Consider the following 72,089-nt stretch of genomic DNA (forward strand, 5'->3'; position numbering starts at 1 on the left):
TTCGATGTCAAATGAGGATGGCGCCTTTATTTTTAAGCAATGAACGATAATCTTAGATGTATTATTACGGAATGCGCAGTAGAAGTACACGGTAGGCTGGTTCGACAGGATACCGGCAAGCTGTCCAACGAGTCAACAGATCTGATTACGAAACGCCAAAGTTTGAAGGCCTCTCACCCCACAGGGAGAACAGAACTGGCAGAGCTATTAAAGTTAATAAAGCAAGGCAGCACTGTAGGCTTTTCTCTTTCTGCCCCTGTCCATGCGTCTCAGGGCAGTCAACCCCATTGGGACACCCGCCAGTAACGAAAGAGGTAATAAAGAAAGCTTTAGGAGCTGCGAAAAGTGGCTAATCAGCTGGTGAGGATCAGATAACAGTAGATGTTTTCAAGGACGGAATGAGGATTGGGCTAGAAAACTAGACATCCTGTATACACAATTCGTTATGACTTCGATCGTGCCAGAAGCTTCAAACAACGCTGATATCATCGTAATCTATAAGAAAGCAAACGTCAAGGACTTCAAAAATTACCTACTGATCAGCTTACTGCTCATTGTTCATAAGGTATTTACTAAGGCAATCGCTAATAGATTCAGGACAACCTTGCACTAAAATCACTCAACTGATCAGGTATGCTTTTGTGAAGGGTACTAGAGAATAGGCCATATGCATACTATGACAGGTGATAGAGAAATGCGCCCAGTATATCCAACCCGTATTTATACCCTTTGTAGATTACCGGAAAGCATTTTACGCAGTCGAACCTTGCAGACATTGCAGAATGAAGGTTTAGAAGAGCCTTATGTAAAAGTATTCGAAGATACCTAGAGCGGTCGCACTGCTACCATAGTCCTGCATAAAGTCAGCAGTAAAATTCCAATAAGAAAGGGTGTCAGACGAAGGAAGACACGATCTCGCCAGTGCTAATTACCGCCTGTTTAGATGAGTGATTGAGAGGCACGGACTGGGAACCGTGCGGATAAGATTTCATGGAGAATACATTAGTAATCTGCAATTCACTGAACGCATTGCTACCCACTCAGGCGATGAACTGCAAAACATGATCAATGAGTTACAAAGGCAGAGCAGCACTTTTGGTTTAAAATTTAATGTGGAGAAAACCAAACTAATGTTCAAGAGTCCAGCAAGGAAACAGCAGTTTGCAATTGGTAGGGAGAAGAGGAGGTATTGTAAGGCTGAGCTTGAGCCGCCAAAAAAGAGCCGAGGCATAGACCCCTGGGGTTTCGAGGCGGGCTACGTGCAAACTCATTGGTTTCGACGGCACAGCGCATGACGGACCCGATGTCCAAGAAGTGAACAGCTACAAGGGGGAGCGCGACTGGAGCAGTGCGTGTGATGTGCTCGCTTTCCATGTGCTCGCTTTCTCTGTGCTCGCTTTCCTTGTGTTGTCGCTGGCGTTTTTGTGCGTTTGTGTCTGCGTGCGGTAACTAAACTGAAAAGCACCGCGTCTTCACAGAATTTACGCGGTGCTCACGAGTGACCAACCCAGTGAGCACAGGCGTGCTATTGTCTCGTATAGCTTGAATAAAATTCTCCTCATTGGCTCTGACAAGTACATTTCCTATTGGTTATAAAAAGGGGCCCAAAATGCTGGGAAAATGGATATAAGAGCGGCTTTTTGGCGCCGAAAGGAGTAGATCTGCGGAGACCGGGAGGAGGTGGAGATCGGCCGAGACGGGAGGAGGTGGAGTTTGAATCGGCGGAGACCTGGAGAGATCGACAGAGACGGGAAGAGAAACCAGGGGGAGGGCTAGGAGATCAGAAGGCAGATCGGAAGGCAAATCGCGCCATGCCAGATGGCCAGATGGAGAAGAAACGCCGAGGGACGTGCGGAACTCCGAGAGAGACTTCGCTCATAGGAGAGTTTGACAAGCGAGTCAGCCTGTTTACAGGCAGAGCGGTGCCAATACCACTGTGACCTAGTGTAATTGTTTTGTTATACCCGCGTGTAATAAAGGGCACATAGCGCCCCGAAGAAACTGTCTACTCTAATTTGTAATATGTCGCCGGATCACCGAACCATCAGAGGACATCAAGATCAACACCATCGATCTTGATCACCAACATCGATCGATCATCAAAATTACTACATTCTAGTTGAAATCAACAGGTAGAAATGGGCTTCGGCAGGGTATGTTATGTCAAGGCAAGATAACTGGTGTTCCCGTATGTGTAACAAACTGAATTTCAAGGAAAACGAAATGTAACAGGGGGCGGCAAAGAGTGGGTGGGCGGATGAGATTAAGACCTTTGGGGGGATAGGCCGACCTCAGCTGGCACAAAGGATGTGTCACGTAGTGGCATTTCGGCGAGCAGGAATACAGCAAAAGCGTCTTCTGAAAGAAACTGATTAATTGGCAAACCTGCGGTCTCAAAGAATTCCGTGACGATCGTTATTTAAGAACTACCCTTATGACGCCCTTTCAGTGCCTTCTGCAACAAAGCGAAGATGTGTCTGAAGAGATTATTACTTGAAATATGTGCCGAGCAAACTGCGATGAGCTAACGGCCGTACAAGGCAGAGTTCCATTTGCCGTTTTCGCATTATTATAAACCTGTCGCCTCAGAGCCGTACTAAATTAAGGCGGCCAAAACGCGGCATTTTTTGGCAATAGTGGAATATCCTTTGCGTCAGGAAACATCAATTTAACATCATTTCACAATGCTTACGTGCCACCTGATTCACATGAGAATGCTAACAGCCAAGCACATTTCCGGAAGCGTTCCTTCTCAGAATGCAGCCATTTTCTACCAACTGTTGAATCGAACACAAATGCCTTCTTCCCTGCCAGGTGTAGTTGCATTCCCCCTCCACAATCACTAACACTTACCAACCGAGCACAAAAGTAACTGTGCTGAAAATAAGTTTTCAAGGTCTCGTCTTTTTTACCTCAGCGTAAAAACAGGCTTCGAAGCCTGCCGGATTCGCGATAAAAATTTAAATCTCATGATTACCACGTGATCGCCCTCAGAGCGAATCAAAAAATTACCGACGATTACGTTACTTCCTAATGCGAAATTTGAGCGCAGCAAAAAGCTGTTTCACCTTTTCGATAGATTGAGGCAAAGAAATCGAGCAACACATGTATGCGCTATCACAGAGTTTTTTTTTTATTTTTCACACGTATTCCTTTAACAAAGATTCCACTAACAGTTCTTGACAGTCATGAATGAAGCTTTGTGGTCGGAGAAGTAGACTGATATATGTTCGACTTGGTACACCAATGCTTGATTCTCAAAGACGAGATCTATACAAGTGCCTCGCGAGGTTGTCACAGCCGTGGGACGCGTTACGAGCGAGAGGAACGGGATGTTCTCCCGCATAAGTGTTAGGAAATTGCTGTTTGTCTTTATGTCAACATTAAAGTCCCCCACTACTAACATCGGTGTGGATCGATGGACGGTTAATGCGAGTTGCAGGAAGTGCACGACGTCTTTCGTGAGTGCGGTAGGGGCGAAGTAGGCAGCTACTACCAGCAAGCCGTTGGGCAACTTTGCGGCGCACAGTTCGCCAAGTTCATGTGACGTGCCAAACATTTCGACTGGTATTGCAGAGAGACCTGTGCGCAAGTAGATAGCGACTCCCGCCGCTCTGTTGTGGTCTCTGCGAGCACCACAGCAGTATAGGAAATCTATGATTTCGAGAGGCTCTTCGGGATCCATCCAGGTTTCAGCAAAGCAAAGTACAGAGGAATGGCGCAGAATGTGATCGTGGTGTACGTCCTTGGCATGTGCGGCAAGGGAGCGTACGTTAAGAATGTGGTTGTGAATGATGAATCAAGTGCTGCCAGCGAATGACGCGTCCATTGGCTGTCTGCGTGTGTTACTGATGTGTGGTTAACATGTTAAGCTTCGCCTGTAAGAGTGGAACGCGACAGCGTCTTGCAACGCTGCCAGGGAGTCCACAGAACGCCATCGCCAATTCGGCTGTACGCCTTGCTGGACGGAAAATTTATTTTTTGAGGAAAGGAAATGTATCTCTTTCGCATATCTGGGTGGACACCTGCACCTCGCCGTAAGGGGAAGGGGGAAGATGGGAGTGAACGAAGACGCCGTATTAGCTAGACGCGCCTTTGTTCATTCCAAACCATTCAGCTGGCATTACGGAGTGGCTAGCGTGCTCGTATCGCACTCCGGAGACCCTGGTTCGATTCCCCAACTCGACCAATTTCGTTCTCGGTTTTATAGATTTATGCGGTCTAACTAGAAAGGTTAATTAGGCTATTTCATATTTACATTATTGCATTTCTATCCATCGTGTTCTGTCATTAACCTGTCAATTGTTGGAACTGTCTAGGATGTTCGACACAACGTATATGAAACGAGCAACGTCTTACTGAGTGGGGAAGTGCGTGGTGGTGGTGGGAACGCGGCGTACTTATCTGTTTTTTTTTCAGCAGCGTCTCCTTCCGCGGACGCTGTTGTCGCTGCGGCGCGCGTCTTTCTTTTCTTTTCTTCTGACCTCTTCATTCTCCTCTATATTAATTAGGCTAATTGATTAATTAAGCAATTAACTAAACTCAGTCCAACTTATTTGCAGCATCACTATATGATCCCTTTGATTGGTTGCATGGTTACTAGCCAAAGTACAATTGGCCCCATTTGAAATTCGCGCACTGTGACGTCACGAGCATTTCGACCAATTGAAAAGCATGACATTGGGGGCGGAGCTGGTTACGAGGCCGACGCCGACGCCGACGCCGACGCGAAACCCAGGAACGGACGCCAAAGAGCTGCGCTCTAAAAGGAAATATAGCACCAGACGCCGGTAATGCGTGTCGGAAATAGGACCCCGGAATCGTGCAGAACAGCAAGTGTCAGAAATCTCAAGTCAAGTAAAATCTCCCTTCCCTCGCTTCACGTTGGAAAGTATGCGGTCTGTGTCTTTTTCAAATAATTTTATTACTTATTACTTGGCGACAGTGTGACCATGCCTCCTTACCACATTTCTCATCGTTTTAGTTAAAGTAAAGCAGTCTATCCACCGTCAGCATATACTAATGCTCATCTAAACGCCTCCTCCCTCCTGACCGCAATGTACTGGGATCGCCTTCCGGGTTTCGCAACTCATCACACTGATCCAGTACACTTTAAGGCAATCATTAAAAGACTAACGGAAGAACTGTAGTAGTCCCCCTGTAGTAGTCACCCTTATTTGTGTCTTGTCGTACAAACAGCAAAACCTATCTCAGAAGTGAGGAAGGAATTTATTGCAATTGACAGCTACAAAGACTAGGAAATTTTTAGTGTTGGCGTAGCGTGGTGCAAGAACGCAATACTTGTGCCCTGAGAGAAAGAAGATCTGGGGTCTAGCTATCGCTGTAATCGATACCGTAGCGGTTTGCATTTGCTCTTCTGTATGGAGAGCTGTTTCGTATGTGACATGAAAGTGTGCTAGAGCTTCCTTCTCCAGTTCCTTGTTTATCGTCGGCGACACACGCCCATATCAGTTTCAGAAGAGGGAACCGGCTTCACTGGAATTTTTGTTAGCCGTGAAAAGTCGGTTAAACAATGCTCATGAGGTGACCGTCGTCGCTTTTATGCTTCTGATCTCTGCCTTGCGAAGTGAGGCCGGCGGCGATGGCCGTTCTAACCGCTCAGCCCGGTTGTTGCTATCACCGCCGCCGAGAAAGCAGCAACGGCTTACTGCGCACAGATAAAAAAGTAACGCCACTCGCAAACTTTCAAGCTTGAGGGCTTCGGCATTTGCTGCTGCGTCTGGAAGGAGCTGCCCTTGCCCTCTGTGTTTGCGGTGGCTGATGATATCGGGTGCCCTGTTCCTTTGGCTATTCGATAATATGTGGCACTTCCCCGCGCAGCATACGCGCTCGCAGTAGGACCGTTTCTTCGCCTTTCGCCCACAGCTGTGGTACCATGGACGAGGCCATGCGCTTTGAGGTTTCTTGCTGCGCCCGCCCATTGTGGCCGAATGACGGTATTCCACGCGTTATAACTCGTGTGGCTTTCCAGTTTCGCGAAGTAGCCGCGTCACGAGTGCGCATGCTTCGCGTTGAACGGCCACGAATGAAAGCGCAGTCAGAACTAATGACGCGCCCGCTACTATTGCCCGTCGCAAACAAACTCAGTAACGTGCTCTCGGACAGCGGCGAACCTCGACCATATATCAGCGATGCTGGCGTCAGTCCAAGTCACGCGCTCGAGTATTCCTGTTTAGATTTCATGCGGCTTTACTATCGCGCCACGGTAGGATTTGACAAAGTCTAAGTGGCGCTTAAGTGCTGCTACCAATCAACGCAAAAACTTCAGTTTTGTGTTAACTTGTAGCTGGTCAGCAGACAGGCCTCTGAAAGGCTAATCACGCGTGCAAACTATACGCCACCAGCAACACTACCACCACCATTTTGAACGATATATCATGTTAGGCACGGAGGTTTGGAAAAATTATTCGGCTGAACGCCGCAAAGTTCAGCCTTTGCGGCTGAACGCTGCAAAGGCTGCGACGCCGCAAAGTTCGTCTGACACTAGGGTGAGCGGGGTGGGCGTCTTCACATAGCAAATAGCGCCACGGTTTCTGTGCGCCCGGCCATGGTTATCGCCGTTAACGCGCAACATCCGTAAGGCTGCGCACGTGCAGGTTCTCTGCCGATGTATAATACAACGAAATGACCTCGTTTACACCTCCCACGATGGCTCATTAGTTAGGGCACTCATCTACCGGGCCGGATTACCCGGGTTCAAACCCGACCGCGGCGCCCGCGTTTCAATGGAGGCGGAACGCATAAGGCGCCCGTGTGCCGTGCGATGTTAGTGCACGTTGAAGATTCCCAAGTGGTCGAAATTATTCCCGACACCTCCACTATGGCCCTTTTTCTCTCTTCCTTGACTCTCACCTTCCTCCCTTCCATTACGGCGTGGTTCAGTTGTCCACCGAGATGTGTGAGATAGATACTGCGCGATTTCAATTCTTGAAATACTAATTCACTAATTTTATTTATTTCACCTCGTTTTAATCTGGGGTATTCTGTCGCACCAACTCCAGATAAGACAGAACGAAGCGCCTTTGCACCGCCCGTGCGATGAGTTTCTCACAGTGTAACCACAATTCTTAATTCTGATGCCCTATTTTAAACTGCGTCTTGACAGAATCGAGCTCCTCTTGATCTGTCATAAGCACACTTTCTTCTGTGGTCTAATTTGTTTTCTTTTTGTCTTAAAATGCATTCATGGAGTTAACTATTTAAATTTAATTGGCAAATTTGTGTTTTTGTTCAAACTACTTGTCCGGTTTCGTATTTAAGAAACCTGTACAAGCAAGGTGGTCGTCCCGCTCGACAAGGCGCCGCGCTGTTGTATGATCATGCTTTCTGCCACTGTAAGAGAACTCAACCTGATGAGGTTTTGTTGCGGTTGTTCTCCTACACAACCAAAAACGTCGGAGACAGCCTCTTTGGTTCCAACATATCAATGACCCCATTTTGAGCACTGAGGAAAGGGATGCTGATTGGTAGCGATTGGCTACTGCAAAGCGCACATGCTCACGGCTACAAATATCTTCGGAGGCTGTTGTCAAGAAAGCGCTCCACAGTGTTTTCCCCCGCTCAAAATGCTGGGCGTTGCGGCTGAACGTTCGGAATGGAAAATTCCTGTTCTCATTCGCTATTGGCCGCGAGCTCTGTTTTCGACTTTGCGCCGCTATTGGGATCACTTGACACCTCTTGTTACGGGGCAGAGTATGCTGGAAATAATTTTTCTGCTTCAAAAGACTCATATGCATTACTGTGTTCCTTTTTCCCTGTTACCGAATTTCTGGCTTGCGCTTCGGAATGATCGGTCACGTTATTTACACTTCGATAGCAGTGGTTATCAGTGCCTCGATGTCCGATGTGTGCATTAGAGGTGGATGCAAACTACAGTTTTGGGCCAGAAGATATGAAGTTGCGAGGAAATTTACGATTAAAATGGGTGAAAAGCGAGTTCACGCATATCGTGTGGGTAGCGGGCACTTCAGAGGACATTCGTTCTATCACGGGTCGTCGTAAAGCTGTCTTGTAAGTAGCAGACGACGTAGATGGGCTGGTCGCAACACACCTCCTCAGTTTAAGAATTTAAAGATTTCTCTGTGTGATCGAAATCTTGACATCGTCCCCACAAACCTACTAGCCTTCTCCAATACAGTTCAAGGGAGCAGTCGAACGGCACTGCTCCAGCCAGCAGGCACAGAAACCGACTGTCCCGCATTCCATTTCCACGTTGGCAGTATAACTTGTTCCACACAGGTCCGCATCTGCTGCGTTGAAGCTGTATTTTCATCAGGATTTATTGACTCTTTGATTGATCATCTATATCGATTGGCGCACAAACGTCAGTGATCTCCATAATGACAGAAATACATGCACTTATATGACATTCGAGGAATCTTGGTAGCTACACTCTTTTACCTGCAAGTAAAACCCACCATGGCACTGTGGCAGCTCATTCTCGCGGCGAGATGCTTCCAATGCGTCACGACCACAAAGCGATACACGAAAAACGGGCGGCCTCAAACACATTCCAAGCGAAGAAGGCGACAGACGTGGTCCCCTTTCCAGCATCATTCGGGCGCTGGCGAGAGATGGCGCCATGTTATGTCGTCGCGCCCAATACCTGGAATGAGCAGGACAGGACGTCAAGGCCGAAGCCTCGTCATGGGCCTGCTACTTCCAGCGTGTGTTGGGGCAGCGAACGCATTGCTTTCCTGAGCATTTGCTGCTTCCGGTCCTTCTTTGTGGGCGCTAAATCTAAGTAAGGGCTTTTCTGTGGGCTGGCTAGTTGATGGATAGCTAATTCGCGGAAACCACAGCGTGAACAGAATGAAGACAAGAAGGAACGCAGAAGGCAGGACGTCACAGCCTGTGAAACCGACACCGAGTGTGTAGGAAAGAAAAATGTGCTCAAAGTCAAATATGTACGCTGACTGGGCCACATCGCCCCCAGTTCTCGCATTTCTAAGGGCCGGCGCACCTTTATCATAAAAAAAAATCAAATTGAAGGGTGTCACGTACCCTATAAGCGGAAGTCAGTTGTCTGGGCGAATAATATGGATGTGTATAGTGGATGTACGCTAAACCAGGTAAAATTCCCTTCAGGATGTTTGCGGAGCCACCATTTGCGATAGAGTGAAGCCGCGTGTCTATTTCACATGTTGCTGAGCGATTGCACGACAGATTTCCTCACCTTGACGTGAGTGCACGCGGAACAAAAGTCCTTAACGTCGGGACAGCCGGAAACCTCTTATCACAAGCCCCAGACAGGGTTTCTTGTGTGTGATATCTTCACTTGCCGCCCACTTGATTGATAAATATATGTTAAAAGTTAGTTTTTTTTTATTTTGGCCTATCGAGCCGCCCTCCGGGGCCCTTATATAGCTTGCGGCTGTAGCAGCCGGGAAGCATTTCAAATTACTCACCATGGAAGTTGGACGCCTGTGTGCCGTGGCCATCTTTGCCTTAGCTGCCTCTTTCGCAGGTGAGCTTCCTCGCACTTTCAGTGCGGTTCGCTGACAGGCAGCGAGAATGCTTAATTTCTACCGGGAAGGGTGAGGAGATTAGATGCTCAATAAGGTGTGTACACGAAAAAAGCCAAGTGTCTTTGAAACTAAGGGCAGGTAAGGACGGTCAACTGAAGGGGTATGAGAGAGGGATTTGGCCTTCAGTTAACGTAGTCAGGTTAAAGATGATTACGATGAAGTATGTTGCTGTTGGAGATTCAAGCTCAGCCTACGAGCAAAAAATACATTCGAAAGCTTACTGATTCAATTAGATCCTTTATTGCAGTCCAGAAAATGTGGAGGCGACGGCCTAAACATAGCGCGGATGGTAAGCGCAAAACGCGACTTTTGATGGCCATCGGTTTGGATCCCAGAAGCCGGCTTGTAGCAGTTTCCTCCTCTCTTTGTGCAAAATTTCGTTGGTTTCAGTGACTGCTGAACTTTTTGTTGTACTTACAGCAGGGTATTCTTGTCTTTTGTGCATGCAGCCAAAGTTTGAGTTACCAATGGATGCAGTGAAAAGTAACCCAATATCCATGAGACACAGACGCAAAGTGAACTGAAACATCTCTACGGTAATAAGGCATTTATCATTTAGACCATGGGTGAACTGATGGATTAATAACAGCGCTTTTGTTAGTAATGCAGGTAGTCTTGATTGCATTTCTTTTTTTTTTCTTTTGTGACACACTAGTTTTTGTCGAATAAGGAGAGCCCAATATGACTTGATAGCCGCGAAGCACTAATTTGGTATTCCTATACCAGACACTACACACGCACTCTACACTAATGTAAAAATGAACAATTTTAGCACACGGCCCCACAGTGATTGTTACCACAGGTAGCGATGTACTCTAAGCTCCGTGCGGGACGAGCAAAAACTTATTAACGACCAAAGATAGAACAACATTCTACGCTGCACTTTTAGGTGATTGCATGTCGGAAATTAGGGCTCAATGTGGCATGGTTCAGTAACAATGCTGAAGTATGAGCATTACAACTGGTCTTTAGCATTCATAAGCTCATTCCTGTATTGATAGCTAGTTTATAGAGGCGCTACAACACAAGGGTCGCTTAAGTTTCCTGTCGTTTACATTACAGAGGAATGCTTATACAAACAATTTCTCATTCCGACTGACCACTCTTACACGGTAAGTACAGGGTTCCGCATGATTTCCAAGAAATAGCTTGACGTAGGTAGATTATTATGGAAACATTAAAGGAAAATACAAACTAGGCTAAATGGGTAGAATGTTTTTCACGGGTACTAACGGCATCTTTTTTTCCTACGCGGAAAGGTGCTGCGTTCCAGAGATAACCACAAACGAAACTCCCGAAGCGCTTCATTGGTCAAAGAACCCACGAAAAATAAAAGGCCGCGACGTCTATTTTATCACTTCGCTATCCGCCGTAATCAGAGGCGCACTTTCAAAGACCGGAAACAAGGCCGGAATTTTAAAGCCCAGAATCAGCAACCTCTAATCATGGCGGCCAGATGCAATTAATGCAGGCGGCCTCCGTCAGCCACTATTCGATGGGGGTTCTCCGCTGCATCCTGTGCGTCTGCGCCTCGTTACGATGTGCGAGGATGCGAACGAAGCAACGTGATGTAATCGTGGGAGCCGCAGAGTGCTGAACATTCTGCTGGTTACGCTCAGGGATGTGTACATCGGTGGCGGGAACGCCAACGTGCGGCCTTCGGTGCGCTGTGAACTGACTTCATATGTAGACGTAAGGTTCGAGGGATCCACAAAAGCAAGTGAGCAGTTGACGCACTTCAACGTATCATTCCAGTACCAGATCGGAGTGAAAGTCTCTGCCTCTCCCGTAACCGAGAGAAGAGCAAGCATGAAATGTTTGCGGGCATAACATAATGGTTGTAGACGGTACTAGTCAAAATCTTGGAATGAGTCTAGTGTTCAACACACCACACCACACAACACCACACTCTTCTTGTTGCGTCGAAGCGATCGCCTGCAATAGTGCAGGCTTATGTAGGCAGCCGCAAACCGTGGCGGCCTTGTCGCTTTCGGGAGCGGCCGCATAATCATGGCGTTGTCGGCAGGGGCGAGCAGTCTTCTGATGTGGCGTATCACTCGCAAAGCGATCGCTTTCCGCAAGACGCTTCCTCCCTCTCCTTTCATCAGGCTCCATTACTCGGCGTAAGCAGCTGTGATGGTGGCGGCATTGAAATGCAGGACGATGCAGAAGCGTACGCGGACACGACGATACGCAGGCCTGAGAATAATGTATATGCAGCGCGTTCGAATACTCCGCGAGCGTGTATACATCTGCCTGCCAAAGGGGGAAACGTCATGAGCTGAAGGCCTGGCGGCCGGTCTTTCAAATGCGTGCGTGTGGGACCGCAGCGGCATCCTTGGGGACGGCACGGAAGCAGTTTTTCTGCCCAAAGCCCTTCTCGCCCTGGAACTCCCCTCTTGCTCTAAACGGCCCTCTCTCTTAGAGAGTCTCGTTAAATCTCGTACGGTGCCCGGATGCTCTCGATTCAGTGGGCGGATCAGTGGCATTCAGTGCCCGGATGCTGGCTCCCGGTCTCGGCGTGACGTCACCACACTGCCGACAACGGAAGCTAAAAGCATTTCATGCTTAAAATTGCAAGCGCTTTTGTCGTTCAACGGCGCACCAGGCTGCCGATTACAGCATCTCTGTATACTAAGTACGCAGCAACTATCAACGTAGGTAACCCTTGTGATTGACTTTTCTGTCGTCACTGCGATTTGTACCTTCATGAATTGCTTCATATATGTTGTAACCTAAACAAAACGCGATACATTCCACCCTGCTGCGACTGCCGGCTATAGCTGCCCGCAGGGGCCTACGCATAACCTTGACGAACACGTATCGCCAGGTTAAATACTTTTTCTGGCGGAGAACCGTGCCGCGTATGCCTGCGCCTCACATACTGCTTCCATGTTGACCCGTGCTGGAAACATTGCCATTCGAGAGGTGATGTGTCGTTCTATATCTGATCCGCCTGAAATATTTTTGAGGACATCGAAAACCGTGCTCGCCTTTCCACTGTGCAGAAAAGTGCAAAACCTCGCGCTCGCATAGCGGTTGAAACGATGACGACGTGCATACAGGCGCGTGTCTCAGTGAATGCATACAAAACGCGAAAAAACAAACGCTTTGCAAATTCATATCGCCCGCAGCCGCCTGCACAAAGTAGCCAGTTTAAGGCTGATGTGAGAACGGGACCGCTTCGCCAGCCGCGTAGGAAGCAGACACAGCGTGGATGCCATTGGGAGCTTGCGGTTCTGAACTTGCTGCGTACAGCGGCTATAGGCAGAGTACGCTGAATGCGAGGCGCAGAATTCAGGCGTCGTGTATGTGACTAACCGTTATCTCCGTGGTCTGTTTTTGGATGTTTTAATAACGAGAACCTTCGCACTGTCCGTTGTGCTTTCCGCGCTGATTTCCTCGTATTTCGACGGTAATGGCCAATCTAGACGGCGAAATAGGTTTCGTTCATGAAAAGATTACTCGTCTGCACGAACTAAAGTGGCTGTTTAGGCTTGTTGGTCAGTGATCATGGTTAAAAATGCAGCGGGAAAAGACAAGGACAGACCAAGAAGTGGACAGGACTGGCTCTGACTACCAACAAATTTATTCAGAGAAACGACCTGCTTTTATAATCAAATCCAAGACCCACGTGACCAGGTAAAGCAGCAGGCGTGGGAATACTATCTTACACAGATACACATCATTGCACACAACATCGAAGACAAGGAGTGCTTTCAGATAAGGAGTTGTGTTTTCTAGGCCCGCTATAATTAGGTTTCCGTTTTGCTTGACTTTTGTTCTTTAGAATGTTTGACCTGTTCTTTAGAACTTTTTAACTTTTTCTTGGACTCTGTGTGGCTTTGAGCATTTGACACAGCTATGCGTAGCGTTCCTTTTTGTTGTGTTGTGTCATTTCGACTTTGCTTTTCTTCGACGTTTAACACAGTTTTGCGGTATTGTTTTTGTTTTGGCTTTTGTTCCTTGTTTCTGCCAATTGCCTCACGATGAGTGGACAACAATAGTAGATAATTCATTATTTTGTTCCTGGTTCATTTTGGCTCTTCATGGTCATTTAGACATGCAGTTTTTTTGTTACGGGGGTGACGTTGCGTTGCATTGATGTGCTGTTTCTTCGATGTTGAGAGCAATGATGTGTATCTGTGTTAGATAGTTTTCCCATGCCTGCTGCTTTATCTGGTCATGTGGGTCTTGGATGGCATTATAAAAGCGACTCGTTTCTCTGAATAATTGTGCCGGTAGTCAGCGCCTGTCCTGTCCACTTCTTCATTTGTCCTTGTCTTTTCGCGCTGCATCCTTTAACCGTGATCGTCTGCACAGCACGAAGCTGCCAGTGGCGGCGCCACGTGTACCTTACGTTTGTGTAATTTTCCAGCCATAAAAGGCAATGTTTTCAGTAAAACTCATATATTTGCTAGCAGGCGAATGATCCAGGTCAGCTTAGTATGACCTAGTGTTCCGCTTTAATGTCCCTTTAATGCACGACAAGAGCATCATTCTATTTGCAATGTTCGCCAATTTAGTACTCCTTACGTGCAGGTGCCATCTTATTTAGGAGCGACATGGCACGCCTTGGTGATTAGCACCAACCATCATCATTTACATCGAATTATTTAGGCATATTTCTGTGCGGAAGACGTCCCTATTTTTCTTGGGGGTGGAAGTGGAGCTGGAAAAGGACACTCAATCAGTATACTGATGAGTCCATAAGGCTCAGCTAACGGAAAACTGGCTCAGAATTTAGGGCTTGTTGGCTGATGAAAGCGCTATTTCGCGTGATATTTTACAACACCATGCTAGCGTGAAACTGCCACCATTTGATGTGCAGATATCAGGCAACACACATTTAGTTCGCATGGTGGGGCCGCAATAAGAAGTCTACATTCACTCCAACATCATTTCAGCAGAGGTATGCTTTTGTAGCAGACAACCACACTTTATCGAGAGGTCGCTCTGAGGTTGCGCACAATGAACGCCTAATTTCTGTCACACTTCCGTTTTTGCTGCTAATGACGTAGCGCGACTTCGACGAACGGGGTGCGAGGGAAGAATTGGGGTGATGGGGTGCATTCCCAGTGCCACATCTTAGTAGCGTAGACCGCCGAGAATAGGGGAAGTCGCTTTCTGTGCTGCGACTGAGGACCTGCGCTTGGAGTGTTAGCCCTTCCATCTCTGGGGCGCAATAGCTCCACTCGCGCCTCAGTAACGGACGAAAATACCAAGAATGTTCACTAAGAGAGTTTCTTATGGATTACTCTTCTTATCGGCATAACATTTCTGGAATTCGCACTTAACTGTGCGCTCTAAGAAATAGCAAGGTACGGAATTGTACGCATGGTTGAAGACGCCGAGGTCTAATAGAGTTTGTTGATTTATATCTCACTAAGCATTTCTTATTTTGCGGTCAGTTTTTAAATGTTTTGTGCAACGCTTATGCAAGCTCTCATCCACGTCGTGAATATTGTTGAATGCTTAGTGACTCTGTTGCAGCTCGAATTCGACATGCGCGAATTTGACACCCTCAGGTGTTCAATGGTTGCCGCCGGTTGATGGTAGGCAACCGCTCCAGAGAAGCATCTGCTAGTTTTGCTGCAGATGCACCTATATTAATGAGTTTGTTGGACTGCTGACATGAATATTCTTGACAGAAATTAGACCAATTCTTCAGTAAGCGTTTAGGTGAACAGTTTAACTTTAATGCACGACAAGACATTAAGCAGTTTAATTTCTGCTAACGTGAATGTTGGCATGGAGCCTGGTATTGACCACGCGGCTTTTGGGGAACAGTAAAACATCAAAGCACCGGTGCGAATAATTCGCTGCTTTCCTTGCGCTCTTAATTATTATTTTATACCTCTTTCTCATGTGAACATCGGCAGTGTGCTGCAAAAAACAACCGGGACATGCACACTGCAAATCGCGCACCACCGCTCACTCAGCACGTGTGGCGCGCCCACGGTCCTGGGAAAAATGCATCGTTTCCGGCATCTTTTTCTTGGCAACCGATATTCGGTGTGCGTATGACCTTACAACCAGGTTCTGTTTTCTTCCTCACTGAGAGACATCCGCGCCGCATATGACGTCGGATGAGATGGAATTTCTTGTCGGCTGTAAAGAGCAGCATTTTTTCTTTGATTGCCAATTATGATCTCTTGATTATTTTTCATTTTTGAGGTCACTTATTGTGAACAGCGGGTGTGAAAACTGGCGCGAACTAGATGCACTGTTCCTCCTGCCTGCTGAGCATGTCGGTGGGCTAGACTCCGCGGCAGTTTACCTGCAGCACTTTATGCAGCTCGACAGAAGAGGGTGTTAAAGACACAGGGAAACCCTTCATGTTATCTCCAGCCGCCTTCCGGAAAGCTATGCTATGCAAGTACTGAAAATCTGTGTTGTTGACGTGACGTATTATCAGCTGAACACTCGCTTGTCTGCGACATGAACGGGGAGAAGCGGTACATAACGTAATGTGAACAAGAGAGAGCGGCATCTTTTGTTTCTAGCGCAAGATCCATCTATTTCATTTTTTCGGTCACTTCTTTTGCTGTCAACTGCGATAACGAATGCGGCCAATTTCGCATCTTGCATCCGCTGTATCCTGATGACCTGTTTCGACTCTGTACCTCTGAATCTAGTAGTATGTCCACTACGATCTTCGAATTTTTACAACATGGTTGTGGAGCCTGAGATATTGTAAAAACGCGCACCAAAAAAAGGCGACCAAAATAAATAGTCATTATCCCGGCCGCGGCAGCTAGAATTTCTTTGGAGGAGAAATTCTAGAGGCCCGTGTACTGTGCGATGTCAGTGCACGTTAAAGAGCCCGGCCGCGGCGGCTAGAATTTCTTTGGAGGAGAAATTCAAGAGGCCCGTGTACTGTGCGATGTCAGTGCACGTTAAAGAACCCCAGGTGGTAGAAATTTCTGGAGCCCTTCACTACGGCGTCTCTCATAGCCTTAGTCTATTTGGGACGTTAAACCCCATAAACCAAACCAAACCATCTACATTAGATTTTGCTTTTGTTAACGTAGTCTAGTTTCTAGAGTGTGCACCACGCTCACCCTTGTTCTGTAATACTGTAAGCTTGTTTTCTAAGTTGTTTCCGAAATACTGAAAGTGCCACGCGGAACGGGATCGAGCGGTGAAGGCGCAGCTCTGCGAAAAACTCTTCTCTATCAAAGTCGCTTGTAGCACGTAAAGTGTTATATCTTTACGAGGTAACTTCTTCGTTATTAATAACAACGACAAGGTTATGGGCTTTACCTACCGAAAACCAGTATTTGATACTATTCGGCAAACTGCGTTTTCATTAGTACAAGGGACGATAAAAACAAGGTCTGTAGCGCCACCTCACATGCCAGCCGTGAGAAGACGATGAAGTGAGATGCTTCCAGTGAACGTCCATGGCTGCCTCGCAGAGCTGACGCGTCGTTCATCTCAACGCCGCTTTCTTCACCAAGCGTCATGGGGCTTCCTGAATAAATGTGGACTGCTCTTCCACAACTGGTGACCCGGACGTGACGCTTGAACACCCGCTCCCACCATGGCCAACGCCCGCGACAACGCCTCCGCCATGCCTGGTGACGGACCCTCCAGCGCAGTCACTGTGCTGTCTCTTCGCCTTCCCCAGTTCTCAACAACTTGTGACCGCGGACTTCCAGACATTCGAGGCAAGCAACCACGCCGACTGTACCTACACAGCCATTCCTTCGCTACCTGCGGCGCCATGGCCACGTCACACTCTCTCGTTCGGCACAGCGTCGTTCGGCTCTGAAATTCCACTCGTTGAACAAATTTCGCAGGTGCCGCTGTCGTGCCGCATTTGGATGGGTGCCGGTTAGAGAAAGGGGGGGTATGCTTGGAAGTCTATGTAAAAATGCTCGCCCAGCAATACCAGCAAGCAGAAGGACAACATAACACCTCAGCCGCCATCTCTTGCTACTGCAGGTAAGTCCGTGCCCTGAATTGTTACTGTAGTCAACAGGAAACAATAGGCTGGCGCTCTGTGCCTAACCATGGATTTGCTTTCGGAGCACCCATCCACTAGCATTTGTAAAATGAGCACCGCTCCTTCCTTTTACGTCGAATAGGCACTTTATGCGCACCTTAGCTTATGAGCAATGGTTCCTATATGTAGCAGTGGAACAAACGGCACTGAAGGCTTCTTCGCTAACTCCAGTAAGTTCTTACAGTCGCCAGAAAATATCCTGCACCGCCATCTACGCTCAAACCTCCTGTCCTGAAGAGAACAAGAAGCAACTGATTTTTGCAGAAGCTGCAGTCTTCGCCTCCATTGATGCCCTCTGTGACGATCTGGTCCTTGCAGAGGCAAGCAAGAACCCGCGGTGGCTCAGTTGTTATGGTGCCCGACAGCTGAATCGAAAGACGCGAAATAGAACCTGGGCGCGGCGGTCGCACTTCAATGAAGGCGAACTTCTAGAGGCCCGTGTACTGTGCTATGTCAGTGCACGTTCAAGAACGCCATGTGATCGATATTATCCGGAGCCCTCCACTACGGCGTCCCTTCTAGCCCGAGCCCCTTTGGGACGTTATGCTTCACGAACAAAATCTAAAAGGTGGGCGCCGAGCTGTCAGTGCAGAGTGTAGGAGTTTAGAATGGTCTGCTCCACCAGCGTGGCACCCGCTTTTAAATTTTAAAATCTTGTGGTTCAACTGCATCTACGGTTAAATTTTTTCACCATCAAGATGCCAGAGACTATAAGACTATAAGGGTTCTGCCTCGTCATCCGAACTTAGTTGAGAGGGTAGTGAAGATGCCAAGGACCAGCGAGAACATCGGTGATAGCGACTCGTTTGGCTTCTCATTTGTGCGGGCAGAGCGGATGAGGGTACAAACGGAAGTAAATGACATGCTATTCGAATTCAAGAGGAAGAGATGGGCTTGGGCAGGGCATCCAATGCGAAGGCAAGATAATCGCTGGTCTTTAAGGGTAACGGAATACATTCCAAGAGAAAGCACATGGCAGGGGGCGGCATAAAGTTAGGTGGGTGGATGAGATAAGTTTGCGGGGACACGTTGGCCGCACCTGGCAAAGGACACGGTTAATTGGAGAGACATGGGAGAGCCATTACCCTGAAATGCGCATAGTCGGGCTGCTGCTGTTGATGATGACGATGATCCTATTGTCAGTGGTCCTTTTGAAAAGAGTGTTTACGTTATAACTACGTTACATGTCTCATTTCTAGGATTTGCACTACATTTGGATAGGAACTGATACAGCGGTCGCTGCGAAGGGTTCACCCAACTATTTCTGCAAGTGGTGTGCCTAAATATAGCGCTTGAAGTGATTGTTTTCAAAGGCCGAAAACTGCGTGATTAAGCAGAGAAAGCTGGGCTAGTTGATTGCTAGTACAACTGTGAGACATTCCAGCGCCTAAAAAAGACACCTCCCGTCTTGTCTCTTCTCCTTTCGTCTGTGTCTTTTTTAGCCACTGGAATGTCTCACAATAAAGCAGTGTGAGATAATTTGATTTTGCTGCAGCATTTGTTATTTTACAGGCAGACACCATGCGTATTCCACAGTTTCTTTTAGTTTGTAGTTTTTAATACAAGCATAACTTTCTATGCTTTGCTGGAATGCAAAACTGCACATAGTAGAGCGAAATGTGGAAGAAATTAATCTCAGCGCCGTGGAGCATTGAGAATTGAAGTATGCCTTTACCACCGTTGTTAAAGTTTTGGGTAAAATTCTGGATTTTTCAAAATAACGACAGAGGAAATTATTCAAGGTACCTCATATAATAAAATGGCCCGTTTAATTTTCTTCATTTCAGTGTATAGCATTTTTTTAAACGTCCAGATTCTTGAACCAATTTTTTTTTTCAGAAACACCCAAAATACACCATCTTTCTCAGGTTATGAAAGTGTTGAAGGCACGAAACTGAACAGTTCTGTGAATTGAAGCGCCAAAGTAAAATAATGTAAAACAGGTATAATTTCAATGCTTCCTTGCGCATTTACGCCGCAAACGCCGCTGTGATGGATGCTCACGGGAATAGTATGTTACCCTTCACGCTGACACCGCGACCTTTTATGTGGACAGTGAAGAAAAAGAAACAAGTGCACCTTTTTTGTAGCTGCCAGAGTTGATGGGAACCTGCAATGCCCAGGTGGCACTGCAATTGTTCCATTCGCCCAATGAAGCCGGCGGCCGCCAGCCACTGGGGCCGAACCAAACGCGAGATCATATTTTCAGAGATTAGATGCCTGCGTTTTGGTGATAGCAATCATGGCCTAACCACTTTCGGTGTAGCCCAGGTAGCTGACACACGGCACGTGTGCCTTCGACGCAGCCTGCAAGCTCATGTCAACAAGCGCATGAAGGTGGCGTGAAAAAGGACTGCGAATGTACCCAAAGCTACTTTCTACTATCGCTAGGCTGCGTATTATGTTACTGCCATGGACGCGACAAACTTCAGCCTAGGTTCCCCATAAGCTTGCTACATTCGATGCAAAACACAATAAGTCTCAACGGTTAAGCGCTGTTAAACATATTTAGTAGAGTGGGGTCTGCAGTTATGGTTGCTTTTGGTTTCAACTGCAAATGCCTAACTAACGGTAATTTATTCGTGTCGATTACTTTTCTGCATTCGCACCTCACCTAAGCTTTTAAATGGTATATGACCGGATGTAGTAGCGCAGTTTGCTTTCCACAGCGGTTACTTCATTAGCACTAATTAATTGGATTAGCAAACTAGCACAGCGAATTTGGTTTGGTTTGGTTTGGTTTGGTTTATGGGGTTTAATGTCCTAAAGCGACTAAGGCTATGAGAGACGCCGTAGTGGAGGGCTCCGGAAATTTCGACGACCTGGGGTTCTTTAACGTGCACTGACATCGCACAGTACACGGGCCTCTAGAATTTCTCCTCCAAAGAAATTCGGCCGCCGCACACAGCGAATTTGCACTCCACCTAAGCTTTCCAATGGCACATGACTATGCTGCAGCGCAGTATGGGTTTAATTGTGATTAACAAGTTAACGCCAATTATTCGAGCCTTTGACTAGCACAGTGCGTGCATATGCACTTGACCCAAGCGTTCCAATGGTATAATACTCGATCCTTTAGTACAATATTTGCTTATGGTTGCCAATAACTAATTAACGTTAATTAATGCGGCGCACTAATTAGTCGACACATCTGCATAATTAACCATTGGCGGATACTCAAGGCCCAAACTAATACTTGATCACATGACATATACTATGCCTAGACACATAGCTAGACCGTAGTGAAATAGATAGTCCCGCTTTCACCTTGGCTGATCTTGTAGGTCAAAGTACCGGCATGAGGCGTATTCCGAAGTTGTTCACGCGTGAGTAGAGCTAACGCTAAAAAATGCGTCATGTTTGACAACCGCTTGTTATACCACCTTAGTTAACATAATTCCGGGCGCTACACTTTGTTTTGCTCTGTTCTTAATGTTGTTTCTCAGTTCCAGCGCAGAGCACGCACGAAAAGCAAGCATGCTATGCACAACGGTTTAAATCAACTCAAATTTCTTAGAGCCTGTGCCAGTGGTGTCAGAATTATATGGGAATGACTTTGCTATTAGACTAGAACCTCTGGCTTGCTTTCTTGTTTGACGGTTCCTTGTCGATACTGGGGGGAGGGGGAGGGGGGGGGAGTTGGTGGAACTTTTTTTCAATGCATTGTGGGTTTGTCAACGTTAATGAAGCCTACTTATTCAATCTGGTGTACTCAGGTGGTGCAATAAGGCGAAGCCGCTGAAGTGTCTAGGCCTCTCTAAAGCGGGTACAGCAATTACTGTAGAAAAGACGTATTCCTTCGTAGACAACTGAAACAACACTAAAGTGTCCTAAACGTCACAACAGAAAATTGTGCCGTGCACGATCAAAGGCTTTTGCAAGGACAATTTAAAGCATTGCCAGTTCCATAGAGTCGCTGCAAAACTGTACAACTGCACGGGCAATATGTGGGTCAGTTTAAAAGGAACGGCCCCTCAAATATTATGTCTGATAATGTCCAGTGGCAGCCGACAATGCAAACTGCAGCTGATTCGGCAAGGCGTTTGCAAATATGTTATAGTCCACTTTAGATATAATAATAATAATAATAATAATAATAATAATAATAATAATAATAATATTAATAGTAATAATAAATACTTTATTTACTCTAAAGAAACAATACAAGGCGCGGACGCGCCAAAGCCTCAATTGGGCTTGTAGGGCGCCGTCCGGCAGCAGCAACAACCTTTGTTACCAAATCAATTCTTTGTTTTGTGTAGATTAAAACATATGCACTAGAGCTGTTCAAGCTCGGCAATAGCATCCCGTAACTGTCTGCGACTGTTCAAGTTGAAAACATTATCAGGCATCTCATTGAATATATATGGGATATAATATGACCTCATAGACATACCAAAATGAGTTCGCACTGCAGGGACAATATATCGAGAAACTTTTCTTAATGGGATTGGTTTAACGTTTTGGAACCGAAATTCAGAGTTCCAGAAATATCTGAGTACAGTGATTTGTTTGAACACAATGTCAAAGGAAGGCAGACCTGAAGAAAGGAATACACTTTGCTGTTTATGGGGTATTGAATAGATGACACTCTTAGCCATATTCTTGAGAATACGGTTTATCCTATTTTTCCATGTTGCAGAACAGTTGAAGAAACAGCACATGCCATATCTCAGCAGAGAATATCCCAAAGACTGTGCAATGAAACGTCTTATGGCATATGGCAGGTAGGCCCTAAGAGCATAGAGCAAGCATGCGACGCCTCTAAGCTTCTTATTGAGGTGTGCCATGTGCGTGTTCCAGGATAAATCACTGTCAAAGTAAATGCCAAGGTATTTCGCGGACGGAACACATGTAATGGGGTAGCAAGAACATGAAGTGCAACTGGAGCTGTGCAAAAAAACCACAGCGTTTTTCGGGATTGGCTTGTGTGCATTTCTAAAGCACACTAGATGAGTTTTTTGGGGGTTTATATCAATCAGGTTACATTTAAACCAATGATACAGATTAGTAGCATCCTGTTGAAGTTGACGGAGTGCGCACGAAAAATCTGTATTAGATGAGATGAGGAGAGTGTCATCTGCATACTGATAAATCAGTGATGAAGTTATAATGCTGGGCAGGTCACTAACATAGAGATTAAATAAGAGGGGTGATAAGATGGATCTCTGGGGAACACCACTATATAAGTCTATAATTCTCCTTTCCACAGGTCCAAGTTCCACCATTTGAGATCGCTGAGACACATAATTTCTTAGTAACATTTGAAAAGGACCACGAAAACCATAGCAAAACAACTTTTCACAGAGAATATCATGGTGAACAGCATTAAATGCCTTCCTGACATCAAGAAAGAGACCAATGCCACTTCATTTTTATCAAAACTAGAATGAACGGAATCCGACATCTTTTCTAATAACGTTTGGGTACCAGAACCAGCAAGAAATCCTTATTGATGTGGGCTAAGCACGTTATGCCTCAGAAAAAATGCTGACATTGCACATAAGATGTTTTTCTAAAATTTATGATATACATGACACGATAGATATTGGGCGATAATTCGACATATCATTTCTTTTGCCACCCTTGTAAAGAGGTATAACACGCGCTTGTTTAAGAGAGCATGGTAAGAAGCCACTTTCAATCATATCATTTAGCATAAAAAGAAGGACACACTTCAAGCTTTGGAAGTTTCTGGAAAGGTCGCTGATAAATATTCCATCAATTCCAGCTGATTTGTTATGCCGTAGACTGGTGATTATGCTGAAAAGATCTGGCTCTGTTATGTGTGGAAGAAATGCTGATTCAATCACAGAAGAAGGAAGTAACGGCGAACGTGATGTGGCACGGGCAATGCGCTGTTCTTTAGAAAAAAAAAGTTATTAAAATCATTTGCCAAAGAGGATGTCAAGTGACCGAAACTATGAAACTATGCTCTATTGCGTCCTTGACCGGTCTACGCTGACGCCCACGTAGTTCGTTCACGATAGCCCAAGTTTTGGCCACGTCATGGTGGCAATTGCGAAACTGGCTAGCATAGTAACGCCTTTTAGAGGACCGAAGAAGAGCGGTTACTTTGTTCCTAGCAGCCCGAAATTCATTTCGTAAGTTTACATTTTTTGGTGAAGCGCGACATTTCGACCACAGCGCTTCTTTGCACCTAATGGCTGCGAGAATGTCAGCTGTAAGCCAGAAGCATTTATTATTTCGTTTTTTGACAATGATCGGAGTTCCTTCTTGGTGCATAAAGGTGAATGCCCTGTATACGTTGCCTTACGAGTGCATGCTAAAGGGTACGTGTGTCATTACAAACCAAGAAGAAATACAGATGAAAAAACTAATTATTTCCCCTTCAAAGCTCATAAGTAGTCTTAAATTTCCTTCGTCATTTTTTTCCTGCCGCGCGATAATCATCCGAAAATATCGTCGCATGTAGCATAAGCTTTCTAAGCTCCGTCTTTTTTCTCCAGTTGTCTGGATAGGGCTCAAACACGCGTCGCTTCTTCGAGGTCTCAGGGAAACCATTACCATAGCCGTGAGCTTCGACACACTCGCGGTAGCTTTCCAGTCCGTTCGAGACAATTTTTTTGCTACCTCCGGCGGGCAGATCGAAAACACCCTGAGAATCATTATGCAAACCCGAGTGAAAAGCCTGGGGCCCGGCGCCAACCATTAGGGAAAAAAATAACTATTGCTGAAGAAGGTAAGTGAGCAAAAAGAAAAGAAATGAAAAAGTAAATTCTTGGTGCACCATGTCTGGCAAGCAAGAAAGGAGGAGGGTGAATAGCTCACCGCGGAAAGTAGCTGGCCGATTTCTAGCCATCTTTTGTTCACCCCCCCCCCCCTCCATTCTTCCGCTTTATCCTAACTGCTTGCGCTCGCCATAATCACTTTTTGTGCTAGAGGCAAGTGGCGCCCAAGTATCAAATGGTCCAGAGCTATCGGACAGTTCAAATTCAAATTTCAAATTCAAATTTATTTAGCATCAACAATGATGTTACTGAACTCGTGAAGTTATCTCGCTTATCGTGACGTCAGCCACTCAGCTCTGAAGGTTTGGTTCATGGCGCCCACAGATTGTGACATTGCTCATAAGAAGCCATGGAGAGTGCTTATCAGGTCGCATGTGTTCCCTTGGTGCGTTTTATTGGGATAAGAGAACTAAAGAAAAAGATCAGATCGTTGATCAGAACGGCTTATGACCACGCCACTTTATACAGGGCTACTGTTGAAGCTGGCAGAATTCAGAGCGCTCACCATGCAGGTCGCATCCCTGTGCGGCGTGACAATCTTTGCGCTCGTTGTGTCGTCCAAAGGTGAGGTTCCTGCTTTTTGGGGCAGTTCGCTGACAGGCGGCGAAATGGCTTCCTTACAGCAGATATAAGGGTTAATGGTAAGGGGCTCGCTAGGGAGTGTACACGATACAATCCAACAGGCAATGCAAATAAGGGCGAATAAGGGTGATGTTATCACGTTCATATTCCAACAGAAGAAAAACTCCAAACATTAATTCGTTGTTTTCCCTTTCTTGATGCGTCAATCACCAGATCTTTCCAAATAACCGACAAGCAACTGTAGCCTCTAAGCATGAGTAAAAAGGCTCTGAAATGCCTTCTGAGGAGAGCACGTTAAATCTCTCAATCACTGCATTTTGTTGTCATGAACACGTGATCCAAATAACGCGCTTCTACACGCAGCAAAGGTCTCACAATCATGAGCGATATTTGACGAGCCCTTTCTCGCAACTTTTTCATCCATTCTGAGAAAAACAGCGCATGCAGACAATGGACGAGAACAAAGAAGATGTTGAAGGATTTGCGGGGTCGCAGCGGAGCACCAGATCAAGACGACCAGCGTGACAGACTTCTAGTTCCGAACTGCTCGTGCCGGGCGTGCGCCCCGAGCACGCGCTGTCCATCTTTATTTTTTTCTAGCGCGCGCTGTAACGCCGATCTCAGCGCCGGCGCTTTATAGCGTCGCCGGGCGCTGTAGGGCCCCCCGCCTAGACGGAAAGGCGAAATTTGCGCGCCGATGGGGCAGAGATGAAGTAGCCAGAGATGGAGAGTCCAGTAAGTTCATGTCAGGTGCCGGGAAGAGCCGTCGGGTGGAGTGCGAGGGGCTCAGGTGGACGAGCCTGGCTGCTTCGCAACGGGCGAATGATGCTGGGTGCCGAGTTGACAAAGGACATGGGGGCAGGGAAGGCCATCGTCGGGCCGTCACCGACTGAAGTGCTGCCCGCGGACACAAGTGTCGTCGGTGTTGGAACGTTGGATCCGGTGTCGGTAGGAATCTGGCGCGCCGAGTACGTCGTCACAAGCACAAGAGTGGGCGAATCGGCTCCGTGGACTGACAGAAGCTGTGCTGCGACAGCAGCAGCTGTAACAATATTTGGCACAGGTTCATGTCAGGTAAGTTCATGTCAGGTGCCGGGAAGAGCCGTCGGGTGGAGTGCGAGGGGCTCAGGTGGACGAGCCTGGCTGCTTCGCAACGGGCGAATGATGCTGGGTGCCGAGTTGACAAAGGACATGGGGGCAGGGAAGGCCATCGTCGAGCCGTCACCGACTGAAGTGCTGCCCGCGGACACAAGTGTCGTCGGTGTTGGAACGTTGGATCCGGTGTCGGTGGGAATCTGGCGCGCCGAGTACGTCGTCACAAGCACAAGAGTGGGCGAATCGGCTCCGTGGACTGACAGAAGCTGTGCTGCGACAGCAGCAGCTGTAACAATATTTGGCACAGGTGTGACCGTTGACACAACGGTGAGAGCCGTGACGATGGGGGAGGAAGTTGCAGGGCTCGATGTCAGGTGCTTGGGTGAAGCGGGATCGACAGTCCGGAGCGGTTGGCCAGGGATGATGCGCGTGGGAGCATGGTCGGCGGTAGGTGGGTGCAAAAAGGTGGTTGCAGTGACAGGCCGTGCAGCTCAGACTGCTACATCAGATGGCTGGCTGGCAGCAAAAGACACAGCTTTTAGATGGTCAACTGCCGCACTACTCGGTGTTGGTAGCTCGACCATTCGTTGCCGAAGGTGGCTGAAGTCAGGCACCAAAACAGACGCTTGCTGCGACAGTGTCGAGCTGCCAGAGTCAGAATCCGAGAAGTGGTTGACCGTACTGAGGGCTTGGGGTGGGGCCTCTTGGGCAGGCGGTGTGGCCGCTGGGGTAGTGGGACTGGGATGCGGCATATGCTGCGGTGGCGGCTTCAACCTCCCAGCAGAGGCCTGCAGAGCTGTTGGCGGTAGTGACGAGGTAGAATGAGATGCCGGAAGCCTCGGCACGGCTGATGCTGCAGAGTCGTCCTTGGCGGCAGGAGGCTCTGGCGACAACGCCACTGAAGCGCAAGGAGGCAGAGCCAGAGACGCGGGTAGGATAGTAGTGGGAGCAGGACACGAGGCGAAGCTCGTGCGGATCCCACCTGATGTGGCGTCGAGAGAGACAGCCGGGCTGGAGACGCTGTACGGGAGTGGCGGCGAGGCGGCGAGAGGCTGCTGAGGCGGGCCGGATTCTGATGAAGGCTGCGTGGGCGCGGGCGAGTCCGGTGCAGGGCCAGAGGCTGGCGGCGGCGAAAACGGGTCCGCTGCGTCGTAGAGCGGCGGCGGAACGTAGTAGGCGCCGAAGTCCGCCAAGATGGCCGCACGCAGCTCATCGTATGGCCGGCAGCCCAAGGCAGAGTAGGTGAGCCGATGCAGGAGGTCGGGAGGGAGGATGTCGCAAAGGACTGCGTGTTTAAACGGCTGGATGGTGATGCCGTTCAGGTACAGGGTCAATCACACTTAGAGGGAACACGACTCCGCGTGGCTGCGCACACGCGAAGCACTATTGCGACCAAGCCGGTGTCAAACCCGTGCAAATGGACAGATGACACGAAGCACCACGTCGAGGTCCCTCTTCTCGTGCGCCACTCTGCACTGATTCATGAACGGGTTAGATGCAGTGGCGCTCGGCAGGTACGTGGCCACGCGGAGCCGTGTTCCCTCCAAGTGTGATGGACCCTGTACATCGCAGCCTCCAGTTGGGCGAACCACCCGCCGTCGCCTGCAGGCCGGAACGCCGGGAGCGGCGGGTCGAAACTTGGGTGCTGCCAGTACGCCATGCTAGGGCGCCGCTGGGATAGAAGGCACGGTTCGCCGGGTCACCACTGTTGAAGGATTTGCGGGGTCGCAGCGGAGCGCCAGAGCAAGACGACCAGCGTGGCAGACTTCTAGTTCCGAACTGCTCGTGCTGGGCGTGCGCCCCGAGCACGCGCTGTCCATCTTTATTTTTTTCTAGCGCGCGCTGTAACGCCGATCTCAGCGCCGGCGCTTTATAGCGTCGCCGGGCGCTATAAAGACACACAACTGCGCTGTCTAACGACTTTATATCAGAAGGCAGTCGATCCGCGAACCTTATATGCACTACCGAAGGGAGCGATGCGCAGTTGTGTGTCCTCCTTCTTCTTGTCCTTTGTCTGCAAGCGCTGTTTTTTTCCTCAAAATATGCCTCAACCAACTCGCCCAGCAACACACCTTGCTGTTTCATCCTGGAGCCAACCTACGTCTCACGCTCCTGCCTATCCCTGTTAAGAGATGACGGTTACATTCTTCCGGATTATGGCCGCGACAAGTCAGCCGCATCGCTCCGGCCAGTCGGGGTTCGCCCTCCGGGGAATTCCCGCGCCCGTCGGCGATGGGGCGGGTGGAGGTGCGCCGACCTTTAAGCGAGCAAAAATTACGGCAGAAAGGCGCGAAGACGATGAAATTCGAATTTTGACTAAATATAACTGTTCTTCTACACACCGCATTTAGAAATTTTTGCTAGAAGATATAAGTTGGAGTGGCGTACTTTAAGATCAGGCATAGCACAACATTGTTGACAGCCCCGTTCACTTCGCCATCTAGCATCATCAGCCTGTCTACGTCCACGGCAAGACACAGGCCTCTGATATGCCTCTCCAATTAACCCTGTCCTGTGCCAGCTGCGCCACCTAATCCCCGCTAACTTCTGTATCTCATCGTCCAGCTAACTTTATGCCGCCCCCTGTTACGGTTTCCTTCTCTTGGTATCCATTTCGTTACCCTTAGCGACCAGTGGTTACCTTTCCTTCACATTACATGCCCTATATAAGCCCGTTTCTTCTTGATTTCCAATAAAATGTCATTAATTCGTGTTTGATTTTCGATCCATTCTTCTTAACTCGCTCGTTGTCCTCAGTTTAAGTCGAACCGTTTTCGTTAGCCTGCACGTTTCAACGCCATATGCAAGCACAGGTAAGATGCAGCTTTTATATACTTTTCTTTTTAAGGATATTAGTAAACTTCCATTCATGATCTAAGTGATCCGGTCAAATGCGCTCCACCACCATCTTATTCTTCTAGTTATTTCCGTCTCGTGATCCGGATCTGTGGTCACTACCTGTCCTAAGCAATGGTGTTCCATAACCACTCCGAGAGTATCGCTACCAATTGTAAACTGCTGTTCTCCTACGAAACGGTTCTTCTACGCACCGCATTTAGAAATTTTTGCTAGAAGATATAAGTTGGAGTGGCATACTTTAAGATCAGGCATAGCCCAACATTGTTGACAGCTCCATTCACTTCGCCATCTAGCATCATCAGCCTGTCTACGTCCACTGCAAGACAAAGGCCTCTGATATGCCTCTCCAATTAACCCTGTCCTGTGCCAGCTGCTTTCCCCCTTTGCTTCGCTTCTAAGGCTATCTTTACTTCCCCGTTAGTTACTTGTGGGACGTCCCATTGCTATCGCGACTGGCTTCCTCAATTACGTCCTGATTGCATTGACTCCTCTATATATTTGTGTAGAACTGTTCGGATACTTTAACTATATTATCCATATTGCTAGAGACATTGCCCTCTTTGACTCAAAGCGCATACATCTGCTTTTGACCTATGCCTATTTTCCTCTTCACTGCTTTCAGGCTATCTTCGTTCTTTAGAGCATGCTCTATTTTCTCCATATTAAACTTCTTTATGTCGGTTACCTTGCACTTATTGCTTAGCTTTGATAGCTCTGCCAGCTCTACAGTCTGTCTTTGAGGTTATATGTCTTCATGGTTTGATGTTTTTTAATTGGGTCTTACATCTCCTCAGAAACCTCAGCAGTCATGCAGGCATTGCGGAATCAGGGTGTAGAAGTGTGTTATGCAAAAATATTGGAAGATATTCATAACGACTGCACAGCTACCATAGTTTTCCTTAAATTCAGCAATAAAATTTCAATAAAGAAAGGTGTCAGGCAGGGAGACACGATATCGACTATGCTATTCACCGCCTGTTTACAGGAGGTATTCCGCTGCCTGAAATGGGAACACTTGGGGATAAGAGGTAATGGAGAATACCTAACTAATCTGCTATTCGCTGATGACATTTCCTTGCTAAGTCACTCAGGACATGAACTGCAAAGCATCATCAATGAGCTAGACAGACAGAGCAGAACAGTGGGGCGGCAGAAAGTTAGATGGGCGGATGAGATTAAGAAGTTTGCTGGAATACGGTGGCCGCAACTGTCGAAGGACAGGGTTAATTGGAGAGGCATGGGAGAGGCCTTTGCCCTGCAGTGGATGTAGTCAGGCTGATGATGATGATGACATCTCCTGAGAGAGCTTGCCGGTATCCGGTCTAATTATCCTACTGCCTACTTCTACTGTGCACTCCTTAATGGTAGCTGTGAGATTATCGTTCATTGCTTGATCATTAAGGTTGTCTTCCGCAGTTAAAGCCGAATATCTGTTCTGCAGCGAGATCCTGAACTCTTTTACTTTTACTGTCACGGCAAACTCCTTGGTGGGCTTCCGCTTCACTAGTTTCTTCCGTTCCCTCTTCAAGTCTAGGGTTATTCGAGATCTTACCATTCTGTGGTGCCTACAACGCACCTTTCTGAGGACCTCCACATCGTGCACGATGCCAGGGTGAACGCACAATATGAAGTCTGCTTCATTTTTAGTCTGAGCATTGGGGCTCTTCCACGTCTTCTTCATGTTTTCACGTTTGGGAAAGGAAGTGTTCATGATTCGTAAATTACTCCTCTCTGCGAACTCCACTAATAAATTCCACCCGCTATTTCTAGAACCTCTCTCATATTCGACCAATTCCAGATCTCAGGCCCGCGTCTTGCCTATCTTGGCATTGAAGGCACCCATCAGTAGAGTGTACTTTGTTTTTACTTTCCTAATTTCCGATTCCACGTCTTCATAGAAGCTTTCGATGATCTCATCACTATGCCTGGGTGTAGCCGCTCAGGCCAGTACCGTCTTAAATATTTATCTGTTATTAAGCTTAATTAAAATAACTGCCACCCTCTCGTCAATACCATAGAACTCATCTATGTTGCGCGCTGTATTCGTATTGATGAGGAATCCAGCACCTAGTTCTCGTATGTCGGCTAATCCACGGGAGCCTAGTTTGTGCCCGCCCTTGCGGTCCTTCTAACCTCACTAAGCCCTATGACATCCCATTAAATACCAGCTAGTTCTTGTGACGGCACAGCTAAGTTAACCTCACTCGATAAGAATTTAGCCTTACGAGTTGTCATGCTGAGTGTCCAATGGTGGCCTGTCCGGAGCCAGAGAACCTTATCCACCCACAGCTGGGTCACAAGTCTGGCCGCTGCCTTCATCAGTAGCTACACAGCCGCTGCGGGACTGAGGGTCGAGTTTTAATTTGCGAATTCATGTAGGAGGTCGTGGTCAAGTATTACACCTGAGTAGCCTAATCCTTTTATAGTGAGGAAGTGCATTGCTAGTTCGGGTCACCTAGACCATGCCGCATTTATGCCTTGTTATGCAACACCATCAACACACTTTTTTTTTTATTAGTCCGGTGATGAATTTCGCAATACCGGGATTCGAGCCCCAGTCCTTTTGCACGCGAGACGGATGCTTTACCTCTACGCAATCGCTGCACCCCCAGTACCATCACAGTTACCAATACAGTCAGCCGCAATCTCAAAGTGCCTGCCACTTTCCACTGTGGAATTCACCCTTGGTCATGGCACCAGGTCACCTTGGGTCAAGTACTAATCCGCGACTAACTGAGCATTATACTTCAGCACTTAGCTGAGTGGGCTATATTAAATTTTGCACTGCAGTAACTGGAACAAGATGCACTTAACATATGGGCAACAAGACATTCCCAGTTAAGACAGATTACAGAAATACAACTATATGTTCATTCGTACGTAGGGTTTAACGTCCCGAAGCGGCACATCGGCTGTGAGGAACGCTATAGCGCCGGGCTCCGGATTAAGTTACATTAGCCTTACAAGTTGTACGATCACGTACGAGCTATGGAGACCACAGGTTGACATCACGTACTAACTATGGAGATCACGTATGGAGATCACGTACGAACTGGAGATCACGTACGAACTAACTATGGAGATCACGTACGAACTATGGAGACCACAGGTTGAGTACACAAATTCCAAGACTTTTGAATCAATATCCTGCCATTTCTGAAATACTGTCTGCCAATCCATCACAACACAAAATAAAGAAAACAATGAAACTTATGTACCTTATGGAGTTATAGGTGAAATTTCCATGCATCTTATGTATCCTGCTTTTTTTTTTTGTCGAAATGTAAGTATTATTTTTAAATGTCTAAATGTAATTACGCTATTTCCTATTTTGTCTGATTTATTTTATTTCTGATGTACGGAAGCTGGAATTTTCTTTGTTTGTATTTCAACCTATTGTATCTTTTTTGTCTCTTGCAAATATGTTGTGCATACATGTTTTAAATGCATTGTCTATAACTACACGGTTCTAATCTGTTGTATGTACTTTCTACACGCGTCTTCAAACCCTGCAAATAGTTGCCTCTGCTCACTATATGTGCTCATATAGTGAGCACATATAGTGGTTTCCGCTCTTGTGCTCCCCTGCTAACCAACACCTGAGTGTCGTAATGTGGCCAAAATGCGTATGCTAATTATTTTTGTTCGTCAAGGCATTGAATATGGTAAACTGCACAATGTTGCGGCTGCTGTTTACTCTTAGATTTTGTTAAGGGCAGGTGTATAATTTGGTTTTCGTCACACAGAAGCCACGAAAGTTCTTATTTCCTGGTAGTTATATTCTCTGCTCTTCCTTTGGGAAATCACAAAGGTGAACATTGCACTGGGTGTTATCGGGGGCACAAATGTCCAGAACGCGCAGCCGCTCCCTCAAATGTATCACTGTATCACCAGAGTCAATTAGTGGTTCGATAATGGCACGTGCACCTCGAGCGCCAGGTGCACCCCAGGCCGACGGGACCCTGGCAACCCAAGGGAGAGGGGCCAAAGGTAAAGAGAGAGCTGCTCCGTCTTGTGGAGCAATAGAAAAGAGCAGAAAGAGAAGGGCGCTTCTACGATGAGCGTGTAATTTTTCGAGCTCTTGCTGCCCTCCTAACAAACAGTTTAAAAGTTTCCTGTTTCTTGCAATAAACGAAGTTGAGTTAACAGAACAATCTACTGTCATCAACAATGAGATAAATCAGTTAGTTTCTAAAGTGTCTAGTTTCATTCCAACATGCATTCAGTGGAAGTATGCCTTGCATACAAGGCCGTGCATTCATTTATTGGTTGCCGTCTCTGCGTTTGTTCTGAGTGCATAATTTCTCTCTTTCCTTCTCTTGCGGGCCGGGCAAAACTATTTTACATTCTTTTTAGGCAGCTCAATCGACAACCTTTCCCCTTAATTTCACGCTCCACACTTAAAGGAAGCCAACAGTCAAGGAACATGAGATTCGTGATTGGGTTGTATAATAAGATTTTGAAACATAAAAAACTGTGCAAGGGACACGATACAGTCATGCCTTCATTTGTACTGTATTCCATTTCTCCCACAATTCAGTATTTTAAAATCAATCCAACAGTCGTTGAAGCCGAGGACAGCATCGTGGTTTGGCCTGTTTTGTGTTGCTGATTTTCGACAAAATTAGAGGTGCAACCATTTTTTATTTCGGACACACTTTGATAAAGATCGGAAGAAATTATAACCAGCTACCGTCGCTGAGAACCGAAGCCACGACGCCCGTATTTCGTGGCTGGTTCTCTACCAAGTGAGCAACTGCGACGGGCGTCCAAACGGCTACTTTTGAGTCTCTTTGCGTTGAGCGTATTCTAACTCTCCGAGTGTTCACCAGCGCCACTCTCGACCATATCGGCGGACGTGAAACGCTCTGTTATACCGCAAGTCCCACATTGAAGGCAACTAATTGATGAATGCTGCAGCTGTGGGAGAGCCCTCTAAATCGTCAAGCCTGCCAGAACGACGTCATCAGTCACCTGCGTGAAGTAACTTCTTGGTTATTAAAAATAACGACAAATTTATGGGCTTGGTTTTATCGAAAAGTAGTATTCATACACCTACACCCAACTGAGCATTAATCAGTTCCAATCAGAATGAAGGTGAAGTCTTTAGGCCCCAAAATTTCTGCCGTTCAACAACTTTCGCAGGTGCCGCTGTCGCGCAGCCATTCGACGGGTGCCAGGTGGATAAAGTGAGAGCATGCTTCGAAATAAACATGGAAGCGCTTGCTGAAGAAGTTGAACGACACAATGACCCTGACACCGCCATCGCCATCTTCTGCAGGTACGTCCATTCCCTAAAAATTCTCCGCAATCGTCACGTCATTAAAGTGGCAGCGCTCTGTACCCTACTACGATATTTTGGGCCAGCTCCCATCACCTAGACTTGGCACAGTGAGCGCCGCTGCTTTCTCTTTTCTACAAATCCTTGTCTTATGAAAACCCTCGTCTAATATCTAATTCCGCAGCAAATTTAACGCATCCGAATGGCTTAAATACCTAACAACTTTAGCTGAGGGTCTTCTCCGCGGAGATGACAGGTAAAGCATTAGTATACATTTATGACTACGTGGTACTCGTAATTTGACTAGCAGATAATATATAACTTTCTAATTTTTTCGTGTGGTTTTCATTTTGGTATCAACGGCCATCGTTCGTTTAACATTACAAGATACGAGTTGCAAAGCCTATAGATAAGCTTCCCCGCGAAAAGAATTTGTAACCAATGGTACCGGAACTTGTCTACGGGACAATAATTTGGTGCAGTGCTGGGATCTTTAGGGGCCACAGAGGTTCGGGCGCGGACACCTGAAGAATGTACCGAGAGGGAGAAAAGACTTATTTTTTCAATGCAGCAGAGCCTAGGCAGGAAAGAGGAGGAAACGGCGCTTCGTCACCGAGCTATGGGGAGAGGATTGTTTGTTGTTCAGGCGAGGAGAAAGATAGGAGAAGGCAGAATCTGAAGAGACCGTGTGGGGTCGCTAGGGCTGGGGAGTGCATTCCACACAGTACGAGAACAAAGACCCAGCTCCCTTCCTTTCCTGCACAGCTCCTTCTGCATCGCAACACGAATCTGACCGCAGGCGACATGTCAGCGCTGATCCTAACTTATGGTGGTAAAGGGATACCGCCATGGTGCAGAATTTTCTGCCAGGCAGAGAAGCTGACTTGCGGATTTTCCAACTCATCTAGTCGTCTGCTGGACGAAAATGTCCCTTAATGCTTAACAAAGAGCAATGTCCTGCACCAGACACGTCGCCCTAGTCTGAGCAAGTTTTCTACTCTCTTCTCGACACCAGGCTCTCTCTCTATTTCCCCTAAGCACAACTTGCCCTGTAATTCCTTCGGTTACGTGAGCACCAAATCGGCTCCCTGTTTCCCACGTCACCTTGTCGCCGGCTCCTTCGTACGTAGGAAGCACTGACTGACTTGTACAGAGAGTTGTTTGGATGCGCCAGCGGTTTGAATGGTTCGCGCATTAGCACAACCGGCACAAAAGGGCTTCTTTCGTGACTCCCGTAAATACTTTCAGAGCCAAGACACAGTCCTGCACTGACACCTACGTTACAGCGCGCTGTCCCGACGACATGAAGAAGGAGCTGGCTTTAGAAGAAGCCGCGGCGGCAGCTGTACGTGATACCCTCTGCGCCAACAATGCAGCCCTTCTAATAGGTGAGCACCCCTTCCTTCCCTCTATCGCAAAAAGCTCTCAATGCGCCGTACAGAAGTATTTATCACATGCAGCAATCCATGAAGCAGGCGCCTAAGAAAATGTTCTGCCTGCTGTTGTAATCTGTCGCCTCAGCGGTGAGAGGCACGCTGCACACTAAGCGTAAACTGTTTTGTTTTCTTTCGGAGCTTCCACATCAAGTCACCAGAGAAACAGATGGGGCTGCGCGGAAAAAAGGCTATGTCGGTACAAACTCTATAAGAATTGTCAGCAGGTATGAGGAAACGCGTATCATTTTACGCTGGTGTCATTAGCAGGCGACTGGGTTCTGAGGCAGGGCTACAATAAATCTGTGATGAGTACATTTATTTCGCAAAACTTTGCTGGCCACTGCACATGTGAAACCGTGGTAGACGGAAAAATTTATAAGTTGCCGAAATAAACAGTTTTTACTTTAGCTTCAGCATATTTACGGACGTCTCTCATTCGACTGCTGTTCTCTTCGAGCATTAAAATCAATATGAAAGGTACATCCGAAACAAACATTCACTAGTAATATTCTTCCGTGATGTAGACGGCGTGTGGTCAGCCCGAGGCCTTTGTCCGTAGGGAGTTGTTTTTTTTGTGTGTGTGTATGAATTTGAGCCCGCAGTACTGCACCTCGGCTGTGACAATAACACCAACTGCGCTGTTTGGTCACGAGGGCCAGCACAGCCGTCGTTCTTGACCAGCCTCGATATAAAACTGAGATAGAAGATTCGATGTAAGCAGCTTCAAGCAACGAAAACAGTGTACATTGAGGGCAGCTGCTCCATCCAATCCTTGCTCTCACTAAATATTTGATATCTGGCTTTTTCTGGGTACGTTGAGGTTTCTTCAACAGTAAAATACGTATTTATTGGCGACAAAAAAAAAATAGATTTTTAAACCTTCACGCCAGTCGATTGGAGCGTGTGTCATCCTTACCGAAAATGACAAGTTGCCATCGTTTTGAAGTGAATTGAGGTGTAGCTTGTCCTCGGGAATCATGACTCCAGAATCGGTGCTGACGCACAAAGTTCAGGTACTTGCGAAATCAGCCGATCGGGGTGGCACCTGTATTTCGTTTTTTTTTGTCTTTTTCTTGCTTACAATAGCTTCATTTTCGGACGAGTGGCCTCTGTGGTCAGAACGCGGTGCCTTATCAATATAGACCAACTACTATTCTCAACACTATAGCTAAACAGTCTAATTGGTTATACCTTTTTTAGAGGCAACAGCGCTGGTCCTGTGTGTCCTCTCTTTTCAGTTCTCTTATTCGCTCTATTGCTAATTAATACTACTGTGCCTGTATTCGTGCAGCAGGCTGGAACGGCTGAATGGGATCTTGATTTTCATAGAGCGCTCAGATCGCTTCTAGCGTGCAGAGCGAATTGATAAAACCGAGCTACGGCCATGATAAACTGCAAACACAGAAAAACAAGCAAAGCTTCGCAACAGTGTCACAAAAGCGTTTTATTTATTTATTTTTTGCTCTAGGAAAGGAAATAAACTGATTTCTTCATATATGCTGCTACGCGAATGCAAAACCGAACCGAAGTCCTTGCCCACCGAGTTCGCATTTGGTCGAACCATGCATCATGCTTGGGTAAACCTCGAGGAAGATATTGCAATATCTGTGGGTTTTCAAGGATCTTGCGATGTTTGTGGGTTTTTGCCAAGTTAAATTAAGAAATAGAAATAAATCGAAGAAATATCCGCGACTGCGATTCTAACCTGCGGTTGTGCGAACAGATAAAGTTCGTTGGCCACTCCGCGAGCGCAGTTTCCTATCTCCACAGCCGAACACGTGTCTTGTTAAACTGCAACATACTCCCGCGCTGTGCATTCCACATTGTTTTCATCAACTAATACTACTGTCAAACTAGCGTTCGCTCTCTGACTTATGCGGTGGTAGTGACAGAGAGGTGTACGCTGCATGCGCTAGGCGTGGACAACGCTGAGAGAGACACACGACACTAAGCAATACGCGATGGCGTTGACAACTTTGATGCAGAAACGCGGCCCACTGGGGCATAAGCCGCCCGCTGCGACTAGGGAGCGCGTCGCAAATAGCCTCAAACCCTCTTTGTGGCGATACACGGCACCACTTTCAAGAAATAAGTGGAAAGGGTTCGGTCGTTGTGCATTCTGCCTGCAACCCCGTCGCGCGCATTTCTGCAAAGGTGGAACATTACGTCTCCCCCTGAACATGATAACGCCTATTTACCGCAGAGTTTCGCAATGCGCGCCCGTGCTCATCCCGCCCGCCGCGCCCGCATGCGACCGTGGAACATGGACACAAGATGCCGATGGTAGTGAAAGTTCCAAAGCACGCAACGGAGCGTTTCACATGCAGTTCGATTTCGCTAGCAAGATACGCTCCATCCAGGCCACCCTCGAGAGAGGAAGAAATGAAAGCACTGCAAGTTTGTTTCATGGTTTATGGGGACTTAACGTCCCAAAGCGACTCAGGCTATGAGGGACGCCGTAGTGAAGGGCTCCGGAAATTTCGACCACTTGGGGTTCTTTAACTTGCACTGGCATCGCACAGTACACGGGCTTCTAGAACTTCGCCTCCATAGAAATTCGACCACCGCGGCCGGGATCCAACCCGCCTCTTTCGGGTCAGCAGCCGAGCGCCGTAACGAGTGAGCCACCGCGGCGGCCGTCAAAGCACTGCAAGTAATTAACTAACTACTTTTTCGCGGTATCGCCATCAGCATCTGAAACGAAGCGAAGGCGCACGGAACAGCGAGGTGAAAAATATCTTATTGATGCCTGCCAGTGTGAAAACTTCATTAAGAACACTGAAAAAAGAACACAACCTCGTCAGTATTTACTTGCGCTTTCTTGCAGTGGGTGTTCTGGCAGCGCGGCCAGCCACCGGCAGCCTGAATTACGCTCTCCATCCTCAAAGGCACAGGAGCAAACAGCCACTGAAAGCAGTGTTTTCCATAAGGCGCCGCTGCTCCTTTTGTATCGCTCCCCACAATTTCTCTGTTGGGGCTAAGTCCAAAGGGAGCTCGGAAAGGTTGACTTTCATATGGCCCAAAACGCGTTCGATGATGTTTAGGTATGCACCTTTTGGGCACAACGCGCGGCACACGAGGCCACACTCCTCCAAAAGGCTTCCCGCAACCTTAATTGGCTGTATGTGCAGGCGATATAACCTGTTCGAACTGGCAGTATCCATCCTGGTACTCTCCGTTAAGAGCATACGGAATCATCTCTTGGTACAAAAATGCGCAGCTGACGGCGCTGCCGAATTTTCCATCAGTTTTGTACAATAGCTTGACATTTTTGGAAAGCGCTAAAACAGCACGGACAAAGAAGGAACCGACAAGGCCGAGCGCTACTTCGAACTGCTTATTTCATGAAACCGCAAGTGCTTTATACAGTGGTCAAAGGCTACTATGACACGGCAGAACACACTGTACGTGCGCGATGAAAAAGTGTAGCTGCCGAGACTGCCGAGACTGACAGAACCAGAAGACATGTGCAAGATTACGTTGATACAGTGAAGAATGCGAGTTCTTTTTGTGACAATGAAATGGATGGAGCGCTGACACAGGTGCTCCCCAGTAATGCTATTTTCTGTGCTTCGATAATCTCTCGGGTGAGTTGATCACGACTATGTCCGATCATACATATAGCACTAATTTAACAATGAAGCAAAGTTCCGGCATTACTGCACTGAATGCCTAGGTTGCTTCCGGACGAATTTCTAAAACATTATTATTGTGCTGGCGTAGCCGGTCGTTGAGACAACAGCCTCTTTGTTCAACATACGTTTTACCCCAAGCGAGAGGGATGCAGTAAACAATACAATAAATACAGTCGACGTACGCGGTTTGGTGTTTGATGCCACATGTTTGTTTGACCGAGGAGTAGGGCTTAATCAGCTTGCAAAGCTTGTGACGCTTATGAGGAGCCGTAAACACAACTCTCATGTTGTGTTTACGTATCGCGCTGTTTACCTTGTGTTTACGTATCGTTCACGTATCTCGCTTTCATGTGCGTGGCGGTGGTGTACACCGGCTAAAACTGTGCTGTCGCACGGTATTTCGTACTTACCAATGGTAAACCGCCAATTTTTTTTTTATCGATTTCGGTGGTCTCGCTGCCACCCACTAACCCCAACTATGGGTAACTCCTTCACGACCATATTGTGATGTTTCAAACATGCTTGCAGTGTGAAATGACTTCCCATAATTTCGCATTCTATTCAAGAATGTACTGGCCTCTTGCTAATGAAGGAACGACCTGATATTGCCCGCCATGAAATGAGGAAACTGCTTCCAAAGCTTTTGTTATTTTGTTATCCCGCTGTCTTATCGGCCGCATCCCCAGCTGTTGCCGCCAACGGGCGGCAGCAGCGCCACCGCATTTTCTTCACGTCACAAGTCGCCGTTAGTGTGCATGACCAAAGCGTTACTGGACTAGACGGTATGCCTGCATGTGTGCGGGTGGGTTAATTCTTCATCTCCTTGACCTTTAGTGCATATCTCTCGTATCATGCGTTTCTTTCGAAGCGCAGAAAAAGCAACCATTCCATACGGGTTCCAGGGTCAAATTAATTCTCACCTCCCCCTGTTCCCCAACACCCTCCGAAGCATGCTCGTGGCATTTTCCTCATGCAAAATCTTCGGCTTACGCTTCATTAAAAAACCTTGTGTGTCCTTGAAATGTATGCATGCCTGAATAACCTCTGTCGCTTATTTTTTTGCAGAGCTTGCTGTTATCGAGGAGTGTTGGAGTTTAGAAGCGTTCGCGAACTGCTCCGAAAGCCGCCTCCTTTTTGACCGGATTGCGGACGGATCGAAGTAGGACCTTCTTTTTTTTCGCCTTATTTCTTTGCGAAGGGTTAATTAACGCCTGGTATCGCAGCGGTAGTTTTTCTGAAGTAAGAAGGAATTTATTAAACAATAGAATTCAAATAACAGTGCCACCACAGACCGTCGCCAGACAGCTGGGCTATCAGAATTTGTGTTTCATTGAGGATGTTAATAGGAGTTGCCTCGACTTAACACAAAAACAAAATTCAAATTTCTTTTCGTCACACACAATTCATTGAAGCCAATTAAAAAAGCGCATTTTTGTTTCTTAATTTAAAACAGAGAGAGGATTGTTTTTTTAGATAATTTCGTTCAACTTAGGAGACTAAATGTAGAAGCCAGTTTCTAGATCTACTCCGAAGAGCTTTAGTGACAGACCTCACTGGCAGATATATTCTTCGTGTGGGCACTGAACGCTTTCATTACGTCGGAAACTACAGTCAGGCGAGCTGCAATGAAAAATAATTTGCCCACCACCGTATCATTACAGTTAAACTCCTTTTAGGCGCTTCGTACAAACACGGTGTACTCATTAAACATTTTTTATCCGAGAGTTTGCTGCACTTATATGTGATATCTTTCTTAGCACTCTTCTTGCCCAACGTAGGCTGTTTTTTATTATAGTATATAGTGATAGCAGTAAATAATATTTCAGAAAACAGTGAAGTGGGTAGCACGTCGTCCGTCATTTCTGCCTAGCAAGATTTTGCCACCTGCAAAACATTAATTTTCTTATTTTTTGTGCCAGTGTGCATCTTCAAAACAACGCTTTTCGACGATCTCTCCTGTGTTTACCTGAAAAACCCTTGCATTTATATTGCAACATTTGAATCCGCTGTGACACTTTGTACGACATTCAGCAGTGAATAATTTCTCATTTTTTGTGGCAGTGTGCATCTCCAAAACAGAAAGCTTTTCGATGATTCCTCATGTGTTTACGTGACAAATCCTCGTACTTTATATAGTAACATTTGGATCCGCTGTGACACATCGTACGACATTTTGCGCATTTATTTAAATTTTTACTCCCTGGTATTTTGCGCTTGAAAACTAACAAATTTTATTCTTTGAGGTATGGTTGTACTATCAAGGCGAAAAAATATTTTGCTTTCTATGGGGAAAACATGGCGCCTGAAAGGGATAGATTTTAATGCCTGAGTTGCTGCCAATTCCATCAATATTCATTTCCAGATTGCTGTGCCGTTAAATTTGACAAATCTACGAGCTTTAACTCCTGAATCAATAGCAAGAGCTGGCCCTAGATTCCTCATGCCCCGGTGTCACAATCCGACAATCACAATCCCGCCCCGGTGTCACAATCCCGCAGCTTACCTCAGGATGTCGCTCCGTGGAATGTACCTTTCGAGCTGGCCATATTTATGACCTAGTATTAAGCCATAGCGCAGGCGTCCCGGTATTGGCCGCAATGTTGGCCGTGAGTGAGAAATCCCGGATTGGTCGACTGGCGTGGCGGAACTGTGTGGTGAAATGGCGGTGGCATGAGACGGCTGCCAGAACTTAGACGCATTGCGGAGCGCCGTTGCGTGAAGAGGTGGCGCACTAGATGTGGCCTACTCTTGCAGCTCTAGGGCAGGCAGTGGAAAGCGCGAGCCACTTCCGTCCCGACTATTTGGAGAAAACTCCGCTGAAGGCGTAACTCCGTGCACCATCCATTGCGAACGTAACTGAAGGAGAAGTTGGCGCTAGCGTCTGTAGTAAATAACAAGATCTAACCTCAAGAAAGTTCCGAATGAAGAAATGGTCGCGCGCTATCTCTCTCAGTCTTCATCCTTTTTGAATTTCTAACTCGCGAGGCCGTTGCAACGGCCTCGCATAATTTGCGTGTTTCGCGAACTCCGTCAGTCGCGTCATCTCGAGCAGTGTCGCCTGCTTTGAGGCGACGGTCAGAGACACTTTGGTGCCGTGTTCTTTCATGTGTTAATGATGTCGGTGCTGCGGCAGCTACAGTGGCGTTTTTTTTTTTTGGCGGGGGGGGGGGGGGGGGGGGGCTAGTGACCTGCGGAACTGCGAAGAGTGGAGCTAGACCCGCGCGGATACGACGGGAACCGCTACCTGCGCTCGCTTTCTCGGGAGCCACCGCTCATTTCGGTATCGTGGGTCATGAAATAAGTTTTAGTCATTACTGTAAACGCAGCAGTCATCGGGTTTTGTTCGCAAAGAGTCGGCACATCGTGGGGACCGATTACGCAACTGTATGTTAACTGAATTTTATTAGTGTCGCATATATCAACATGGAAGGCCATTGCGTAATAGTGACTTGCTTTCACGCGTTTACATAACTACTAAACAATTTTTTTTGCAATTATCATGGATTGTAAGGTACATCAAGCGTGCATTAAATTGCATGCACTCTCTCTGCACGGATTGATCCATTTGTATTGCGTGAACAACATGCAGGAATCCACGAACCTGTATTGCGTGAATGATGTACGAAATTATGTATGTCAGCTGCGCCGCTTTAGATAAACTTCACGCGTCCGGTGCCTCGACATGCATTATCGGCATTTGCGCAGAATGCTGTAAGGTAGAAATATAGTGTATTTTTAGAAATATCTCTTTGAGGCAGAAAGTAACGGGAAGAATAGATGTCTCAATAAAGCCATGAAAAACAATTCGTTGGAGGCCCTTAGATATCTCTTAAGTGCGGGAAGGCGAAAGCCGTTCGCGACTCATTGCACGGATTTGAATTTGCCGCGCTTGTATTCATTTCAAGACAGAGGAGTGAAGCGTGGCGGAAGGCAGCGGTGACGTCACGCTGGTCATGCGCAGCGCGTCAGTAGTTGTTGCTTAGCGGCGGACCACACTGCTTCGACGTCCTTTCGTCTGATGTGATATCATCATCCAGTTTTGGTCGTTTTTGAGCAATTTTTACTCAAATTATACATCTTTCGGTGATCTTAAGTACTAATTACGCTAATTACACATTTTTCAATCTAATTTGACACATATCCGGCGTTTTTTCGGCCAATCAGCGATAATTTTCACAATGCTGTCACGACTTCCGGTGGATGTTACGTCACACCGTTACCTTCGCTATATCGGCGCATTTCGTTGTTGTTTTTTCGCTATAATTAGCTATAATTAATTAAGTATTCGCTCTACAGCCATCAAACTTGCAGTCGGGTTGCATTTTGTCCCTCTATCTCATGCTACCATTCGTTTTATCCAATCCTTATTAGTTGCCGCGTTATTCGTGGAAGACAGCGTTACACCGGCCGTGACCTCGGCCAGGAGTATGAGCCATAAAAAGCTGTCGCCTTAAAATGCGTTCTCTGTTCTCCATACATTGGCCAGGCACTGCGGTTGCCTTATTGACCAGCAGCGCAACCAATTTCAACATGCCACAACATCAAAGAAAGGGTGTGCTTAGGGGTGTACCCAAGCAAAGCGCGGCGCGCGGCTGCGCGCAGCAGGTGGACTATGATACATCCGCCTACCTCCCCTAACGAGTTCGATTTTGGACCAGTCCGCGCGTGAAGCAGATGCATTGCGGATACCCCCCGCGACCGCGTGTTTCGCTCGTCCGTTGTCTTGGAAATAGCTCGTACGCCATTCGCTATGAAGCTAACTGGAAGAGGTTGGCGCTACCGTCTGTAATTCGAGGTCCTGGAAGGTATAGGAAGTCCCCCCCCCCCCCTCCCCTGAGCTGGGGCCTGCGCCGGAAAGAGTTCATGTCTCCGAATTGAAACGCAGAGCACTCCAGGCCGCTGAAGGAAGCCATTAAAGATATCGCGTCATACCCTAAGGGTGGAATTTCAGTCTCGTCCTATTCTTTTCTTTAACAGGTTGGCACTTAACCCGCAAATGGATTGCACCGATTAATGATGAATCTCGCCGTTAAAGGGTTGGTGGTAGATTCCACCACGCTCCACCGGTAGCTGTTCATACGGTTAGGCGTGCTCGAAGCGCAATGGCAGATACTCCGTATGCGTAGGTGTAACGTTAAGAGATCGGAAGAGGGCGGAGTGGGTGAGGGAACAAACACGGGTTAATGACATCTTAGTCGAAATCAAAAGGGATAAATGGGCTTGGGCAAGGCATATAATGCGAAGGCAAGATAACCGCTGGTTCTTAAGGGTAACGCAATGGATTCCAAGAGAAAGCAAACGTAGCAGGGGACGGCAGAAAGTTTGGTGGGCGGATCAGATTAAGAAGTTTGCGGGTATACAGTGGCGGCAACTGACAAAGGACAGGGTTAATTGTAGAGACATGGGAGAGGCCTTTGTCCTGCAGTGGGTGTAGTCAGGCTGATGATGATGATGATGATGGTGGTGGTGATGATGTATGCGTCTCGCTGATCTGCCTGGCATGCGTGGGGTGGCGCGGGAGAGGTATTGGGCTCGTAGCTGAGATCTCCCATTTTTCTTTTCGGTTCCCGGCGGTGGACTGCGAGGATGGCTGCCTCGATGCAACATTTTTGAGGAACGAGCTATGAGCATGTCGAGCTGCAAAACAGTAGCGGATCCTCTGCGGACGCTGCACTTTAATCTAAGTGTCCAAAGCGAGAGAGGGCATGAAAATTTCTGCGGCACGTAAGCATTCAATAACAAATCAAGGATCGCCGCCGTGGTGGCTCAGTGGTTATGGTGCTCGGCTGCTGACCCGAAAGACGCGGTTTCGATCCCGGCCGCATCGGTTGAATGTGCAATGTCAGTGCACGTTAAAGAACCCCAGCTGGTCTAAATTTCCGGAGCCCTCCACTACGGCGTCTCTCATAGCCTTAGTCGCTTTGGGAGGTTAAACCCCGTAAAACAAACTAAACAAATCAAGGATCGCGGCTATGAGTTCTGGAACTGCAAACACATTTTTGCTTTATCGCACGAGGGCCATAGAGAAAACGCCATACAGCATACAGCAAACGAGCGTCTTTGCAGGAAATCTGATCACGTATCAGCAAAGCTGGGACGATTCGGGCCTGCTTCGCAAAGAGAACATGTGGATTAACTTACCATATGAAGAGCACGGGACCCGTCTATACTGCGAACAGTTTCTTAACGGGGAAAAGTTACCTACAGTATAAACATCCGATAGTAAAAATTACAGGAGTCCTTGTGACTGGAAGACGCGTTTTTCGTTCCAGTGAATTCCCGGAAAACATGCAGCCTAGGCCATTATGCTATTTCGAAAACATGCCCTGAAATTTCTTGTTGAGAGTTCTGAGCGAAGATGCCAATTTTATGGAGGCTGCTCATTGACCACTGATGTTATGCACAAATTTATTGAGCTTTTGCTCTCCTCCGTTACAGAATGAAGACTGCATTGCGCACGTGCGTCGAAAAAGCTCGAAACAAGGCGAAAGAGTGTGCAGGGGTCGACATCCAGCCAGCTCTAAAGTTCGTCGACGCCTACTTTACTAAGGTGTATTCACTCTATACCGGCAACAAAGCTGCGCAAGCTGGCTCCAGCTTTCCAGCCATCTTGTCCATCGTCGTGGCCTTGACTTTTTCCTCTAGACTAGCCCTGACTATTTAGCTCCTGCAGTGACCGCTTTAAAAGCAGTCGTGGTTCAAGGCGCATGGGCATGGCTCTGTGGGCCGCAGGTCTTTGAAGGACGAACTGCGCAGAAGATCCATCCAAAGAACATCCTCCATGTTTGTTCACCTTTCAATTTGAGTGCAATAATCTTGACTGTACATTCCTAACAAGTGACAAAAATTCAAACAATCGAAAGTTACTGACAACAAAATTCATGCGCAGTTTTCAGTATTTGTTAACGGAGGGTACAATGACGGCAAAAACCTTTCCGGAAAATGCTATTAGGAGTCATTTTTCGTCCATAATTCGGATTATGCAGCAGATCTGGTCAATTCTGGACGCCATGCATTGATGTTTCCTACAAAGACATTACGTGAAGTCCTTCCAAATCAGGAGATGCTGCAATTAATAACAACGATATGTCATTAAATCTTTCCTCAGTTAGAATTCTTGGAACAAAGCTCTACAAGCACGCAGCAAGCGACCAAGATCTTCAAAAATATGCGACGCCAGTGGCCGTCAATAACAGTAATCTGCATTGCTCGTGGTGTTCCTGTTCAAATGTACGCATTCATGCCCATACCCTTTGACTTCTGTACACACCTCTCTGACACTGTTCTCGGCATTTTACCCTCTTTGCCGGACAAAAACAGCAAGGTTGACAAGAACGTAAAGTGCAATGACAGGCGGGATCATTGACTACTAGTTGACGTTTTTTTTATTTTACTTATGTATGATATTGCGGTAGTTAAGTGTCATTTACAATTGCATTGTTGTAGCAGGTATCCAAATATTATACCTTAGCAAAATAAAAAAGCGAGCTGTTCTTGTCATTCGTGGTTGTGTCTTGTTTTCATCGCACAAGCAGACGAATTATTTTTTACACTGCTCATTGTTGGTGCCATACATATCATTTTTTCCGTTCTCTTAATAGCTGAAGCTTGAATTTAAAACTAGGCCGCTAGGCGCGTATTTTATTTTAGATTCCGCTGGTAATTGTTGAGACTGATAATAATAATAATAATAGTAATAACAATATTATTTATTATTATTATAACGGTTTTATTTTGTCAAATTTCTCACAAAGCATCGTCGAACCACTTAAGCACTGTTGTGCTTATCTGCAGCACCACCACCTTGTATAATGCACCTATTCTTGTGATACCTTCCGTGGAGCTAAATCAGTGGTTTTACATTATTTCTGTTACAGAGTATTACAAAAAGGTGCGGCATGTTTCCTTCGTCACTCTACGAACAGGGGGACATCTATCAGTAAATAACACAGTAAATATACAAATATACACTGTGCGCCTCAGACGAGGGAAAATTCGATAAATATACAAAGTAAGTAACAAAGTAAACAATGTGTAAGTGTCCAACGTTAAGTGTTCCAATTAATGTTAAAACAATGTTAAAATTAAGGCAGAGCCCTTCCGAGCAAATGGTCGAATAGGGAGGGCGAAAGCACGTTCTAAACAACCACCCTGATGTTTGGGTCCGAAGCGGCCATTCCAGAACAGCTTGTTCAAGGTCACTAGGTGTCCGCTTGCGTTCTCCGCTTAACGGCCGGAAAATCTTTAGACACGATGGCTCATCTCCTACCTAACACTTCTCTTTTTCCGGCTGTCTTCTAGCTTCAGTGAAGTCCCTTACCCTTGAATCCTTATGCAGTGCTAAGAAACAGAACACCGTAGGAATACATCATCATAAACGATGATCACTGACTGGTTAAATTCGAGCAGCAACGCTTCAATTTATGCGAGGCGGAGTATCACATGACCAGACTGAGGAACTTGAAACTAGAAAGCGCATCCAGCAACACCACCAAAACTTGCACCGTCAAAGGAGACCACGTGATAAACATAAACACATGCCAGAAATATAGTGCAATGTTTGGGGGAATCCCCCAAAGTGAATAGAATGGTATTAAGGGCGAAATTACTCATTAGAATCCACCCAAGCGCAGCCTCGCTCTGAAAGTTCGTGGCTGAATAGATATTCGTCTGATTCCGGGTTTCGAACCTGAGGCCACAGAGTGATCTGGTGAGTCGCTCTACCAACTGAACTGGCCTACACGGCTAGCATATGGTAGGGTGAGGGCGAATTATCAAAACTTTAAGTGGGAGCGTTGTCGGCGCCTAGCGCTCTGTGGAAGGTGCGTAAGCTTTGATTTTGTAGCCGTGTGGCTGGTTTGCGTTTGGATGCATACTAATGAGTATTCACTCCCGTAATCCATGGCAGTATGTAATATGCATGTGCAAGGAGCTGAGGGAGCACCGGCAAAGTGCAGGTAAGTTTGCTAAAGCAGATCATAGCAAAAGCACAGTCAAACAGCGGTAGCAAAAACAACGCCATTTCGAAAAGTTCATTAAAAAAATTCACAGGACAGTTACCTCTGGATAACTGTGCATTCATCCAAAGCTGAATGCATAGCTGCGGTATTTATACCTTACAGTATGTTGTGGTACAGAATGTGAGAGCGACCTCACTTCTGTGCAGTTCTAGGGCACTCTTTCTAGCTGCGCTGCTCTAGAAACGCAGCGCCACTGGTGATCCTCTTCTGAGGTGGCGCGTTTTGCAGCAGCTGCCGCAAGTGCACAGTGCTACATTTCTCTGCTCTCGCTTCACTATTCCTTCAGCTTGCATGGTAACTACGCTTTGGATGGTTATATACTAAACCTCAGCCATTCACTGTAAGATGTGCCCTCTATACGAGGCGCTTTCGATCCCCCTGGCCACAGCTGCTCGTATTTGCGCGTCAGAAACCTGGATTTGCGCAGTGGACGCCATCTCCCCGAGCTCACCCCACCGACTGCCACAATAAGCATGCAATCCCCGGACACATCGCCCGCTACGGAATTTCCAGCTCCCCCCTTGGTCTTAACCAAAATCCGCCATCCGCCTATTTTTAACGGCGAAGACAAGACGGATGTTGAAGATTGGCTCGATGAATACGAAAGGTGCAGCAAGTATAACCGGTGGGATGCTAGCATAATGCTTGCAAACATCATCTTCTATATCGCGGGAATGTGAAGACCTGGTTTACCAACCACGAACAGGAGATGTCTACTTAGAACATCTGCAAACAAAAACTTCAGGACTTGTTCGGCAAGCCAATTGGGGGAACTCTAGCAGCCAAAAACAACCTGGCTGCTCGCGCTCAATCGTCAACCGAATCATACCTCGCCTACATACAGGACGTCCTCGCCCTGTGTCGAAAGGTGAACACCTCCCTAACCGAAGGTGGTAAATCGGGCCATATACTTAAGGGTATCGCCGATGACGCCTTCAGTATCCTTCTCGGCAAAGACTGATCTACGGTGGACTCAGTCCTGCAAGTGTGTCGCTGTTTCGAACAGGCGAAGCAGCGCCGCATCGTTCATCGGTTTGCGCGCCTTCCCAACACGGCGACTACATCCTCATGTGACGATCTTCCCACTTTGCCGCTGCCTTCAAATCAGAATAACCTCACTGCCATTGTCCGCAGGGAAATCGAGGCCTTGACTCTTGTTACACTTACAGCACCTCCTGCAGAGGCCACAATAGCTATGATACAGGCTGTTGTCCACCAAGAATTCGCTAATGTGGGCCTCGTTTCCAATCCTACCATGCCACCCCTGCACCACAGCCAATACCAGTGGTTTCTGGTGCTACCACAACCCCGCCCTAAACACCGCGTTACCCTGCCCGCTGTTCTGCGGAGTGGCGCACATCTGACAACAGGCCTATTTGCTACGTCTCCTGTCGGGCTGGCCATACGTCCCGCTATTGCCGCAGCCGCCCGGCTTCCCCCTCTCGCCCCTACTACAGCCCCGTCCGCCACGACTATTATGCACCACGGCGCGTTTCTGTCACCCATCACAGCTTCGTACCGAGAACATTCAGCAATTCCGTCGACCTAGCCGTTCGCCATCGCAAAAAGCCCATCGTTCCCGATCACCTACTCCTCGCCGCAGCTTGTCCCGAACGTACCAAGACCCCTACTCGAGGAACTAGGCAACGCAGCGCCCGGACGTGACGCTGCGTTACCACCGCGGACAGCCAACTGTGTTTCGACCATCGCACCACGCCGGCCGCAACCTGATCAATGTCCTCGTAGATAGAGTCCCTGTGCCCACTCTCATTGACACTGGAGCCCATATTTCAGTCCTTAGTTCGTCGTTCCGCCAGAGCCTCAAAAAACTTCTTGCGCCCACTAACACCTCTACAGTTCTTGTTGCTGATGGAAACACTGCTACATCATCGGAATGTGCACTGCGCGCGTTAGCATCGCCGGCCACCACGTCCCTGTGCTCTTCGCCATCCTTACTACTTCTCCTCAAGACGTCATTTTAGGCGTAGGCTTTTTAACAGCCCATTCAGCTCTCATCGACTGTTCCTCCGGACTTCTGCGCCTAGCCCTGCCCCATTGTGTTCACGACCCTAGTGCTGACCATTTCCAGCCTCGCCTCCGCTCCAGTACATTTACTCGCCTACCTCCCGAGGCGGCAGTACACGTGCCTATGTCTCCTTTTGCCTCCCTTCCTGACGGCGACTACGTTGTCAACCCCATCACCGACGTCACTCTACACCACAACATCGCCCTACCTCATAACATTGTAGATGTCGAGAACAACCTCACCTACATTCCCGTACTAAACTTCAGCATGTCTTCGCAAGTTCTCCCGGAGGGCATTTTCCTTCCCGAGCTGTCACCTTTGTCCACATTTACTATTTTTGCAGTGCTGACCGACCGTCATGCCGAGGTACCTGCACAACCTGTCCCATCACTAAGTCCGGAGGACCGCATCTCAGCCATGGTTGTCTCTGACCTGCATCCCAAATATGCAAGTGCCCTTGCCGGCCCTTTGCGGTCACACTGCGACATTTTTTTTATTTCGGTCACGGATCCCTGGGCTAAACGTCCGTCGTCACACATCGCATCGATACTGGAGATGCGCGCCCTGTTCACCGACGGCCTTACTGAGTTGTTCTTTCCGAACGCCAGATCATTCAGGACGAAGTGCACGAAATGTTGGCCAGCAACATTATTGAGCCGTCGAGCAGCCCCTGGGCGTCTTCGGTAGTACTTATCAAAAAGAAAGACAACAGCTGGAGGTTTTTGCGTAGATTATCGACACCTAAACAAGATAACAAAGAAACACGTGTACCCTCTTCCTAGGATCGATGACGCCCTCGACTGCCTGCATGGTGCCAACTACTTCTCCTCCATCGATCTCCGTTCTGGATATTTGCAGATCTCTGTTGACGAAATAGATCGTGAGAAGACGGCTTTTGGCACCCCGGATGGACTCTGCCAATTCAAGGTGATGCCTTGCGGCTTATGTAATGCCCCTGCGACCTTCGAGCGCCGGATGGCTTCTTACTACGCGGGCTCAAATGGACCACATGTCTGTGCTACCTCGATGACGTCATCGTATATTCATCAACCTTGGAGAGCCACTTCCATCGTCTTTCGGCTATTCTTGGCGTCTTGCGACGTGCTGGCCTTCAGTTGAACTCCAAAAAGTGTAGCTTTGGTAGCCGGGAACTCAAAATCCTAGGACATTTGGTCAACACCCATGGCATCCAGCCAGACCCCGACAAAATTCGCGCTGTAAGTGGTTTTCCTATAGCGAAATTTAGCAGTGATGTGCGTAGCTTCCTCGGACTTTGCTCATACTTCCGGCGATTTGTACCGAACTTGCGGAACTCGCCCGTCCACTCACGCAGCTTCTGAAAAAGGTCTCCTTTTCCTGAGGCCACGAACAGTCGGCCGCCTTCGCCGCTCTTATTGCCCACCTCACCCGTCCGCCTGTGTTGGCTAACTTCAATCCATCAGCACCCACAGAAGTACGCACCGACGCAAGTGGTCATGGAATTGGTGCCGTTCTCGCACAACGTCAGCTCGGCTCCCCTCGTGTAATCGCCTATGCCAGCCGACTGCTCTCTGCGGCCGAACAAAATCATTCCATCACTGAACACGAGTGCTTAGCCCTAGTCTTGGCCATTACGAAGTTCAGCCCTTACTTGTATTGGCGGCCATTCACAGTAGTCACTGACCACCACGCATTTTGTTGGCTTTCTGCACTCAAAGACCCTACTGGCCGCCTTGTACGTTGGGCCTTGCGCCTTCAGGAGTACAATTTTACAGTAGCTTGTAAGTCCCGCCAGTTGCATCGAGACGCCGATTGCCTGTCCCGTCATCCAGTCGACCCGCCAAGCCAACCTCAATGTGACAATGACGATTGCGTGCTCTCTATTTCTGACATTTTCAACATTCACTATGAGCAACGCCAGGACCCTCAGCTTCGCGAAATTATCAATCGCCTCGGCGCCGATCGCCATGACCCTTCCCTTCGTTTGTTTGTGCTCCACGACGGCACCTTATCCGGCACAATATGCGACCTGATGGCACCAACCTTCTACTAGTCGTCCCTCAGCACCTCCGCACAGCCGTCTTTGAACAGCTTCACGACGTTCCCACAGCGGGTCATCTAGGCGTCTGTCGCACATACGACAGTGTGCGCGGTCGGTTCTTTTGGCCAGGCCTATACCGCGCAGTCCGCCGCTACGTGGCTGCTTGTGACCGCTGTCAACGCCGGAAAAAGCCATCAGTTTTACCAGCTGGACTTCTGCAGCCCATCGACATCCCTATAGACCCATTTTCTCGAGTGGGTCTGGATCTTCTAGGGCCTTTTCCGCTGTCCGCATCGGGGAGCAAATGGATTGCGGTGGCCACTGGTTACACCACAAGCTGCGCGGTCACACGAGCAATACCAACCAGTTGTGCAACTGATGTCGCTGCTTTCCTCCTCAACGACGTTATACTCGTCCATAGCGCTCCCCGCCAACTGCTCACCGACCGTGGCCGTTGCTTTCTTGCACGCAAGGAAGTCACTTCGGTGAAGTACTTGGGTGTGACAATCACTCATGATCTGTCAGGGAACGGCCACATTAACAACATCTGTTCATCTGCGTTCAGAAAACTATGTTTCCTGAGACATAAACTTCGGAATTCCCCTCCCAATGTAAAGCTTCTTAGTTATCTATCTTTGATCAGGCCAAAACGCGTGTGTAGCCTAGGGTCCGCATACGGCATCCAACATAAAGAAGATTGAAAAAATACAAAGGAAGGCAGTTAGGTTTGTGTTCTCTAAATTTTCCAAATCTGATTCACCCTCCTAAATAATGCAATTTCATGGTATTCCCCGCCTTGAGTGTCGTCGACAAGGTACTCGTTTAGATTTTATTTCCCTCTTGCTCAGCCGTAAGTTGGGACTTGACCCGTCATTATATCTTTTCCTTCAGCCCGCAAGAAGCACACGCCACTATCCCACCAGCCTGTTAGCACCATATTTCGCACGCACAAATCTGTTCAAATTTTCTTTTTTTCCGCGCACAATAGCGGACTGGAACTCTCTGCCCCACACGGACCAACACTGACATATTTGACATCAGCCATGCTTTGTAATTGTATGCATGTTTCTTTTTCTTTTCTTTTTTTTTCGCCATGTGATTTTTCTGATTTATTCAGTCTGTATAGTGCCCGTCCTGCTTGGACCTAACCATGGTCTGCAGTATGTACATAAATAAATAAAATAAATAAATAATAGTCGACGAGATCATACGGTTGTGCAACGTTCGTCATTCTTTCACGACTGCCTACCATCCACAGACGAACGGGCCGACCGAACGCCTTAACCGGACACTGACTGACATGCTGTCTATGTACGTTTCTGATGACCACCACGATTGGGACATAGCGCTGCCATTTGTGACATTTGCATACAATTCGTCGCGTCACAACACTACCGGCTACTCCCCCTTCTATCTTTTATACGGCCGTGAACCTCTGCTTCCTTTTGACAGCCTGCTCCCTTCTGTCGCCACTGCCAGCTCCTATGCTCGTGACGCTATAGCCCGAGCTGATGCTGCCCGCGTTGTTGCTTGCAACCGACTCACAGCCTCCCAGCACTCTCAGAAACGTCGCTATCATTCCTGTCATCGCAACACCCAGCATTCTTGCGGTGGTAGTGAAAAACTTTAATATGCAAAGAGAGTTTGAGGGTCAAAAAACCCTACTACATCGACGGTATCCTTAGTCCGGGACACCAGCGCGACGAGGCCCCGTCTCGCGCCCGCTTTACTAGAGCCCTTTGAGACTCCATTATGGAGCAGTTGAGGAGGGCAGTCTCCCATGCCTCTCGGGTGGGGGTGGGGGAAGGGGGAAGGTGAGGATTCTGAGTACATGCCCACACCATGTGAAAGATATCGCAGATCTCTCCACAGTGCGGGCAGCGCCCATCTGTGTTCGGATCGAAGTGGTTTGCTATGATAGGACAGAGAAGAGTTCCTGTCTGCAGGCGCCGCAGAGTTCGCTCCTCCGCCTTACTCAGTCCCTTGGCAGGTACTGGGTAGAGACGGCGGCTGTCGCAATAATGAATTAGGATTTCGCGGAACCGCAGAAGCGGTTTATGAGCTTCTGAGCCAGGAGAGCTAGGATGAGGAGCCCGGTGTGTGAGCGCTCGGGCGGCCGCATCAGCGGCCTCATTGCCTTGTAGACCCTGGTGGCCAGGAGCCCAGGTCATTTTTGTGCGAGTTGGATCGGCGGGAGCGCGTCTTAGAATTTGGGAGGCAAGAGGGGATATTTCGCCTGCAAGATAATGTTCACAGGCCCAGCGAGAGTCTGTGATAACTGTTCTCGATTTTGGATCGGCGGCAGCGAGAGCTATTCGACTTCCTCTGCTCGTGTTGAATTTAGGGCCCGAAAAGATAGCCCATCGACATTCATTCCCCGGTGGACTACGGCAGCCGTGAAGAATCCCGTGGGCGATGGCCTTGTGATGTCCACGTAGTAGACGCCCTCTTTATACCCATACTGCCTCTCAAGCGTGCGAACCCGCGCTTGTCGTCTGCCTTCATGTGAAGCCATGTCCATGTTACGGGGGAGCGGAGCGACCAATAGCATGCGGCGCCACAGCACCGGGATGTTCTCCGTCCCCTCTGGTATGCATGTGTGTTGGATGTGTAAGCGGTTTAGCAGGCGGCGCCCAGGAACCGTCTGCGATAGCCACGTATATTGGTTCACGAGGTGGGCCTCCCGCAACTCCTGATAGTAGTTTCCCACTCCCAACGCCTTCAGTTTGGCGTTGGAGGTAGCCACCGGGAGGTCCAATGCTCGCTTTGTTGCCTTCCTGATGATGGCATCAATGCGCTCGTCTTGTTGTTTGGTGGTGCGTAGGTACGGCACGGCGTAGAGGATCCGGCTGGTCACGAAGGCATGGGCGAGCCGTAGCGCGTCCCTGCCCCGCAGACCACCCCGCTTGTTGGAAACACGGTGGGTCATGCGCCCTACCTGTTCACCTATGCTCTTGAGTTTCGCTATAGTAGAGTCCGGCTTAAGTTTGTTATTGAAGAACAGACCCAGGATCCGAAGGTCTGCCACTTCTCGGATGGGACCGCCCGACAGAGATATGTGTAGAGACGTGTTGTCTTGTGGTTTGTCCTGACGTGTAGAAGCTCTGATTTCGCGGGAGCACATTGGAGACCACAGTCGGCAGCACATGCATCGGCTATGGAGGCGGCCTGCTGAAGGCGGTCCTCCATCTCCGCAAGGCTCTCCTCGGTGGTCCAGATTATAATATCGTCTACATAGAGTGCGTGTTTTATGCCCTCCACCTGAGCCAGTCGGCCGGGCAGGTGCATCATGGCGATGTTGAAAAGGAGCGGTGATAACACCGCTCCCTGTGGTGTACCTCGTGTACCCATAGAGTACGGGCCGTATTCCTCGTCCTAGATCCGGAGGAGTGCCTGACGCGCAGAGAGGAAGTCTCTGACATAGGCGAAGGCCTCCGCCCCGCAGTTAGTGGTGTTCAAGTTAGAGAGTATGGTGCCATGTTTAACATTGTCAAACGACCCCTTAAGATCGCGGGCGAGAATGGCCTTGTCGTTTTGTTGCATGGCTGTGGGTCGTATTATGTCCCTGTGTAGGTAGAGTAGGACATCCTGTGCAGACATGTGCGGGCGGAACCCGAACATAGTGTCTGCAAAGAAGCCCTTACCCTCCATGTATGGAGAGAGGCGATCCCGAACCATCGTCTCCATGAGTTTTCCCACACATGAGGTCAATGAGATGGGTCTCAAGTTGTCCGTAGTCACGGCTTTACCTGCTTTGGGGATGAACGTTACAAGCGATGTTTTCCATTCGAGTGGGAGTGGACACCCATCCCAGATCTGATTTATGTATTGTAGCAAGTGGAGGCATGCAGAGTCGGAGAGGTTCGCCAACAGTTTCACTGTTATGCGATCCCGACCCGGTGCCCCACCTCGACGTATTTTAGCCAGGGCCGCCTTAAGGTCATGCAACTCAAAAGGCGCGTCTAAATCCTGATTTGGCTTGCCGCAGTACGTGTACTCGGGACCAACCGGGTCATTTGCGGCTCTCTCGGGCTGCTTTGGACTCCAGCTCGCCGCGTTGGCCTGTCGGAAAAACTTTTGCCCCATTGTACAGGACCCTACCGTATTTTACAAGTGACTCCAGCGACATACGAAATTGCGCCCTTGCGTCCCGCACGCCATACCTCTACACCTCACACCGAGACGGTCCATGTTGCGCGCCTCAAGCCGTACTGCACGGACCCTGGTTTGGACGCTAGTATGCACCGGTACGGTGCTTTTCAGCCGGCGGGATAGTGTTACATTAGGCGGTGCATGCACTGATATGCGCATAAGTAAGGAAGACGAAGAAGCTCGTGAGTTTTGGAGAAGACGACGATCGAGCAGTGTCGGCTGGTGCCTGCTGAAAACGCTTTTGTTTGAAAGCCCTGTCTTCCGTGTCCGCTCTCTGCAATCTCAAGCGGAACTACTCCGTAACAATAACTCGAATTAACGCCCTTTGATCCTCGAACCGGGCCAACTTGGGCTTCACAGCGTCCCCGAAAACGCTCTGTCCTAGCGCCGTCAGCGCCGCTGGCACCTGCCGACACTTGACCCGCATCATCTCCCATCGCCGACGCAAGCGTTAAACCCACTTGTCCACGACACCGATCCTTATGGTTACTGTGGCACGCATTCCTACACTCTCGCCTAAACCTCCTCCACTCGCCGTATCCTACTCCTTCCGAGGTAATCGTCTTCCGGTTGGGCGTCGCACCCTCTTCCCACCCCTCTTTGTCCTTAGAGGGTAACTACCATCCGGGTGGTTTTTATGGTAACCACCGACCAGTTGTGCTTTATGCCCTCAACATACCCTCTCCCTTAAAATGTAAGCATCCTCCGTTTGGAGATTCCTTCACTTTTGTCACACTTTTCTTCTTCGCGGAAACCACTATCCCGTTGGTTCCCATAGTAACCACTCTCCAGTTTCGCCTTCCTACACTCTAGCCTTAAAGACTCCTTCCACGGTAACTCTCCGAGTCCTTCCAGGGTAGCTACCCTCCGGCCGGTTCTTGATGTAACCACTCACCGGTTATACATTTCTCCGCCCACCTTATACCTTGCTCCTTGCACGATAGCCACCCTCCAAGCGGTTCACATGGCAACGCACCCACCGGTTACGCCGTCGACTGCGAGATACTACTACATACAACTACTACTACGCGAAACCCAGGAAAGGGTGCTTAACAGCCATCGCTGTACAACAACACACAAAAACCATCAGTAAACAACAGCGAGAACAAGCAAGAACAAAAAGGTTAGAGGCCCTTTCCAAATTTTGGGAGTGGGCCAACCTCAAAACGTTATGGGTCCCCAGATTTTAAAATTTTGCGGTGTCCTAGTACTGGTCCGCTGGTGGTCACTTGGTATTGATGACATCGCGAACGTCTCAATCGCATTCATAGATCGCTGGGAGTCCCATTACTGGCGCAGTGGTGCAGCGCTTAAGGGATGCGACAATGCACTGGCAAGTGGCTGTATCAAACACAGCCACCGATGCAGCTTTTGAGACCCAGGTTGCTGCTCCCGAATGCCCGTAAGTCTCATGCCTTGCGCCATGGTGGGTAGGCGGCAGTTGAAATGAATTTATTTGATTGTATTCTATTGTCACGGGCCACAGGGCGGCAGGTAGCTCACAACTTGATGGGCAAGTTGTCCCGTCCTATGGTCTCAAGGTCACACAACGCCTCTCTCGACCGGTAGGGGAATTTCGTGACAGAGAAGCCGGAATTTTTCTGGTGGCGGGTAAATCGATGATTGGTCGCGCAAGGTTGGTCGGGAAGGACTACCTGGATCGCGAGAGATCCACCGACGGCAGCACCTGACACACCAAGGCACTGGCACTTGGCTTAATGATTGATCGCCAGAGGTTGGTCGAGGAGAGCACCTGGATAGCACAAGCCCCACCGGTGGCAGCACCTGCCATCCCAGGGCACTGACGCATCACTTAATCGCTGCACAACTGCGCCAAGAGTGGTATGAGGACTCCCAGGGATCTATGAATGTTAAGTAGAGAAAGACCGATTCAACATATATTTGCATTAACGCATTAGCTATTGCATCATACCCTTAATGCGGAGTGCTGGACGCGGTACGGCGACGACTACCTTCACGAAGTTAGAGCACAGATCCGAAGTAGTGCGGCCGCGTCGCGCCGGGGCGGCTACGTAGAGCCATGAAGAGGTGGAATCGCCAGCTGCGTTTCATCGTCAAGGCCCTAAAACTTCGTAAAGTAGAAATATCTCCCCTTCTCTCCTACGCTTCCTCCTCTCGTTTTGATGCAGAAACTTGTAATCATGCATTAAAAATGGCTTCCGACGCATCCCTGGGGAGGCGCAGGACAGCCGCACCCAGCATGCGGAAGAATAAAAGGCAGAAGGGAGACGGCAGGGCGGCATTCTTGAAATGTTGGCATTGCTTTACGGAGTTTGATGGGCTTTATGGCATCAGGTAACTGCAGGCCGCAGTGACTCTGTTCACAAATTGAGTGAACGTATTAGCCTTCTCACACGTAACCAGTCTTAAGAGTCTTTGCCATCCTTTTATTTTGCTTTATATGCTCTTTCTTGATAACATCCTACCGGCGGTCGCTAGGAACATCAATCCTGCATTCTTCTGTTTCTTGGGCATAGATTTTAACGCCTTGAAGTCCTTTTCAGTTAAAGTCTTTGCCTTCTGGTGAAAAAGTTCATTTGGTATGACAACGAATAAATCATCTTTATCACTACGAAGAGCCATGAGACAGCCTTCCTGGAGACACTTTGCAATCTTCGAAACTAGAGACTTTCTCCTTACTGCAGCAGACACAGCGCGTGGCACACAGTCCTTACCTTTCATTTGCGCTCTATTTTTTAAGCCAAAGCTTTACTAGCCTCCACGAGCCGAAGTCATCGGCGCGGTACATTTGACCTTCAAGTGGAGGTGTGTCAGCCATGCGACGTACCATTTGACCCGCCGCCCCCGCCGCTGCGCCGAAAACCAACTCGCCAGCTGTGCCCACGTGACTCGCCGTTCGCTCGAAAAAGAGGCGGTGCCACTCTCGCGTCGCGTGCATAGAATGTACTGCCACCTCGAAGTTTCTCGCCACGAAAGAAGCGAGTCGGCCCGGAACAAACTACGCCATCGGGATGGTCTCGTGGATGAAGGGCTGATTGTGATCGTCCGGCTGACGTTGCCAATCATGCTAAGCACGTAGCAAGAGTTAGGGAAGTTAAACGTGCCAGGCTAGTGGCAGAGACCGACGAAGAATGGGAGCGTCGACTGGCTTAAGGGCGACTGAAGGATGCCGAAAGGCGGCAGCGAAGAGTTTGGAGGGAGCCGCTGCTGCTCTGCCTCCGCCACGGCTACGGTGACGGAAGAAGAGGTTGAGTCTAACCTGACTTAGTAATACAGCATAACCACGCATAACGAAGATGTGGCGTCCATAAGCGGGCTAAGCCGAGTTAAGCCGAGTTAAGCCGCAGCCATTTTCTTTTTTCCTCTGCGTGGTCAGCCATACGAGCAGCTGAGGCCTGCTCGCAGGAGGTTTCCAGCTTAACTCTGGCGCCATCCTTAGCGCCTGCCCAAAATATTCCAGATGGGTGTCATCCCCAAGGACTGCAACAGTGATTATCAGCTCAAACTAGCGCATCATTCTCTCTGTAAGGTTTATCCGAACTCGCCGCTCCACTGAACCGTTGTTTGGGCGGCCAGCGTCTTGTACTCTCGGCAGCGGGTTTCTGCTGGGGACGGGTCGGTGCAGACTTCTATATGAGCCCTCAGCCACCTTCTAGAAAACTGAATTCGAGCCAGAATTCCGCCTTGAGTGTCATTCCTAATATGTGTGCATTCCTAAAGGCGGTGCGACAATCCTGAAAGCAGTCTTCATTTCACTAGGCGCGACCTTCCGCCTTACGGCTATGTCACCAACCAAGTTCGACGACCTTCATGCCCTTGTTCAGGAGCCACTCACAAAGCAGAACGTCCTACGGGAGCCGCTAACATCACGTGCAAAGCTTGCCGTGACACTGAGGCACTAGCAAATGAGCGGGTATTCCTTTTGCGATTCCTTTTAGGTGCTTCGAATCGAAGATGCACATTCAGGATCTTGCCATGGCATTCCGAATGGGCATCTCCACAGCGAATAGCATTTTCTGCGACACCTGCAAGCTGCTGTGGGATTTGCCAGCCGATTAGCCTAAAAGTGAGTTGCAGATGGATTCAATTATTCTTTCAGGTGAAGCCTGCTGTGCTCACTGGGATCTCTTGACTGTTAACTGCTGTTATCACTAATTTCCATTGTCTCCGTCGTTGTCATTGCTATTTTGCTGTTGTTTTCCTGTTCTCTTCAATGTTCATTTTTCTTTCACATCTCTGAGTGCAGAACGGCTGTTTGTAGGCGCCTCACATTGAACAAAAATAAATACATAAAATTTGCTGCTTCTTAATTTCAAAAGCTTACCGTCTGGTGAATGATCCAAACTTAAAGCCGTGAAATTACTAAAGCTGCTACAAAAGCGGTTCCATGCAGTCTTCCCAACCAATTCCTCGTGAGTGAATCCCATGAAGAGCATAGAATGTTTATAATATGTGCGTTGTACTCTTTTTGCAATGAATGATTTTTTACTGAATACTGCAGTTTACATGCCTTCCCCCTCTCCCCAAAAAAAGGAATGGTACACGAGCATTTGCTGGAAGTACTGAAAACATCGTAAGCAATGCTTGTTGTGGGGCTTGTTGGTTAGGATCTATGCTAGCAGCGGACTAAAGACGAGGCACAAGAAAAAGAAGTACGACGATCATCAGCGCTTCGTCCCGCCGCGCTCCTTGTTCTTGTTTGATTTTGTTTGTTGGGGTTTAACGTCCCAAAGCAACTGAGCCTATGAGGGACGCCGTAGTGAAGGTCTCCGGAAATTTCGACCACCTGTGATTCTTTAGCGTGCACTGACATCGCACAGTACACGGGCCTCTTGAATTTCGCCTCCATCGAAATTCGGCCGCCGCGGCGGTATCGAACCCGCGTCTTTCGGACCAGCAGCCGAGCGCCGTAACCACTGAGCCACCGCGGCGGGTCTTCTTGTTCTTGTTTCTCGTCCTTTGTGCTCTGCTAGCGTGGATGAAAAACATTTGAGCAGTGCATGTTGCTGTACTGTTTTGTACCACAGGAAAATAGGAACAACCCAAAAGTAGGCACAGGGAGAGAAGACCGGATGAGTGCTTCTCACTGCATCATAATTTTTGGTTTCGGCTGCTATTTTTAAACTAAAAATTCAAATATATCCTTCTTTGTCGCCCAGATACCAACCACTGCCAACTGGGTTGCCACTGGATTTTATGAAACGTAGAATTTTCTACAGTGTGTGATGTCATCGACGACAAACATATTCAAATTCAGGCCCCATCGAATTCAGGCAGCCTTTATTTCAACTACAAGGTAATGTATACATTGAATGGTATTTTATTACCTACATTATTTTTCTCCATATATCCACTCTTCTCATTACAGGCTACGTACTTACAGCACGTATGGCTGTGGCCCAAAGCAACCTGAAGTTTGTTCCGGTTAACGGTGGCAGCTATGGAAGGCAGAGCAACGGCAGGACGCTTAGTGCATCAATGCTAGGAAAACATCTTGAGCTTGTCCGGCTCGGCGTGCCACTGCCTAAAGTACTGACGGACACTTCAACGGTGGCACCGCATGTTTTTCTCAGGGATGAGGCATCCCAGCTGCACCCTGATTTCTTCCGACCGTACCCGGGCAGAGGTCTGGATGAGGGCAAAACAGTATTCAATTACACGCTCAGCTGTGTAAGGTTTATTGCAGCAGGAAGCTAATCTACAGCATAGACTTCATCACTAGACTGGTGGCAAAAAATAGAGATGCTTTTCATGTGAACCTGCAGTTGACAAAAAACTGTGATATTTCATTCTCTGCATAAGGTGCGCCGAAAATGCCTTAGGAATGATCGTGTCCAGGTTCCGGATTATCCGGCGCATGATAAATCTTCTGCCAGAAAACGCTGACCACGCAGTCGTGGCTGCGCGCGTTCTGCACAACTTCCTTGCAGATGATTTCATGTACATGCCGGAAAAGTGTGCCGATGTGGAGGATAACAATGGCAACGTCATATAAAGCGAGTGGCGTGCACCAGCACAAGATGCAGCCATGCTGAATCTTGAGCCTCCTCTGGGTCATAACTACCGTTGTTCCATGATTGAGACAAGAGATTTATTGAATTCTTATTTCACGAGCACCCAAGGAGTCATGCCATGGCAGTGGGCATCAGCTGGGCTGCGGCGCTGAAGATGACATGGTGCTAACATGCATGCTCTTATGACCTGCATCACTAGAGTAAGTGCAGGAAAAAATAAACAGACATGCAAGACATACTGTTCATTTATTCATGGCTGATGCCCAGCCAGGCTAGCAGGGTATTGGCCCTGGCTGTACAGTTCGCAGATAAGTAGCGGCTGCATCTTTTCATTCATCTTTATTCGACATCTTTACAGAGGTCTGGAGCACAGACAAAAAGCTGAAGAAGACAGCTTGACGGGGTCTGTGCGCCTTAACAATTCATGTGCGTACTGACATGTAGAAATAATATTTGGCATCGTCAGTTGCAAATTTGTAATTCAGAACATAAAAAGTAACGACTGAAAACTAAATGAACAATTCTGTTATTAATAAGACAAACAATTCACAATGTACTAGTAAAAACATTCTCGGTAATGATACAAGGCAGATACATGGATAATAGCTAAGCAAAACAGACAAAGGACGACAGCACGAAAGCACTGGTGAATACAGGATAACAAAGCGAGCAATAAGAACGTTAGGAAAAACAAGAGAAAGTGACACCTTAATGAAAGTTTAAAATTTGTAGGAAAAGACGTAGACTTTCTTCTAGTTTTGCTTTTAGCTAACTGTTATTTTTTTATAGATTGCGAATATTCAATAGGGACGGCAATGTCACGCGTAATGACTGAGTTCCATAGTTGGTGCGCACTGATGGAATGTGCCAGATTTTATGGTGACGTGTTTCATAAACATTATCAATTCTCATAGGGTTCGATAATGTTGCAATGAAATTATTTCCTTGTTTTCTTGTTTTAAAGTATCGGTTGAGGAATGTGTCATTATACAGAAAGTAAACTGGACGGATTTTCAGATTTTCAAGGAGGGGTTCTGTATGAGCATCATATGAAGAGTCTGAAATGACGCGCACTGACTTTTTCTGGAGTAACAACAGCTTGTTCACGTTAGTGGCAGTGGTAGTCCCCCAAATCAGACGACAATAGCTAGTGTGCGAAAGGATGAGTGAGTTATAAATAACTAATTTTATTCTGGTCGGTAAAAAGGAACGTAATTTGGTTAGTACTCCAACTACTTTGGCAATTTTGTTAGCCACCATTTCGACATGTGAATTCCAAGATAAATGCTCCTCGAATATGACCCCAAGACTTTTAAAGAAATGGACGATGTCAATGACTGGTGTACCGATCATTAGATTAGCACTAACGGAAACGTCCTGATTTTTTGCCCTGAAGAGAATAGCTTTCGTTTTATTAGTGTTGATTGTTAATGAGTTTACAGCGCTCCATTTTTGCAATTTTAACAATGTAAGGTTTGCTCGGTCGAATAAGCCCACCGGATTAGGTGAAGTAAAAAATATGGCAGTATCATCGGCGTAAATAACAAATATAGCTGATTCATCAATAGATGTTATGTCGTTAATGTAAATATTAAACTGCAGTGGGCCGAGGATACTCCCATGAGGCACCCCGCTGTTACTTTGCCTAATTTCAGATATGTGAGTATTAATGTGCACTCTTTGTTGGCGATACTGGAGATAATTTTTCAGTAAAATTAGGAATACCCCTCGAAATCCGTAGATTTCAAGTTTCTTTAGTAATGTAGTATGATTTAAGCGATCAAAGGCCTTCGAGAAATCAATAAATACACCTAGAGTTACTAATTTGCTTTCTATTGCATGCAAAATGAGTTCTTTTTGAGTTAGAAGTGCTTATTCAGTTGAAAGTCCCTTTCTAAATCCGAACAGAGATTTAGCTAGTATGTTATGCTTTTCACAAAATTCACTCATCCTGTTGTTAATTAACTTCTCTAATCCCTTTGAAAAAACTGCAAGAATAGAAATCGGTCTGTGCCGCCGCGGTGGCTCAGCGGTTATGGTGCTCGGCTGCTGACCCAAAAGACGCGGGTTCGATCCCGGCCGCGGCGGCTGGAATTTCTTTGGAGGAGAAATTCTAGAGGCCCGTGTACTGTGCGATGTCAGTGCACGTTAAAGAACCCCAGGTGGTCAAAATTTCCGGAGCCCTCCACTACGGCGTCTCTCATAGCCTTAGTCGCTTTGGGACGTTAAACCCCATAAACCAAACCAAACCAGAAATCGGTCTCTAATTGGTTAGGCTATCTTTTCGCCGCCTTTGAAAAGAACGCTCACTTTTGCTTTCTGCATACCTTTAGGGAATATGCCATGTGCGAAGGAAAGGTTGTACACGTGCTCAAGGATGGGACTGATAATGTCTATGACGTATCTGACGGGGCGCATCTGTAAGTCATCAGAGTCGCATGATTTGCTGTTGTTGAAGGTGAGACACGTTATTTGGTTTTAAAAACGCGCTTTCACGGGAGGAATATTTAATGTTTCTTAGGCTCCGTGAATCGTGTGAATCAGTCACCAGGGTGGTGAAGAATTCGTTGAAAGCGTTAGCCACTGATGATCCCTATGATGGTGTGCCATTTAACACCAAGCCTCCTAGGCTCTATGAATTTCGGCCGTCTCGACCAAGACCCGTATTAGGTTTTCGCCATGCAACGTCACTACGTTTCATAACTGCAGTGTTAAAAAGGTTGTGAAGGTAATTTCTTTTGCTTTGTCTTAAAAAATTTGTCACTTTGTTTCGGAAAGGCTTAAACGCGGCGCAAGTCTTCAGGATCCTTTGTTTCAATAAAGCGTCTGAAAAGAGCGTCCTTTTGTTTAATTAGTTTTAAAGAATGGTTCGTTATCCACGGTTTACGAGTCCTTTTATTGCTTGTTGCTTTGCGGGAAAAAGTTTTGTTATAAGCTAACTTAAATAATGACAGAAAAGTGTCGTAAGCAGTGTCAGGGTGCGATTCGTTGTAGACTTGTTCCCACCTGATTTGAGATATTTCATTGCGCAACTCTTCCAGAGTAAATGGGTTAATATCCTGATATGTCATGTCACGCGTTGCCAGGAATGATGATTGTGTCAATTTGTGGTCAGTAATGAGAAATATTGGCAAGTGATCGCTGATGTGGGCGCCAATGGCGCCAGAATGATGTTTCTCATTGTGTATATTTGTTAAAATACGTCTAATAATCTTTCAGAATCGTCTAAAGTCGGGTGGGCCTGTTAATGGTGTTAATAGAGGTGTTGGCTTCGAGTATTGTGATGAGATCTGATCGAGCTTTTGAGGTATGAAGCATATTAATATTAATATCGCCTCCTAATACAAGGTTGTAATTGCTGTAATTAACCCATTCTAAAAAATTATCCAAAAATGAAAGAAAATTTGGTATACTGCCAGATGATGGGCGGTACAGAACGGAAAAGATGTTTGTGGAAGAAATGACCGTCAAGATTTCGAAACCTGGAGTTGTTTGTGTGTATTTTTCAATTTTTTTCTGAAATGCATGAGTTGCATGAGTGTATTCGGTGGAGTTCCTTGCAATTGCGACTGCTGGGAGGGAAGGAAATGGCTGGAGACATCCATCTGCCTGTGCGCTGCAATTGCACTCCGCGCGGACTGAAGCTTTGTGTTGGCAGCCTCCCCTTCCTGCCTCCTTTTTGCCGTTTGTTCCCCCTATGGGGGGGGGGGGGGGAGGTACCTCTGGTGTGGCTGCTTCTGCACAAGATTTCCCTGCTTCATTTGTGTCGGGAAGGCATGGAAACTGTAACATGCTCTCGAATCAGTTTTGACACTTGTCCGCTTCTTTCAAGCCTTGAGCTACGGAGCTGCTGTTAGCTGTGGGGCTCACGTCAGCTGTTGCGATGGCCGCTTGTGTAGAGCGAAATGTCTCCAAGTTGAAAAAACTCCGGGGTAGAATGTGCAGTATGTTATTCACTGTTTATTACACGTTTAGTTCAACATTACTACTGCTCATTGCGTACCGTCGCGTTTAAATAGAGTCCTTCGGGAACTACATCTGCTTTAAATAAAGCCAGGCCGACTTTGCAGTGATTCCTGCCTCACTCTTTTTGCAGTCTTTCTCATCCTTAATTTTTCTTCTGTAGGTATTATTCAGATGCTCTCAGTGCGCCGTGACCTCCTCGAGTGTTGCTAAAATATTGAGCAGTATAGAGCATGATGTTAGGCAATCAAAATAAGCAACAAAGAATGACGGACGTGTGGGTCAAAGTTTAGCATGCACATGTAGAAATTGTAATCTGTTAGCACACAAGAAATACCTTCACACCTAGGCGAACTAGAACGGCCGGCTTCCGCGCGTGATATAGGTTTAATAAACGCGACGTAGCTGAGTACATGAAAACTTGCAGGTCGCGTGCATTTAAGGATTAAAGAGAAGGCAACAAAACGATGCTGCTAGCATGTTTGAAAAGCAAAAACGTTTGCTCACGGCTCCATGATGCAAACAATATTCATGCAGCTCATCTGCGCAGAACAGCCGGCGCACCGAAAAAAGTGCCGAACAGTGTTCAGGAATGCGCGAGAACACAAGTTTTTGACAGGCTGCGGAATCCTCCTGCCGGGGCGACAAGAAAGGTTTGTTGGCTGCACAACGCTTGTGCCGTGCAGTTTCTTCGCGTCATATAGTAATCGAAGCAACTGTAAGGTATTGAAAATAAATATAGCCGACAATCGTAGAGTTCGCCAAAACACGTGCTTTCACTTACATATGTCAACAATCCTTCGTTGTCTTGTTCCTGAAGTTATTGTCTTTAAAGACCCAGAAAAGTGGGTGCTACGACACTTCGGTGATTGCCGCTTTATAGAGGATTCCATATGTTGCCTTGTTGCCGGAAGTATGTGTTGTAAACATTGTCTTTCCCGCACGAGTCCTCCTTTTGTCACGTAGCTTTTCCGCCGTGCAGTCATTGGTCAGAGGGCGGAGCTGTCGCGCTGCCTGAACGAAAAATTTTCAACTTGAACGATTACGTGCCACGTCACCTACTGCAGGCCACCTGCGCGGCCGCGCGACTACCATACGGAGATGTCCTGGACGAAGACACTTCAAGAATCAACTCCGTGAACAACACGTACACGATCAGCACACCGAATCGTCAACGCGCGAGCACCTACGCGGGGATAAAGACGATAGTTATCGGGGAGAAGACCCTCGCCATGGCACCCTACGTCGCGGCTCCCGACGACGCAATTAAGGGCGTGGTATACAACGCCTATGATATCGGAACACCGGAAGAAGTCCGTCAAGGATTCATCAAACGCAACCCGGACATTGTACTACTCAACGCCAGAAGAATTGGCACGTCGAGATCTATTCTCATCACCTTTGGAGAGAAAAAGCTTCCCAGACAAGTCTTCTACTGGGGATCAGTGTTCATCGTCTACCCGTACCGAGAGCGGGTAGAGACCTGCTACAACTGCAGGAAGACGGGACACAGGACGGATGTGTGCTATAAGCCATGGGTAGAGCGTTGCCGCAGATGCGGCGAAGACCATCCAGACACACCGGAGGGAGAACTGCCGACATGCAAGCCCGAATGCATCGTATGCGGGGGGGCACACAACACCGGCAGCCGGAATTGCAAGTATCGGCTGGCAAAGAAAGAACCTTATAAAGCCAAGAACGACCTGGGGCAACTTGACTCCGGACACCAACCAAGACCGAAGACCAGGGACCACAGCGGCACCCGCCAAGGCCACCGGGGGAGAAGCATATCGAGCTCCTTCGCACCATTACCGGGGACCGGAGGCGCCAGCTCGGATCCTGACAGAGAAAGCAGCTCGAGCAGAGGAAGAGGCTCAAGCAAGAGCAGAGACGCGGGCAAAAAGGTGAGCTGGCCAGATAAGGCCTCTTCTTGGGAAACCGCTCGGGAGAAGGAACTGGTAGAGCAGCTCGCTAAGAGAGACAGAGAGCTAGACACCATAAAGAAAGAAATGGCGGAGCTGAGGAAACTCATTAGCGCTAAAACAAAACAGCCGAAAGTGCTCGAAAAACCTCCTTTGCAACAATCACAAAACGCGAGTCAGGCGCCCCCGCGTGACACACATGAAGGGGGAGACATTCAAAACGCAATGGATACAGACACCAGGGTCCCCTTGAAAAGACCTCTACCCAGAGAGGGGAACACAGACGACAGTACTCCTAAAAAGGCGGCAGAAAGTCCTAACGAGGACGCATCGGCTAAAACCCACATCAAGGTTAGGTCGGACATGAACACACTATTGAAGCGGGTTGACGCTCAAGACGCTAGAATTGATCCCTTACCGCTAGGGTAGACAAAATAGCCGAACGTGCTGACAATCTGACGGCGGAAATTGTCATGTTCAGGGAACGAACCATGGGTTGCTTCCAGCAAATTCTGGAACAACTAGCAAACATAGAAGGCAGGCTTCCCCCTGTTGCCGGCAACACCCTCCCCTCGCTGCAACCGCAGCAGCAGCCTCTATAAGACATCATGGCCCCTCGCCAACAAATTAGAATCTGGCAGTGGAACTGCAGAGGCTTCCAGTCCAAAAGATGGAACCTGCAGGCATACATTCAAAAAAACATAACCACACCGGACGTAATCACGCTGCAGGAGGCAAGCGGCGTGGTCAAACTAAATGGCTACGCCGCGTAAACCCCGCTAGAAGTCCAAAAAGAGCACAAACCCAAGTCGCTCACGGCCACGCTAGTGCAAAGAACTCTAACGGCAACACAACACGCACTCGAAAACACAAGCGAGGACTACGTGATGTTAGAAATAATCCCAAACAGAAAAGGGGACAGCAGTCTCTTTATTCTGAATATATACAACTCACCGAAAAACCTGGGCACAGGGCTGGCGGACCTATTACGTAAAGCCATTAGACTATCTTCTAAGAAGGGATTAGTAATCACGGGGGACTTCAAGGCCCCGCATCCGGCATGGGGATATCGGACGGCCTCCCCTAAGGGAAACAAACTATGGACAGAAATCCAAAGCTTAAGGCTCACGCTACTAAACAACCCGCAAGACCCCACGAAGATAGGCAATAGCGTCAGCGTAGACACGTCCCCAGACTTGACGCTAGGCAAAGACCTCGAGGGTGAAAGATGGTCAAACACAGGACACACCTTGGGTAGCGATCACTACATCATAGAGATTTAAACACAAACCAGGCCGATGAAGGGGAAGCTGCGCGAAACGAAGCTGACAGATTGGAACACCCTCCGAAAAGTCCGGGACAGAACTGCTCCGAGGGAGATATCAGATCTAAATCAATGGGTTGAGACACTCAAAAGAGACGTAAACAGCCACACTAGACAGACCCCAACCACCGGACATGACATCACAGACTCGAGGCTGGCCCACATGTGGAAAGCCCACGAGAGCCTCTTGAAGAGGTGGAAGAAAACAGAAACACAGAAAAAGGCTAAAGAAGAGAATATCGGCACTCGAAAAACAGATAGAAGACTACACAAACGAGCTTCAGCGTCAACACTGGGGACAAATTTGCAATGAAATGAATGGAAAGCTAGTGTGCAAGAACACGTGGCATCTTCTTCGCCACTTACTAGACCCAGGACAAACAAAGTCGGCGGCACAAGGGCAGCTTAAACGATTGATTCACAAATACCAGGGAACAGCCGCGGACCTAATAGAGGAACTGAAGAGCAGGTATCTTAACACAGACAAAAGGGGTTCATCTCCAGCTTACCAAGGAGCAGAGAACAAACAGCTAGATGAGGACATCTCGATAGCGGAGGTATGGAGAGCAATGAGTCAACTAAGAACCACGTCGGCAGCGGGGGCAGATGGGGTAACCAACAAAATGCTAAGGAACCTAGATCTAGTCTCGGTCACGGCAGTCACAGATTACCTAAATGAGATATGGAAACGAGGTAGTCTACCTTCACAATGGAAACATGCCAAAGTAATCTTTATTCCAAAACCCGGGAAGAAACTTGAAGTGGGCAACCTCAGGCCGATATCGCTAACGTCCTGCCTGGGGAATCTGATGGAACACGTCATATTAAACAGACTCCAGGAATACGCAGAGGAAAGGGAGGTATTTCCTGAAACGATGCTAGGCTTCAGGAGCAAGTTGTCCACGCAGGACGTCATACTCCAGCTCAAAGCAGACATCATAGACCCACCCAACAAAGGGGGCGCCAAAACTATACTGGGCCTAGACCTACATAAAGCCTTCGATAACGTCGAACACGAGGTCATACTAACTAATCTGGCGGAGATTTCCCCTGGAAAGCGGCCCTACGATTACGTAAGGGACTTTCTAACCGGCAGAACCGCAGAAATAAATCTAGGAGACATCCAGTCAGAAACTATTAAGCTGGGAGACAAGGGAACTCCGCAGGGCTCAGTGCTCTCTCCTTTCTTATTCAGCCTGGCGTTGAAGAACCTACCGCCGCTATTGAAGACTGTCGAAGGTATAAACCATACGCTATATGCGGATGACATAAAAATATGGACGCATACTGGAAACGATGGGGAAATAGAACAAAATCTCCAACACGCGATCGATATTGTCCAGGAATACGCGGAATGGGCAGGATTAAAATGCTCGCCAAGCAAATCCGAACTTCTGGTGATCCGGGGGGCTAGCAAACGCGATACCAACGCAGGAGACATTCACGTACTGGTAAATGAGACTCCGGTACCCAGAGTTGACAAAATCAGGGTCCTAGGACTTATAATACACGACAATAGAAAGAACACAGAGACAATAAACAGGCTTAAGTCCACAATTAACATGACAACCAGGCTCATAAAGCGAATAGCTAACAAAAGACGGGGAATCAAAGAGAAAAATCTCTGCCGAATGGTTCAGGCTTTCGTGATAAGCAGAATAGTTTACGCCGTTCCCTACCTCAAGCTAGGGCTGGCGGAACAGAACAAAATAGATGGGATCATAAGGCAGGCATATTAAGCAGCATTGGGGCTGCCCCACTGCACTCCTACGGAAAGACTTCTTAAACTGGGGATCTACAACACCACCACGGAACTATGCGAGGCACATATATTTGGGCAATTAAGGAGGCTTGCGACCTCACCCCCGGGGAGAAAGATCCTGAGCAACCTAGGATTACATGATAGAATTCCGGAAAGAAACGCGCAGGCAAAATTGCAGACCAAAGTTAGAAAATTACTCACTATTAAACCACTTCCAAAAAACATGCACCCTGCTTTTCACGAAGGCAGGAGGAGAGCCAAGCTCGAAGGCTCGGAATACACAACCTATGTAGACGCGGCTGAATACGAAGGAGGCGACTCCTTTGTGGTCGTGGTCGTGAACGACTCGGGTGAAACATTAACGGCCGGTTCGGTCAAAACAAAAAACTCAGGGACAGCGGAGGAGGCGGCTATCGCCATCGCAATGGCCAGCACCAAAGCAGTCACCATAATTAGCGACTCCAAGGTGGCTATCAACAATTTTGCGCGGGGTATGATCTCCCAGGAGGCAGAACGAATATTAAAACATAAAGACTGGGACCAAAGAGAGGTGGAACTAATATGGGTGCCGGCACACTCGGGGAACAGGGGAAACGAATTGGCTCACAGTATAGCTCGAGGTTATGTCAGCCGAGCAGTGAGCCGGCATGAGTCCCCAAATTTCACGAGAGATGCATTCATATCATTTTACGAATACACCAATCA

At 47.8% G+C, this 72,089-nt stretch overlaps 1 protein-coding gene across 2 annotated transcripts; it reads left to right on the forward strand.

The window, feature by feature from the left end:
• The first annotated feature begins 9,296 nt into the window (after nt 1-9,296).
• Nucleotides 9,297-46,699, forward strand: LOC149344147 (uncharacterized). 2 transcript variants are annotated; one of them, XM_089542558.1, is made up of 5 exons: nt 9,307-9,487; nt 33,993-34,128; nt 35,377-35,516; nt 40,265-40,358; nt 45,638-46,699. In XM_089542558.1, the coding sequence occupies exons 1-5, from the start codon at nt 9,430-9,432 to the stop codon at nt 45,861-45,863; spliced, it is 654 nt and encodes a 217-aa protein (XP_089398684.1). In that variant the 5' UTR covers nt 9,307-9,429; the 3' UTR covers nt 45,864-46,699. The 2 variants fall into 2 exon arrangements, with proteins under 2 accessions (XP_089398685.1, XP_089398684.1); XM_089542559.1 differs by lacking the exon at nt 40,265-40,358 and having other exon boundaries at nt 9,297-9,487; nt 45,638-45,760.
• The last annotated feature ends 25,390 nt before the right edge of the window (nt 46,700-72,089 follow it).

This window comes from Amblyomma mixtum, chromosome 5, assembly GCF_055824585.1.
Source record: "Amblyomma mixtum isolate Tamu chromosome 5, ASM5582458v1, whole genome shotgun sequence".
Classification (NCBI taxonomy): domain Eukaryota; kingdom Metazoa; phylum Arthropoda; class Arachnida; order Ixodida; family Ixodidae; genus Amblyomma; species Amblyomma mixtum.

Coding starts and splice junctions, on each gene's coding strand:
- LOC149344147 (XM_089542558.1), top strand. CDS start 9,430: ATGGAAGTTGGACGCCTGTGTGCCGTGGCCATCTTTGCCTTAGCTGCC. Junction 9,488..33,992: donor CTTAGCTGCCTCTTTCGCAG/GTGAGCTTCCTC, acceptor CAACTTTCGCAG/GTGCCGCTGTCGCGCAGCCA. Junction 34,129..35,376: donor GCCATCGCCATCTTCTGCAG/GTACGTCCATTC, acceptor AAATACTTTCAG/AGCCAAGACACAGTCCTGCA.